The sequence below is a fragment of the Oncorhynchus masou genome, chromosome 12, assembly GCF_036934945.1.
Source record: "Oncorhynchus masou masou isolate Uvic2021 chromosome 12, UVic_Omas_1.1, whole genome shotgun sequence".
NCBI classification, from domain to species: Eukaryota; Metazoa; Chordata; class Actinopteri; order Salmoniformes; family Salmonidae; genus Oncorhynchus; species Oncorhynchus masou.
This window is the reverse complement of record NC_088223.1, coordinates 92405833-92477921: the sequence shown is the minus strand read 5'-3', so window position 1 is coordinate 92477921 and position 72089 is coordinate 92405833. Positions and strand designations below refer to the sequence as shown.

Genomic DNA, 72089 nt, shown 5'->3' with positions numbered 1-72089 from the left:
GAGATGTCATTATGTGGTATTGTGATGTCATTATGTGGTATAGGGATGTCATTATGTGGTATTGGGATGTCATTATGTGGTATTGGGATGTCATTATGTGGTATAGGGATGTCATTATGTGGTATTGGGATGTCATTATGTGGTATAGGGATGTCATTATGTGGTATTGGGATGTCATTATGTGGTATTGGGATGTCATTATGTGGTATTATGATGTCATTATGTGGTATTGGGATGTCATTATGTGGTATTGGGATGTCATTATGTGGTATTATGATGTCATTATGTGGTATTGGGATGTCATTATGTGGTATTGTGATGTCATTATGTGGTATTGTGATGTCATTATGTGGTATTGGGATGTCATTATGTGGTATAGGGATGTCATTATGTGGTATTGGGATGTCATTATGTGGTATTGGGATGTCATTATGTGGTATTGTGATGTCATTATGTGGTATTGGGATGTCATTATGTGGTATTGGGATGTCATTATGTGGTATTGTGATGTCATTATGTGGTATTGGGATGTCATTATGTGGTATTGTGATGTCATTATGTGGTATTGGGATGTCATTATGTGGTATTGTGATGTCATTATGTGGTATTGGGATGTCATTATGTGGTATTGGGATGTCATTATGTGGTATTGTGATGTCATTATGTGGTATTGTGTGTAGATTGATGAGAAAGAAAAAACGATAATAAATAATAAAATAAGAATAGAATAAGGCTATAACGTAAGAAATTGGGGAAAAAGTTGGCCGCCCTTTTGCTCTGATCCAACTTTATGACTACTTTGTCATTTAGTGTTACTCTATTTTCATGCTCTTATTTTCTTACAACCAACAAGAACTTTTGATCAGTAGATCGGTAGTTATTAAACCCGGTAGATCGGTAGTTATTAAAACCGGTCACCTCTTCCCTCCTTTCTACTGGCCAATAATAAGATGGATAACTTCTTATCGGTGATCTGCTACCAACGGGACTCTCAACTGCAATATTCTTTGCTTTTCAGAAACACGGCTCTTGGACAAGATACCCCCACACGACTATCCAACTCGATGGAATCTCCATTCACCGGGCGGACAGGACAGTGGAGTCAGGGAAATTAAAGGGGGGAGGAGTTTGTCTGTTCATCAACTCCAACTGTTGTTCTAACTCCAGCGCGATGGAAGTGTCGACCCGCTGCTGACCCGTCTTGGAATACCTGATGGTCAAATGCCGACCCTTCTACCTCCCGGGGGGGTTTTCAGTTGTTATCATGACTGTTGTACTACCTCCCGGGGGGGTTTTCAGTTGTTATCATGACTGTTGTACTACCTCCCGGGGGGGGTTTTCAGTTGTTATCATGACTGTTGTACTACCTCCCGGGGGGGGTTTTCAGTTGTTATCATGACTGTTGTACTAACTCCCGGGGGAGTTTTCAGTTGTTATCATGACTGTTGTACTACCTCTGGGGGGTTTTCAGTTGTTATCATGACTGTTGTACTACCTCCTAGGGGGGGTTTCAGTTGTTATCATGACTGTTGTACTACCTCCCGGGGGTTTCAGTTGTTATCATGACTGTTGTACTACCTCCCGGGGGGGTTTCAGTTGTTATCATGACTGTTGTACTACCTCCCGGGGGGGTTTTCAGTTGTTATCATGACTGTTGTACTACCTCCCGGGGGAGTTTTCAGTTGTTATCATGACTGTTGTACTACCTCCCGGGGGGGGTTTTCAGTTGTTATCATGACTGTTGTACTACCTCCTAGGGGAGTTTTCAGTTGTTATCATGACTGTTGTACTACCTCCGGGGAGTTTTCAGTTGTTATCATGACTGTTGTACTACCTCCCGGGGGAGTTTTCAGTTGTTATCATGACTGTTGTACTACCTCCGGGGGAGTTTTCAGTTGTTATCATGACTGTTGTACTACCTCCTAGGGGGGGTTCAGTTGTTATTTTGACTGTTGTACTACCTCCCGGGGGGGGGGTTTCAGTTGTTATCATGACTGTTGTTATACATTCCACCTCAGGACAAATGAAATAACAACCTGGTGCTTAACGAACTGGACAAGGCTATTAACAAGCATGAAAACCTATATCCAGAGGCTGCCTTTCTGGTTCCCAGCTATTGGCGTCACTAAGACACATGATGCTCAACTTCCATCAACATGTCTCCAATGCCACTAGGGGCGATAAAGTCCTAGACCACTTCTATTCTGACCACAAGCAAGCATAAATGCCCTCCCTCTTCCCCCATTCAGCAAATCAGATCATGACTCGGTACTCTTGCTTCCTGTTTACAAGCAGAAGCTCCATTTAGAAATGGTCTCTGGAATCAAAGGTTATGCTACAGGACTGCATTGCTAGCGCTGATTGGAATATGTTTCGAGACTCCACCGATAACATCGACGAGCAAACCACCTCCGTTACCGACTGCATTAAAAAATGTATCGGCTACGTTGTCCCAACGGTGAGGGTTCGCTGCTTCCCCAATCAGAAGTCCTGGATTAACACAGAGGTTGGCACTGAACTAAAGAAAAGGACCACCGCACACAGAACTATTGTAAACAACCCTGAGGTTACGACCGAAGACAGGAACAAGTACAAGAAGTCCCGCTATGACTGCTGCAGAGTCAACAAACGAGTAAAAGGACAATATAGTAACAAGGTGGAATCATACAACACAGGCTCCAACGCTCGTCAAATGTGGCAGGGACTACATTCCATTACGGATTACAAAGGAAGACCCAACCGTGATCTGCCTGACAATGCCTCTCCCAGACGAATTCAATGCATTTTTATGCACGCTTTGAAAACAACAACATCGAGCCGGTGTGAGGGTCGTCACCGATCCAGAGGATTGGATGATCTCACTCTCTGAGGCCGACGTGAGAAGGGTCTTTAATAAGGTCAACACTGGCAAGGCCGAGGGCCCTGACGGTATTCCAGGGCACATTCTCAGAGTAGGTGCAGAACAGCTGGCAGGTATATTCACAGTCATTTTCAACCTCTCCCAGTCTATTATCCCCACATGTTTTAAGTTGACTACCATCATTTCTGTTCCCAAAAACTCTTAAGGTTTCATGCCACAATGACTACCACCCTGTAGCACTCACCTCTGTAATCGTGAAGGGCTTTGAGAGGCTGGTTTATGGCATTAACGTTAACTCCACCATCCCAGACGCCAATTTGCATACCGCCCCTCATAATCATAGACAAAGCAATCTCAATTGCTCTCCACACTGCCCTCACCCACCTAGATAAGAGGAATAACTATGTGAGAATGCTGTTCATTGACTACAGCTCAGCCTTCAACAGCATTGTCCCCTCCAAGCTCGTCACTAAGCGTAGGACTGGGTCTGAACACCTCCCTCTGCAACTGGACCCTGGACATCTTGACGGACCGACCCCAGGTAGGGAGGCAACATCACCTCCTCCACGCTTAGCCTTAACACAGGGGTTTCTGCTTACTCCCCTCAAGTACTCCCTGTTCACCCATGACCCATTATTATTATTATTATTATTATTATTACTGCACGACTCCAACACCATTATCCAGTTCGCTGATGACTTGACGGTGGTAGGCCTGATCACTGGCGACGATGAGTCAGCCTACAGGGAGGAGGTCAGAGTGTTGCTGGAGCAACAACCTCTCCCCCAATGTCAGCAAGAAAGGGTTCCTCTGTCTGTGTTATTTTGTCCATCTTAATCTTTTATTTTTATTGGCCAGTCTGAGATATGGCTTTTTCTTTGCAACTCTGCCTGACGTTGAGACTGGTGTTTTGCGGGTACAATTTAATGAAGCTGCCAGTTGAGGACTTGTTAAGTGTCTGTTTCTCAAACTAGACACTCGAATGTACTTGTCCTCTTGCTCGGTTGTGCACCAGGGCCTCCCACTCCACTTTCTATTCTGGTTAGAACCAGTTTGCTCTGTTCGGTGAAGGGAGTAGTACACAGCGTTGTACGAGATCTTCAGATTCTTGGCAATTTCTCTCATGGAATAGCCTTCATTTCTCAGAACAAGAATAGACTGACGAGTTTCAGAAGAAAGTTATTTGTTTCTGGCCATTTTGAGGTTGTAATCGAACCCACAAATGCTGATGCTCCAGATAAATCAAATCAAATCAAATGTTATTTGTCACATACACATGGTTAGCAGATGTTAATGCGAGTGTAGCGAAATGCTTGTGCTTCTAGTTCCGACAATGCAGTAATAACCAACAAGTAATCTAACTAACAATTCCAAAACTACTGTCTTATACACACAAGTGTAAGGGGATAAAGAATATGTACATAAAGATATATGAATGAGTGATGGTACAGAGCAGCATAGGCAAGATACAGTAGATGGTATCGAGTACAGTATGTACATATGAGATGAGTATGTAAACAAAGTGGCATAGTTAAAGTGGCTAGTGATACATGTATTACATAAAGATGCGGTAGATGATATAGAGTACAGTATATACGTATACATATGAGATGAATAATGTAGGGTATGTAAACATTATATTAGGTAGCATTGTTTAAAGTGACTAGTGATATATTTTACATCATTTCCCATCAATTCCTATTATTAAAGTGGCTGGAGTTGAGTCAGTGTGTTGGCAGCAGCCACTCAATGTTAGTGGTGGCTGTTTAACAGTCTGATGGCCTTGAGATAGAAGCTGTTTTTCAGTCTCTCGGTCCCAGCTTTGATGCACCTGTACTGACCTTGCCTTCTGGATGATAACGGGGTGAACAGGCAGTGGCTCGGGTGGTTGTTGTCCTTGATGGTCTTTATGGCCTTCCTGTAACATCGGGTAGTGTAGGTGTCCTAGAGGGCAGGTAGTTTGCCCCCGATGATGCGTTGTGCAGACCTCACTACCCTCTGGAGAGCCTTACGGTTGTGGGCGGAGCAGATGCCGTACCAGGCGGTGATACAGCCCGCCAGAATGCTCTCGATTGTGCATCTGTAGAAGTTTGTGAGTGCTTTTGGTGACAAGCCAAATTTCTTCAGCCTCCTGAGATTGAGAACTCTGTTGAGGTTTCAGGATGGCGCTGCTGGTCTTCACGATGCTGTCTGACTGGGTGGACCAATTCAGTTTGTCTGTGATGTGTATGCCGAGGAACTTAAAACTTTACTACCCTCGCCACTACTGTTCCATCGATGTGGATAGGGGGTGTTCCCTCTGCTGTTTCCTGAAGTCCACAATCATCTCCTTAGTTTTGTTGACGTTGAGTGTGAGGTTATTGCCTGACACCACACTGGCCCTCACCTCCTCCCTGTAGGCCGTCTCGTCGTTGTTGGTAATCAAGCCTACCACTGTTGTGTCGTGCAAACTTGATGATTGAGTTGGATGGCGTGTGTGGACGCAGTCATGGGTGAACAGGGAGTACAGGAGAGGGCTCAGAACGCACCCTTGTGGGGCCCCAGTGTTGAGGATCAGCGGGGTGGAGATGTTGTTGCCTACCCTCACCACCTGGGGGCGGCCCGTCAGGAAGTCCAGTACCCAGTTGCACCCAGTTGCACAGGGCGGGGTCGAGATCCAACTAGTCTAAAGAAGGCCCGTTTTATTGCTTCTTTAATCAGGACAAAAGTTTTCAGCTGTGCTAACATAATTGCAAAAAGGTTTTCTAATGTTGTACGACTATGTAGATATTCCATAAAAAAACTACAGCTACAATAGTCATTTACAACATTACCAATGTCTACACCGTATTTCTGATCAATTTGATGTTATTTTTTTATTTTAATGGACAAAGACTTTGCTTTTCTTTCAAAAACAAGGACATTTCTAAGTGACTTTTGAACGGTAGTGGATATATATATCCATCTCCTTTTTGTTGAAAGATGGTACAAGCCGGCTGTTCCGACCACGATCAAACTCTGTTGAGGTTTCAGGATGGATTCAGGATGGTCTGACTGGTTTCAGGATGGTCTGACTGGTTTCAGGATGGTCTTACTGGATTCAGGATGGTCTGACTGGTTTCAGGATGGTCTGACTGGTTTCAGGATGGCCTGACTGGTTTCAGGATGGTCTGACTGGTTTCAGGATGGATTCAGGATGGTCTGACTGGTTTCAGGATGGATTCAGGATGGTCTGACTGGTTTCAGGATGGTCTGACTGGTTTCAGGATGGTCTGACTGGTTTCAGGATGGTCTGACTGGTTTCAGGATGGTCTGACTGGTTTCAGGATGGTCTGACTGGTTTCAGGATGGATTCAGGATGGTCTGACTGGTTTCAGGATGGTCTGACTGGTTTCAGGATGGTCTGACTGGTTTCAGGATGGTCTGACTGGTTTCAGGATGGTCTGACTGGTTTCAGGATGGATTCAGGATGGTCTGACTGGTTTCAGGATGGATTCAGGATGGTCTGACTGGTTTCAGGATGGTCTGACTGGTTTCAGGATGGTCTGACTGGTTTCAGGATGGTCTTACTGGTTTCAGGATGGTCTGACTGGTTTCAGGATGGTCTGACTGGTTTCAGGATGGTCTGACTGGTTTCAGGATGGATTCAGGATGGTCTGACTGGTTTCATCATGGTCTGACTGGATTCAGGATGGTCTGACTGGTTTCAGGATGGTCTGACTGGATTCAGGATGGTCTGACTGGTTTCAGGATGGTCTGACTGGTTTCAGGATGGTCTGACTGGTTTCAGGATGGTCTGACTGGTTTCAGGATGGTCTGACTGGATTCAGGATGGTCTGACTGGTTTCAGGATGGTCTGACTGGATTCAGGATGGTCTGACTGGATTCAGGATGGTCTGACTGGTTTCAGGATGGTCTTACTGGTTTCAGGATGGTCTGACTGGTTTCAGGATGGTCTGACTGGTTTCAGGATGGTCTGACTGGTTTCAGGATGGTCTGACTGGATTCAGGATGGTCTGACTGGTTTCAGGATGGTCTGACTGGTTTCAGGATGGTCTGACTGGTTTCAGGATGGTCTGACTGGTTTCAGGATGGTCTGACTGGTTTCAGGATGGTCTGACTGGTTTCAGGATGGTCTGACTGGTTTCAGGATGGTCTGACTGGTTTCAGGATGGTCTGACTGGTTTCAGGATGGTCTGACTGGTTTCAGGATGGTCTTACTGGTTTCAGAATGGTCTGACTGGTTTCAGGATGGTCTGACTGGTTTCAGGATGGTCTTACTGGTTTCAGAATGGTCTGACTGGATTCAGGATGGTCTGACTGGTTTCAGGATGGTCTGACTGGATTCAGGATGGTCTGACTGGTTTCAGGATGGTCTTACTGGTTTCAGGATGGATTCAGGATGGTCTGACTGGTTTCAGGATGGTCTGACTGGTTTCAGGATGGATTCAGAATGGTCTGACTGGTTTCAGGATGGATTCAGAATGGTCTGACTGGTTTCAGGATGGTCTGACTGGTTTCAGGATGGTCTTACTGGTTTCAGGATGGATTCAGGATGGTCTGACTGGTTTCAGGATGGTCTGACTGGTTTCAGGATGGTCTGACTGGTTTCAGGATGGTCTGACTGGTTTCAGGATGGTCTGACTGGTTTCAGGATGGTCTGACTGGTTTCATCATGGTCTTACTGGTTTCAGGATGGTCTGACTGGTTTCAGGATGGCCTGACTGGTTTCAGGATGGTCTTACTGGTTTCAGGATGGTCTGACTGGTTTCAGGATGGTCTGACTGGTTTCAGGATGGTCTGACTGGTTTCAGGATGGTCTTACTGGTTTCAGGATGGCCTGACTGGTTTCAGGATGGCCTGACTGGTTTCAGGATGGCCTGACTGGTTTCAGGATGGTCTTACTGGTTTCAGGATGGTCTGACTGGTTTCAGGATGGTTTCAGGATGGTCTGACTGGATTCAGGATGGTCTGACTGGTTTCAGGATGGATTCAGAATGGTCTGACTGGATTCAGGATGGTCTGACTGGTTTCAGGATGGTCTGACTGGTTTCAGGATGGTCTTACTGGTTTCAGGATGGTCTGACTGGTTTCAGGATGGTCTGACTGGATTCAGGATGGTCTGACTGGTTTCAGGATGGTCTGACTGGTTTCAGGATGGTCTTACTGGTTTCAGGATGGTCTGACTGGTTTCAGGATGGTCTGACTGGTTTCAGGATGGTCTGACTGGATTCAGGATGGTCTGACTGGATTCAGGATGGATTCAGGATGGTCTGACTGGATTCAGGATGGTCTTACTGGTTTCAGGATGGTCTTACTGGATTCAGGATGGTCTTACTGGTTTCAGGATGGTCTTACTGGTTTCAGGATGGTTTCAGGATGGTCTTACTGGTTTCAGGATGGTCTGACTGGTTTCAGGATGGTCTGACTGGTTTCAGGATGGTCTTACTGGTTTCAGGATGGTCTGACTGGATTCAGGATGGTCTGACTGGTTTCAGGATGGTCTGACTGGATTCAGGATGGATTCAGGATGGTCTGACTGGTTTCAGGATGGTCTTACTGGTTTCAGGATGGTCTGACTGGTTTCAGGATGGTCTTACTGGTTTCAGGATGGTTTCAGGATGGTCTTACTGGTTTCAGGATGGTCTGACTGGTTTCAGGATGGTCTGACTGGTTTCAGGATGGTCTGACTGGTTTCAGGATGGTCTTACTGGTTTCAGGATGGTTTCAGGATGGTCTTACTGGTTTCAGGATGGTTTCAGGATGGTCTTACTGGTTTCAGGATGGTCTGACTGGATTCAGGATGGTCTGACTGGATTCAGGATGGTCTGACTGGTTTCAGGATGGTCTGACTGGTTTCAGGATGGTCTGACTGGTTTCAGGATGGTCTGACTGGTTTCAGGATGGATTCAGGATGGTCTGACTGGTTTCAGGATGGTCTGACTGGATTCAGGATGGTCTGACTGGTTTCAGGATGGCCTGACTGGTTTCAGGATGGTCTGACTGGTTTCAGGATGGTCTGACTGGTTTCAGGATGGTCTGACTGGTTTCAGGATGGTCTGACTGGTTTCAGGATGGATTCAGGATGGTCTTACTGGTTTCAGGATGGTCTTACTGGTTTCAGGATGGTCTGACTGGTTTCAAGATGGTCTGACTGGTTTCAGGATGGTCTGACTGGTTTCAGGATGGCCTGACTGGTTTCAGGATGGTCTGACTGGTTTCAGGATGGTCTGACTGGTTTCAGGATGGTCTGACTGGTTTCAGGATGGTCTGACTGGTTTCAGGATGGTCTGACTGGTTTCAGGATGGCCTGACTGGTTTCAGGATGGTCTGACTGGTTTCAGGATGGCCTGACTGGATTCAGGATGGCCTGACTGGTTTCAGGATGGTCTGACTGGTTTCAGGATGGATTCAGGATGGTCTGACTGGTTTCAGGATGGTCTGACTGGTTTCAGGATGGTCTGACTGGATTCAGGATGGTCTGACTGGTTTCAGGATGGCCTGACTGGATTCAGGATGGCCTGACTGGTTTCAGGATGGTCTGACTGGTTTCAGGATGGATTCAGGATGGTCTGACTGGTTTCAGGATGGTCTGACTGGATTCAGGATGGTCTGACTGGTTTCAGGATGGTCTGACTGGTTTCAGGATGGTCTGACTGGATTCAGGATGGTCTGACTGGTTTCAGGATGGTCTGACTGGTTTCAGGATGGTCTGACTGGTTTCAGGATGGATTCAGGATGGTCTGACTGGTTTCAGGATGGTCTGACTGGTTTCAGGATGGTCTGACTGGTTTCAGGATGGTCTTACTGGATTCAGGATGGTCTGACTGGTTTCAGGATGGTCTGACTGGTTTCAGGATGGTTTCAGGATGGTCTGACTGGATTCAGGATGGTCTGACTGGTTTCAGGATGGTCTTACTGGTTTCAGGATGGTCTGACTGGTTTCAGGATGGTCTTACTGGTTTCAGGATGGTCTGACTGGTTTCAGGATGGTCTGACTGGTTTCAGGATGGTCTGACTGGTTTCAGGATGGTCTGACTGGTTTCAGGATGGTCTGACTGGTTTCAGGATGGTCTTACTGGTTTCAGGATGGATTCAGGATGGTCTGACTGGATTCAGGATGGTCTGACTGGTTTCAGGATGGTCTTACTGGTTTCAGGATGGTCTGACTGGTTTCAGGATGGTCTGACTGGTTTCAGGATGGTCTGACTGGTTTCAGGATGGTCTGACTGGTTTCAGGATGGTCTTACTGGTTTCAGGATGGTCTTACTGGTTTCAGGATGGTCTGACTGGTTTCAGGATGGTCTGACTGGTTTCAGGATGGTCTGACTGGTTTCAGGATGGTCTGACTGGTTTCAGGATGGTCTGACTGGTTTCAGGATGGTTTCAGGATGGTCTGACTGGTTTCAGGATGGTCTTACTGGTTTCAGGATGGTCTGACTGGTTTCAGGATGGTCTTACTGGTTTCAGGATGGTCTTACTGGTTTCAGGATGGTCTGACTGGTTTCAGAATGGTCTGACTGGATTCAGAGTGCTTCCAGATCTGTCTCTTTCAATCGAATGGCATGAGCACATTGTGCTTGATCTAGTCTGGCTACACATTCTTCTTGATCTTGTTCTAGTCTGGCTACACATTCTTCTTGATCTTGTTCTAGTCTGGCTACACATTCTTCTTGATCTTGATCTAATCTGGCTACACATTCTTCTTGATCTTGTTCTAGTCTGGCTTCACGTTCTTCTTGTTCTAGTCTGGCTGCATGTTCTTCTTGTTCTAGTCTGGCTTCACGTTCTTCTTGTTCTAGTCTGGCTGCATGTTCTTCTTGTTCTAGTCTGGCTGCATGTTCTTCTTGTTCTAGTCTGGCTGCATGTTCTTCTTGTTCTAGTCTGGCTGCATGTTCTTCTTGTTCTAGTCTGGCTTCACGTTCTTCTTGTTCTAGTCTGGCTGCATGTTCTTCTTGTTCTAGTCTGGCTTCACATTCTTCTTGTTCTAGTCTGGCTGCATGTTCTTCTTGTTCTAGTCTGGCTGCATGTTCTTCTTGTTCTACTCTGGCTGCATGTTCTTCTTGTTCTAGTCTGGCTGCACGTTCTTCTTGTTCTAGTCTGGCTTCACGTTCTTCTTGTTCTAGTCTGGCTGCATGTTCTTCTTGTTCTAATCTGGCTGCATGTTCTTCTTGTTCTAGTCTGGCTGCATGTTCTTCTTGTTCTAGTCTGGCTGCATGTTCTTCTTGTTCTAGTCTGGCTGCATGTTCTTCTTGTTCTAGTCTGGCTTCACGTTCTTCTTGTTCTAGTCTGGCTGCATGTTCTTCTTGTTCTAGTCTGGCTGCATGTTCTTCTTGTTCTAGTCTGGCTGCATGTTCTTCTTGTTCTAGTCTGGCTGCATGTTCTTCTTGTTCTAGTCTGGCTGCATGTTCTTCTTGTTCTAGTCTGGCTGCATGTTCTTCTTGTTCTAGTCTGGCTGCATGTTCTTCTTGTTCTAGTCTGGCTGCATGTTCTTCTTGTTCTAGTCTGGCTGCATGTTCTTCTTGTTCTAGTCTGGCTGCATGTTCTTCTTGTTCTAGTCTGGCTGCATGTTCTTCTTGTTCTAGTCTGGCTGCATGTTCTTCTTGTTCTAGTCTGGCTGCATGTTCTTCTTGTTCTAGTCTGGCTGCATGTTCTTCTTGTTCTAGTCTGGCTGCATGTTCTTCTTGTTCTAGTCTGGCTGCATGTTCTTCTTGTTCTAGTCTTGCTGCATGTTCTCTCCACTCATCATCTCCTCCCTGCACGTTTTCGGACAGGAAGATGAGGTCATTCCTGATAGGATGAGATTGGAGCTCCTCCCCCTGTTCCAGGAGCCTCAGGAGCTGACTCATCCTGGTGGCCATTTTGTGCCCGCGGCCTTAGCACACAGACAGACCTACCAGGAGTTTCTCAAGAGGTTTCATTAAGGGAAGGAGATGCATGGAAACTTTCCTAGAGGTTTCAGAGGAGGAAAATGGCTAAAAATGAAGAGCTGAACTTCATGTTGATGGAGCTCAAGTTAAACACACTTATCTTATGTATTCAGAAATGGTTTGCTATTAAGACAAGATTGTAAAGCATCTTAAATTTTCATGCAATGTTGAGAAGCCAAAGAGCTTTTCAGCGTTTGAGTTAGATACTAGGCTACGTTAGGGAAAACATTGAAATATCACTGTCATTCTCAGGGGAGGGGGGGGGGGGGTTGTTAAATAATACATTGAAATGTTGTGTTTGACTCCATGACAAGAATGTTGTGAATTGTTTCCACGTATCCTGCCATCAATCACCAAAAATGTAGATTTGGTGGAAGCATGAAAACTCATTGATGCAGCTCTGTGACCTTCTTGCTTCAGTACCGACAAAACAGAGTATAGTGTCTCGTATCTGGCACCGATATACAACTTTTCTTTCTCTGCGTGTTTGTGTGTTTGTGGGAAGAGGGCAAAGGACTCTGTGTTCTTTCGTAGTGGAAAGCTTCCACGTGTTAGAATGTATTGCTTCCAGATGAGAATCTCAATCCGTCCTCTTTTTCCCTTACCCCTCCTCTCTTTTTTATTCTCTCTCTCTCTCTCTCTCTCTCTCTCTCTCTCTCTCTCTCTCTCTTCCTCTCTTCCTCCCCCATCTGTCTCTCCCCTAACTCTCTCTCTCTCTCTTTCCCTCTCCCTGCTTTCAAATGACAGTGTTCCAGTAGCCTGTATATCCGTTACCCTCTCTCTCTTCCTCTCTTCCTCCCCCATCTCTCTCTCCCCTAACTCTCTCTCTCTTTCTCCCTGCCTCTCTATCTCTCTCTCCTCTTCCTACTCTGACTCTGTCTCTCTCTCTCTCTGACCCTCCTTCCCCATGTCTCTCCCTCCCTCCCCATGTCTCCCCCTCCCTCTCCCTCCTTCCCTCCCTCCCTCTACCTCCCTCCCTCCCTCCCTCCACCTCTCTCCCTCCCTCCCTCCCCATGTCACCCCCTCCCTCCACCTCTCTCCCTCCCTCCCCTCCACTTCTCCCCCTCCCTCCTTCCCTCCCTCTCACCTCCCCCTCCCTCCCTCCCTCCCCCTCCCTCCCTCCCTCCACCCCTCCCTCCCTCCCTCCCCTCCCTCCACCTCTCCCTCCCTCCCTCCCTCCCTCCCTCCCTCCCTCCTCCTCTCCCCTTCCCTCCCTCCCTCCACCTCTCTCCCTCCCTCCCTCCACCTCTCTCCCTCCCTCCCTCCACCCTCTCCCCCTCCCTCCCTCCTCCACCTCCCTCCCTCCACCTCTCCCTCTCCCTCCCCCTCCCTCCCTCCCTCCCTCCCTCCCTCCACCTCTCCCCCTCTCCCCCTCCCTCCCTCCCTCCACCTCTCCCCCTCGCTCCCTCCCTCCCTCCCTCCACCTCTCCCCCTCCCTCCCGCCACCTCCCTCCCTCCTCCCCCCCCCCTCCCTCCCTCCCTCCCTCCCTCCACCTCCCTCCCTCCACCCTCCCCCTCCCCCTCCCTCCCTCCCTCCCTCCACCTCCCTCCCTCCCTCTCTCCCTCCCTCCCATGTCTCCCCCTCCCACCACCTCTCTCCCTCCCTCCACTTCTCCACCCCTCCCTCCCCCCTCCCCATCTCTCCCCCTCCCTCCACCTCTCTCCCTCCCTCCCTCTCCCCCTCCCTCCCTCCCTCCATCCCTCCCCCAACCTCCCTCCCTCCCTTCACCTCTCCCCCTCCCCCCTCCCTCCCTCCACCTCTCCCCCTCCCTCCCTCCCTCCCCCCTCCATCCCTCCCTCCCTCCATCCACCTCTCCCCCTCTCCCCATCTCTCCCTCCCTCCACCTCTCCCCCTCCCTCCCTCCCTCCCTCCCTCCACCACTCTCCCTCCCTCCCTTCACCTCTCCCCCTCCCCCCCCCTCCCTCCCCCCCCTCCCTCCCTCCCTCCCTCCTCCCTCCCTCCCTCCCTCCCCCTCCCTCCCTCTCTCCCTCCCTCCCTCCCATGTCTCCCCCTCCCACCACCTCTCTCCCTCCCTCCCTCCCTCCCTCCACTTCTCCCCCTCCCTCCCTCCCTCCCTCCACCTCCCTCCCTCCCTCCCTTCACCTCTCCCCCTCCCCCCCCACCCCTCCACCTCTCCCCCTCCCCCCCTCCCTCCCACCCTCCCTCCCTCCACCTCTCCCCCTCTCCCCCTCCCTCCCTCCCTCCACCTCCCTCCCTCCCTCCACCTCCCTCCCTCCCTCCCACCTCCCTCCCTCCCTCCACCTCTCCCCCTCCATCCCTCCCTCCCTCTCCCCCTCCCTCCTTTGACCCTGGCCTGTGCGTCATGTCTGCTCCATGTATGATGATGTAATACAGGAATGTAAATGTTTTTGCTTTGGTACTCTGTTTGTTCAGATTCATTGTCTGTGTGTGTGTGTGTGTGTGTGTGTGTGTGTGTGTGTGTGTGTGTGTGTGTGTGTGTGTGTGTGTGTGTGTGTGTGTGTGTGTGTGTGTTGTGTGAAATGGATTTGAGTGTTGACTGTCTGGGTTCTGAGTAGGGCTGGGGGATTGCCAGGGACCTCACAATACAATACAACCTCACAATACAGTACAATATTATCATTAATACTTGGGTGCTGATAGGATATGTATTGTATTGTGATTCTCACCATTCTATATGTTTTGCAGTTCAATGCTGAAAACAAAATGGCCCCTTATTTAACAAAATAAGATGGAAAACGAGCTAAAGTACGAAGGAAAAAAACAGTTTTGGTGCAGGAACAGCCAACTAGCATAATATTGTCAAAACCATACGTCATATCGTTGAAACTGTGTAAATAAAATAAAAAATTAAATCACTAGTTCTGAATCTTTATGGTGTTTGTGTGGTTGTGAATACATCAAATGTTATTGGTCACATACACACCCGTGGGAGTTTACGGATTTTTGTTGTTGTGTGTTTGGCTGTGTTTACAGAGGCATTCCAGAATCAACTGTTCTGATTGATTATTATTTGACCCTGCTGGTCATTTATGAACATTTGAACATCTTGGCCATGTTCTGTTATAATCTCTACCCGGCACAGCCAGAAGAGGACTGGCCACCCCACATAGCCTGGTTCCTCTCTAGGTTTCTTCCTAGGTTTTGGCCTTTATAGGGAGTTTTTCCTAACCACCGTGCTTCTACATCTGCATTGCTTGCTGTTTGGGGTTTTAGGCTGGGTTTCTGTACAGCACTTTGAGATATCAGCTGATGTACGAAGGGCTATATGAATAAATTTGATTTGATTTGATTTGAATCCCAGAAATGTTCCATACGCCCCAAAAAAGCTAATTTCTCTACAAATGTGGTGCCCAAATTTGTTTACATCCCTGTTATTGAACATTTCTCATTTGTCTTGATAATCCATCCACCTGACAGGTGTGGCACATCAAAAAGCTGATGAGACAGCATGATCATTACAGAGGTGCACCTTGTGCTGGGGACATTAAAAGGCCACTCTAAAATGTGCAGTTTTTTGTCACACAAACACAATACTAATACAAGTTTTGAGGGAGTGTGGAATTGTCACGCTGACTGCAGGAATGTCTACCAGAGCTGTTGCCAGAGATTTGAATGTTCATTTCTCTACCATAAGCCGCCTCCAATGTTGTTTTACAGAATTTGGAAGTACGTGCAAACGGCCTCACAACCAAGTGTCGTGTGGGCGAGCGGTTCGCTGATGTCAACGTTGTGAACAGAGTGCCCCATGGTGGTGGTGTGTTTATGGTATGGGCAGGCATAAGCTACGGACAACGAACACAATTGCATTTTATCTATGGCAATTTGAATGCACAGAGATACCGTGACGAGATCCCAGGGGCCCATTCATCCACCGCCATCACTTAATGTTTCAGCATGATATGCTTTATGGCGCAAGGATCTGTACACAATTCGTTGTAAGCTGAAAATGGCCCAGTTCTTCCATGGCCTGCATACTCAGTCACCAGATATGTCACCCATTGAGCATGTTCGGGATGCTCTGGATCGATGTGTATGACAGCGTGTTCCAGTTCCAGCCAAAATCCAGCATCTTCGAATACAGCCGTTGAAGTGGGGGTGGGGACAAAATTCCACAGGTCACAATCAACAGCCGGACCAACTCTATGCGAAGGAGATGTGTCGCGCTGCATGAAGGCAAATGGTTGTCACACCAGATACTGACTGGTTTTCAGATCCACGCCCACTACCTTTTAAAAAAGATATCCGTGATCAACAGATCTGTATTCCCATAGATGATCCTACTGATTGTATTTTAATTTACTAAATTCCTTCTATGAACTGTAACTCAGTCAAATCTGATAAATTGTTGCATGTTGGGTTTATATTTTTGTTCAGATTTACTTTGGTGTTTGTGTTTCTTATCGTTACAGGTCACACATTTTGCTGTGATGATTTCACACTGCGGTTTTTCACCTAACACATACGGAAGCTTCAATATTAGATATCTGTATTTTTTTAATTCTCTCTCTTTATCTTTCTTTCTCTCTCTCTCTCTCTCTCTCTCAATTCAAGGGGCTTTATTGGCATGGGTAACATGTGTTAACATTGCCAAAGCAAGTAAGGTAGATAATATATAAAGTGAAATAAACAATAAAAATTAACAGTAGACATCACACATACAGAAGTTTCAAAACAATAAAGACATTACAAATGTCATATTATATATATATATACAGTGTTTTTACAATGTACAAATGGTTAAGGACACAGGATAAAATAATTATGCATAGATATGGGTTGTATTTACAATGGTGCGTGTTCTTCACTCGTTGCCCTTTTCTCGTGGCAACAGGTCACAAATCTTGCTGCTCTGATGGCACACTGTGGAATTTCACCCAGTAGATATGGGAGTTTTTCAAAATTGGATTTGTTCTCTCTCTCTCTCTCTCTCTCTCTCTTTTTCACTCTCTCTCTCTCTCTCTCTATTTCCTGACCTCTGTCTCTCTCGTCTTCCCTCTCTCTTTCTGTCTTGTCCTTCCTCTCTCTCCACTTCTCATACTCCATTCAGCCATTCAATTCTATTTTCCATGTCTCTTTTTATCCCCACGTTCAACCCTACCAAGCTCTTTTCCTCTCATCCCTCTCTTTTCCTCTCATCCCTCTCTTTTCCTCTCATCCCTCTCATCCCTCTCTCTCATCGTATTCTATCCTCTCATCCCTCTCTTTTCCTCTCATCCCTCTCTTTTCCTCTCATCCCTCTCATCCCTCTCTCTCATCGTATTCTATCCTCTCATCCCTCTCTTTTCCTCTCATCCCTCTCTTGTCCTCTCATTCCTCTCATCCCTCTCTCTCATCGTATTCTATCCTCTCATCCCTCTCATCCCTCTCATCCCTCTCATCCCTCTCATCCCTCTCATCCCTCTCATCCCTCTCTCTCATCGTATTCTATCCTCTCATCCCTCTCATCCCTCTCATCCCTCTCATCCCTCTCATCCCTCTCTCTCATCGTATTCTATCCTCTCATCCCTCTCATCCCTCTCATCCCTCTCATCCCTCTCATCCCTCTCTCTCATCGTATTCTATCCTCTCATCCCTCTCATCCCTCTCATCCCTCTCATCCCTCTCTCTCATCGTATTCTATCCTCTCATCTGCCTGTCTGTCCCTCTCATCCCTCTCATCCCTCTCATCCCTCTCATCCCTCTCATCCCTCTCTCTCATCGTATTCTATCCTCTCATCCCTCTCATCCCTCTCTCTCATCGTATTCTATCCTCTCATCCCTCTCATCCCTCTCATCCCTCTCATCCCTCTCATCCCTCTCATCCCTCTCACTCATCGTATTCTATCCTCTCATCCCTCTCATCCCTCTCATCCCTCTCATCCCTCTCATCCCTCTCTCTCATCGTATTCTATCCTCTCATCCCTCTCATCCCTCTCTCTCATCGTATTCTATCCAATTATCAACTGATAATCACAAGATATCAGCCTTATTCTGGTACACGATCCCTGTCTGTCTGTCTCTATCTGTCTGCCTGTCTCTATCTGTCTGCCTCTGTCGGACCGTCTGTCTGTCTCTATCTGTCTGCCTGTCTGTCTGCCTCTGTCTGTCTGTCTCTATCTGTCTGCCTCTGTCTGTCTGTCTCTATCTGTCTGCCTGTCTGTCTGTCTGTCTGTCTGTCTGCCTCTGTCTGTCTGTCTGTCTGTCTGTCTGCCTCTGTCTGTCTGTCTCTATCTGTCTGCCTGTCTGCCTCTGTCTGACCGTCTGTCTGTCTCTATCTGTCTGCCTGTCTGTCTGCCTCTGTCTGTCTGTCTCTATCTGTCTGCCTGTCTGTCTGTCTGCCTCTGTCTGTCTGTCTCTATCTGTCTGCCTGTCTGTCTGTCTGTCTCTATCTGTCTGCCTGTCTGTCTGTCTGCCTCTGTCTGTCTGTCTGTCTGTCTGTCTGTCCCTGTCTGTCTGTCTCTATCTGTCTGCCTGTCTGTCTGTCTGCCTCTGTCTGTCTGTCTCTATCTGTCTGCCTGTCTGTCTGTCTGCCTCTGTCTGTCTGTCTCTATCTGTCTGCCTGTCTGTCTGTCTGCCTCTGTCTGTCTCTCTATCTGTCTGCCTGTCTGTCTGTCTGCCTCTGTCTGTCTGTCTCTATCTGTCTGCCTGTCTGTCGCTGTCTGCCTCTGTCTGACCAGCTGTCTTTCTGTCTATCTCTTTCTGTCTGCCTGACTAGCGGTCTGTCTGTCTGTCTGTCTCTCTCTCTGTCTGCCCTTATCCGACTAGCTGTCTGTCTGTCTATCTCTTTCTGTCTGCCTGCCTGGCTTTGTCTACCCTCATCTGACTAGCTGTCTGTCTGTCTATCTCTTTCTGTCTGCCTGACTAGCTGTCTGTCTGTCTGTCTGTCTGTCTGTCTGTCTCTCTCTCTGTCTGCCCATACCTGACTAGTTGTCTGTTTGTCTGTAGTTACTGTCTCTATCTTTCCCCTCCTGTCCTCCCCTGTGTCCCTTCGGTCCCTCCTAGACCTTAGCATGTACACACACACACACGCACGCACGCACGCACGCACACACACACACACACACACACACACACACACACACACACACACACACACACACACACACACACACACACACACACATGGTTTTGATAACAAGGAGAGGAATGGAGAGAGAGGGACACAGAAAGAGAAAAAACAGAGAGTCGGTGTTGCCAGTAAGTTTTACAACAGAGCTGTGACTCTCTGCTTTGGAATATGTTCCTCTATTGCACAACAACTGAGAAATAACAGAGGGGGGAGAAGAGGGGGGGGGGTCTCTCTCTCTCTCTCAGGTTCTGAAAGCAGTATGTTTAGTATGTTTGGCAAGGAGGGAGAAGGCAGGAGGTGTGTCAGACCGACATGCTGTATTTTGATTCTGGAAGCCTTGTTGTCACGGGAGACGCTATAGAGGGAGGAGCCACAGAGAGAGAGAGAGTGTGTGTATAAAAAAGGTCCTTCAACTCGAAACTGCATGAAGACGCAGGACACCGGCCAGGTACTACTACTACTACTGCTACTACTACTACTACTACTACAGACTACTACTACTACTACTACTACTGCTACTCCTACAGACTACTACTACAGCTACTACTACAGACTAATGCTACTACTACTGCTACTACTACAGACTACTACTACTACTGCTACTACTACTACTGCTACTACTACAGACTACTACTACTACTACAGACTACTGCTACTAATACAGACTACTGCTACTACTACTGCTACTACTACAGACTACTGCTACTGTCAGAAGGTGAATTCACCAATTTGTAAGTCGCACTGGATAAGAGCGTCTGCTAAATGACTTAAATGTAAATGTTAAATGTACTACTACTGCTACGAATACAGACTTCTACTACTACTGCTACTACTACTACTACTAATACTACTACAGACTGATATTACTACAGACTACTGCTATTACTACAGACTACTGCTATTACTACTGCTACTACTACTGCTACTACTACTACTACTGCTACTACTACAGACTACTGCTATTACTACAGACTACTGCTATTACTACTACTACTACTACAGACTACTAACACTGCTACTACTACAGACTACTGCTATTACTACTGCTACTAATACAGACTACTGCTACTACTACTACTAACCCTACTACAGACTTCTGCTACTACTACTGCTACTACTACAGACTACTGCTACTACTACTGCTACTACTACAGACTACTGCTAAACTACTGCTAGTACTACTGACTACTGCCACTACTACTGCTACTACTACAGACTACTGCTATTACTACTGCTACTAATACAGACTACTGCTACTACTACTGCGACTACAACAGACTACTGCTATTACTACTGCTACTAGAACAGACTACTACTACTGCTACTAATAGAGACTACTGTTACTACTACAGACTACTGCTACTTCTTCTGCTACTACTACAGACTACTACTACTGCTACGAATAGAGACTACTGCTACTACTGCTGCTACTACTACAGACTACTGCTTTTACTACTGCTACTAATACAGACTACTGCTACTACTACTGTTACTACTACATACTACTGCTAGTACTACTGCTACTAATACAGACTACTGCTACTGCTACTAATACAGACTACTGCTATTACTACTACTATTAATACAGACTACTGCTACTAATACAGACTACTGCTACTACTACTGCTACTACTACAGACTACTGCTAGTGCTACTGATACTAATACAGACTACTGCTACTTCTACTGCTACTACTACAGACTACTGCTATTACTACAGCTACTAATACAGACTACTACTGCTACTAATACAGACTACTGCTACTACTACTGCTATTAATACAGACTACTGCTACTAATACAGACTACTGCCACTACTACTGCTACTACTACAGACTACTGCTATTACTACTGCTACTAATACAGACTACTGCTACTACTACTGCTACTACTACAGACTACTGCTACTAATACAGACTACTGCTACTACTACAGCTACTAATACAGACTACTGCTATTAATACTGCTACTAATACAGACTACTGCTACTACTACAGCTACTAATACAGACTACTGCCTGCTACATATACAGACTACTGCTACTACTACTGCTACTACTACAGACTACTGCCATTACAACTGCTGCTAATACAGACTACTGATATTCCTGCTGCTACTAATACAGACTGCTGCTACTAATACTGATTACTGATATTACTACAGCTACCAATACAGACTACTGCTACCAATACAGACTACTGCTACCAATACAGACTACTGCTACCAATACAGACTACTGCTACCAATACATACTACTGCTACCAATTACTCCTGCTACTATTACAGACTACTACTACTGCTACTAATACAGACTACTGCTACTACTACTGCTACTAATACAGACTACTGCTACTACTACTGCTATTAATACAGACTACTGCTACTAATACAGACTACTGCCACTACTACTGCTACTAATACAGACTAGTGCTACTACTACTGATACTAATACAGACTAGTGCTACTACTACTGATACTAATACAGATTACTGCTATTACTACTGCTACGACTAATGCTACTAATACAGACTACTGATATTACTCCTGCTACTATTAGACTAGTGCTATTCCTACTGCTACTATTACAGACTACTGTTACTGCTACTACTACTGACTTCTGCTACTACTACTGCTACTAATACAGACTACTGCTATTACTACTGCTACTAATACAGACTACTGCTACGACTAATGCTACTAATACATACTACTGATATTACTCCTTCTACTAATACAGACTAGTGCTACTAATACAGACTAGTGCTACTACTACTGCTACTATTACAGACTACTGTTACTGCTACTACTACTGACTTCTGCTACTACTACTGCTACTAAAACAGACTGCTGCTACTACTACTGCTACTAATACAGACTACTACTACTGCTACTACTACAGACTACTACTACTGCTACTACTACAGACTACTACTGCTACTACTACTGCTACTAATACAGACTACTACTACTGCTACTACTACAGACTACTACTACTGCTACTACTACTACACCTACTACTACTACTACTGCTACTACTACAGACTATTACTACTGCTACTAATACAGACTACTACTACTACTACTACTGCTACTACTACAGACTATTACTACAGACAACTGCTATTACTACTGCTACTAATACAGACTACTACTACTACTACTACTACAGACTACTACTACAGACTACTGCTACTACTACAGACTATTACTACTGCTACTAATACAGACTACTACTACTGCTACTACTTCAAACTACTGCTACTACTACTGCTACTATTACAGACTACTGCTATTACTACTGCTACTAGAAGAGACTACTACTACTGCTACTAATACAGACTACTGCTACTACTACTGCTACTACTACAGACATCTGCTAGTACTACTGCTACTAATACAGACTACTACTACTGCTACTAATACAGACTACTGCTACTACTACAGACTACTGCTATTACTTCAGCTACTAATACAGACTACTACTACTGCTACTAATACAGACTACTGCGAGTACTACTGCTACTACTACAGACACCTGCTACTATTACTGCTACTACTACAGACTACTGCTATTACTACTGCTACTAATACAGACTACTACTACTGCTACTAATACAGACTACTGCTATTACTACATACTACTGCTAGTACTACTGCTACTAACACAGACTACTACTACTGCTTCTAATACAGACTACTGCTACTACTACAGACTACTGCTAATGCTTCTAATACAGACTACCTCTACTATTACAGACTGCTGCTATTACTACTGCTACTAATACAGACTACACCTACTACTACTGCTACTAATACAGACTACTGCTAGTATTACTACTGCTATTAATACAGACTACTACTACTACTACTGCTATTAATACAGACTACTGCTACTAATACAGACTTCTGCTACTAATACAGACTACTACTACTGTTACTAATACAGACTATTGATACTATTACTACTGCTACTAATACAGACTACTACTACTACTACTACTATTAATACAGACAACTACTACTACTGCTGCTATTAATACAGACTACTGCTACTAATACAGACTACTGCTATTAATACTGCTACTAATACAGACTACTGCTACTACTACAGCTACTAATACAGACTACTGACTGCTACTAATACAGACTACTGATATTCCTACTGCTACTAATACAGACTACTGCTACTAATACAGACTAGTGCTACTACTGCTGCTACTAATACAGACTGCTGCTACTACTACTGCTACTAATACAGACTACTGCCATTACAACTGCTGCTAATACAGACTACTGATATTCCTGCTGCTACTAATACAGACTGCTGCTACTAATACTGATTACTGATATTACTACAGCTACCAATAAAGACTACTGCTACCAATACAGACTACTGCTACCAATACAGACTACTGCTACCAATACATACTACTGCTACCAATACAGACTACTGCTACCAATACAGACTACTACTATGTACTAATACCAGACTGCCTCAGACTCCGTGTGGATTTGATCTCCCGAACTAAAACATATTTCATCATCTTCTCCACAACTCTCTGCTGCCATCATCATCATCTTCACCATCATCATCACCATCACCATTATCATCATCACCACCACCACCATCACCATCATCATCACCACCACCATCATCATCATCACTACCATCACCATCATCATCACCACCACCATCCTCACCATCATCATCATCACCACCACGATCATCATCACCACCATCCTCACCATCATCACCACCACCATCTTCACCATCATCGTCACCACCACCATCATCATCATCACCACCACCATCATCATCACTACCATCATCACCTGCCTGCCCGCCCACCTGCCAGCCTGCCTGCCTGCCCGCCTGCCCGCCTGCCCGCCCGCCCGCCCGCCCGCCCGCCCGCCTGCCAGTGGAGAGAGAGGCGGTGATGAATGGAGAGAGAGGGGTGATGAATGGAGAGAGAGGGGGTGATGAATGGAGAGAGGGGGGGTGATGAATGGAGAGAGAGGGGGTGATGAAGGGAGAGGGGGTGATGAATGGAGAGAGAGGGGGTGATGAAGTAGAGGGGGTGATGAAGGGAGAGAGAGGGGGTGATGAAGGGAGAGGGGGGTGATGAATGGAGAGAGAGAGGGGGTGATGAAGGGAGAGGGGGGTGATGAATTGAGAGAGAGGGGGTGATGAAGGGAGAGGGGGTGATGAATGGAGAGAGAGGGAGTGATGAAGGGAGAGGGGGTGATGAATGGAGAGAGTGGGGGTGATGAATGGAGGGAGAGGGGGGTGATGAATGGAGAGAGTGAGGGGGTGATGAATGGAGGGAGAGGGGGGTGATGAATGGAGAGAGAGAGGGGGGTGATGAATGGAGAGAGAGAGGCGGGGTGATGAATGGAGAGAGAGAGGGGGTGATGAATGGAGAGAGAGAGGGGGGTGATGAATGGAGGGAGAGGGGGTGATGAATGGAGAGAGAGAGGGGGGTGATGAATGGAGAGAGAGAGGGGGTGATGAATGGAGAGAGTGAGGGGGTGATGAATGGAGGGAGAGAGGGGGGTGATGAATGGAGGGAGAGAGGGAGGAAGGGAAATACTTCAGAACATGTATCAGGTCACTGTGCTCATTCGATGCTGAACGTCACCAGCTGTGTGTGATTGAACATTCCTTGCGTGTTGTGTTCCTCTGTGTCCATATTGGTGTGGTTTGTGTTGAACTTTATTCTCTCTCTGTCCCTCTCTCCCTCCACCCTCCATGGTTTTCCTGTTTATGTGGACAGTGTGTACTGTGGTTGAAGCCAAAATCTTCATTACTTCTCCCTGTCATTCTCTTCAAATTCTCTTTATCTCTCCTCCATTCTCTCCCTGACTCTCCCTCCTCTCGCCCTCTTTCCCTCTCCTCTCTCTTCCTTTCTCTCCCTGACTCTCCCTTCTCTCGCCCTCTTTCCCTCTCCTCTCTCTTGCTTTCTCTCCCTGACTCTCCCTCCTCTCGCCCTCTTTCCCTCTCCTCTCTCTTCCTTTCTCTCCCTGACTCTCCCTCCTCTCGCCCTCTTTCCCTATCCTCTCTCTTCCTTTCTCTCCCCTCCTCTCCCTCCTCTCACCTCTTTCCCTCTCCTCGCCTCTCTCTTCCTTTCTCTCCCTGACTCTCCCTCCTCTCGCACTCTTTCCCTCTCCTCTCTCTTCCTTTCTCTCCCTGACTCTCCCTCCTCTCACCCTCTTTCCCTCTCCTCTCTCCTCCTTTCTCTCCCTGACTCTCCCTCCTCTCGCCCTCTTTCCCTCTCCTCTCTCTTCCTTTCTCTCCCTGACTCTCCCCCCTCTCGCCCTCTTTCCCTCTCCTCTCCTCTCCTCTCTCTTCCTTTCTCTCCCTGACTCTCCCTCCTCTTGCCGTCTTTCCCTCTCCTCTCTCTTCCTTTCTCTCCCTGACTCTCCCTCCTCTCGCCCTCTTTCCCTCTCCTCTCTATTCCTTTCTCTCCCCTCCTCTCCCTCCTCTCAACTCTTTCCCTCTCCTCGCCTCTCTCTTCCTTTCTCTCCCTGACTCTCCCCTCCTCTCTCTTCCCTCTCCCTGACTTCCCCTCTCGCCCCCTCTCTCTTCCTTTCTCTCCCTGACTCTCTTTCCCTCTCCTCTCTGTCCATATTGGTGTGGTTTGTGTTGAAGCTTTCTCTCCCTGACTCCCCTCTCTCGCCCTCTCTTTCCTCTCTCTTCCTTTCTCTCCCTGACCTCCCTCCTCTCACCCTCTTTCCCTCTCTCTCTCTTCCTTTCTCTCCCTGACTCTCCCTCCTCTCGCCCTCTTTCCCTCTCTCTCTCTCTTCCTTTCTCTCCCTGACTCTCCCTCCTCTCCTCTTTCTCCTCTCTTCCTTCTCTCCCCTCCTCTCGCTCCTCTCACCCTCTTTCCCTCCCTCTCCTCTCTCTTCCCTTCTCTCCCTGACTCTCCCTCCTCTCACCCTCTTTCCCTCTGCTCTCTCCTCCTTTCTCTCCCTGACTCTCCCTCCTCTCACCCTCTTTCCTCCTCTCATCCTCTTTCCCTCTCCTTCCCTCTCTCTCCCTTTCTCTCCCTGACTCTCCCCCTCTCGCCCCTTTCTCTCTCCTCTCTCTTCCTTTCTCTCCCTGACTCTCCCTCCTCTCGCCCTCTTTCCCTCTCCTCTCTCTTCCTTTCTCTCCCTGACTCTCCCTCCTCTCGCCCTCTTTCCCTCTCCTCTCTCTTCCTTTCTCTCCCTGACTCTCCCTCCTCTCGCCCTCTTTCCCTCTCCCTCTCTCTTCTTCCTTTCTCTCCCTGACTCTCCCTCCTCTCGCCCTCTTTCCCTCTCCTCTCTCTTCCTTTCTCTCCCTGACTCTCCCTCCTCTCGCCCTCTTTCCCTCTCCTCCCTCTTCCTTTCTCTCCCTTCCTCTCCCTCCTCTCTCTCCCCCTCTCTTCCTTTCTCTCCCTGACTCTCCCTCTTTCCCTCTTTCCCTCTCCTCTCTCTTCCTTTCTCTCCCTGACTCTCCCTCCTCTCGCGCTCCTTTCCCTCTCCTCTCTCTTCCTTTCTCTCCCTGACTCTCCCTCCTCTCGCCCTCTTTCCCTCTCCTCTCTCTTCCTTTCTCTCCCTGACTCTCCCTCCTCTCGCCCTCTTTCCCTCTCCTCTCTCTTCCTTTCTCTCCCTGACTCTCCCTCCTCTCGCCCTCTTTCCCTCTCCTCTCTCTTCCTTTCTCTCCCTGACTCTCCCTCCTCTCGCCCTCTTTCCCTCTCCCTCTTCCTTTCCTCTCTGACTTCCTTTCTCTCCCTGACTCTCCCTCCTTTCTCTCCCTGACTCCTCCTCCTCCTCTTTCCCTCTCCTCTCTCTTCCTTTCTCTCCCTGACTCTCCCTCCTCTCGCCCTCTTTCCCTCTCCTCTCCCTCTTCCTTTCTCTCCCCTCCTCTCCCTCCTCTCACTCTCTTCCCCTCTCCCTCCCTCCTCTCTCTCTCTCTTCCTTTCTCTCCCTGACTCTCCCTCCTCTCGCCCTCTTTTCCTCTCCTCTCCTTTCTCTCCCTGACTCTCCCTCCTTCTCCTCCCTGACCTCCCTTCCTTTCTCTCCCTCTCCCTCCCTCTCCTCTCCTCTCCTCTCTCTTCCTTTCTCTCCCTGACTCCCTCCTCCCTCCTCTTCTCCTCCCTCTTTCCCTCTCCTCTCCCTCTTCCTTTCTCTCCCTGACTCTCCCTCCTCTCCTCTCGCCCTCTTTCCCTCTCCTCTCTATTCCTTTCTCTCCTTTCTCCCTCCCTGACTCTCCCTCCTCTCCTCTCCTCTCCTCTCTCTTCCTTTCTCTCCCTGACTCTCCTCTCCTCTCGCCCCTTTCCCTCTCCCTCTCTTCCTTTCTCTCCCTGACTCTCCTCTCACCCTCTTTCCCCCTCTCCTCTCCTCTCTCTTCCCTTCTCTCCCTGACTCTCCCTCCTCTCACCCTCTTTCCCTCTGCTCTCTCCTCCTTTCTCTCCCTGACTCTCCCTCCTCTCACCCTCTTTCCCTCCTCTCATCCTCTTTCCCTCTCCTTCTCTCTTCGTTTCTCTCCCTGACTCTCCCTCCTCTCGCCCTCTTTCCCTCTCCTCTCTCTTCCTTTCTCTCCCTGACTCTCCCTCCTCTCACCCTCTTTCCCTCTCCTCCTCTCTCTTCCTTTCTCTCCCTGATTCTCCCTCCTCTCGCCCTCTTTCCCTCTTCTCTCTCTTCCTTTCTCTCCCTGACTCTCCCTCCTCTCGCCCTCTTTCCCTCTCCTCTCTCTTCCTTTCTCTCCCTGACTCTCCCTCCTCTCACCCTCTTTCCCTCTCCTCTCTCTTCCTTTCTCTCCCTGACTCTCCCTCCTCTCACCCTCTTTCCCTCTCCTCTCTCTTCCTTTCTCTCCCTGTCTCTCCCTCCTCTCTTCCCTCTCCCCTCTTCCCTCTCCTCTCCTCTTCCTTTCTCTCCCTGACTCTCCCTCCTCTCTCCCTCTTTCTTCCCTGACTCTCCCTCCTCTCCTCCCTCCTCTTCCTTTCTCTCCCTGACTCTCCCTCCTCTCACCCTCTTTCCCTCTCCTCTCCTCTTCCTTTCTCTACCTGACTCTCCCTCCTCTCACCCTCTTTCCCTCTCCTCTCCTCTCTCTTCCTTTCTCTCGCTGACTCTCCCTCCTCTTGCCCTCTTTCCCTCTCCTCTCTCTTCCTTTCTCTCCCTGACTCTCCCTCCTCTCACCCTCTTTCTCTCTCCTCCTCCTTCCTCTCCCTGACTCTCCCTCCTCTCATCCTCTTTCCCTCTCCTCTCTCTTCCTTTCTCTCCCTGACTCTCCCTCCTCTCACCCTCTTTCCCTCTCCTCTCTCTTCTTCTTCTCTTCTTCTCGAGGGAGGAAGTGGTATGAAGTGGAGAGCAGGTCACATGACTGCTGTCTGATGTCATCGGCGGGTGTCCATGTTATTGGGCTGAGGGGCCACAGCCGGGGTCCTGGCAGACAGCTCTGTGGCTTGGCCATCCTCACAGGTGCCCGTCTGACTCTGACACATCTGACTGGGGTAAGTATTAGTCACTATCCGGATGGGATGGAGGGACTAGTGGAAGGAAGGATGGGAGAGTGGAAGGAAGTATGGGAGAGTGGAAGGAAGGATGGGAGAGTGGAAGAGATGAATGGGTGAAAGGATGGAAGGAGGGATGGAGGGTTGGAGGGAGGGGTGGAGGTATGGAAAAGAGGGATAGATGGAGGAGTAGGAAAGAGGGATGGATGGAGCAGTAGATGGAGGGATAGATGGAGCAGTAGATGGAGGGGTAGATGGAGGGGTAGATGGTGGGGTAGATGGAGGGGTAGATGGAGCGGTAGATGGAGGGATAGATGGAGGGATAGATGGAGGGATAGATGTAGGGGTAGATGGAGGGTTAGAAGGAGGGGTAGATGGAGGGGTAGATGGAGCGGTAGATGGAGGGATAGATGGAGGGATTGATGTAGGGGTAGATGGAGGGGTAGATGGAGGGGTAGATGGAGGGATAGATGGAGGGGTAGATGGAGGGATAGATGTAGGGGTAGATGGAGGGGTAGATGGAGGAGTAGATGTAGGGGTAGATGGAGGGATAGATGGAGGGGTAGATGGAGGGATAGATGGAGGGATAGATGTAGGGGTAGATGGAGGGATAGATGGAGGGGTAGATGGAGGGGTAGATGTAGGGGTAGATGTAGGGGTAGATGGAGGGGTAGATGTAGGGGTAGATGGAGGGATAGATGTAGGGGTAGATGGAGGGATAGATGGAGGGGTAGATGGAGGGGTAGATGGAGGGGTAGATGTAGGGGTAGATGTAGGGGTAGATGGAGGGGTAGATGAAGGGATAGATGTAGGGGTAGATGGAGGGGTAGATGGAGGGGTAGATGTAGGGGTAGATGGAGGGATAGATGGAGGGGTAGATGGAGGGGTAGATGGAGGGATAGATGGAAGGGTAGATGGAGGGGTGATGGAGGGATAGATGGAGGGATAGATGTAGGGGTAGATGGAGGGGTAGATGGAGGGGTAGATGAAGTGGTAGATGTAGGGGTAGATGGAGGGATAGATGGAGGGATAGATGTAGGGGTAGATGGAGGGGTAGATGGAGGGGTAGATGGAGGGATAGATGGAAGGGTAGATGGAGGGGTGATGGGGGGATAGATGGAGGGATAGATGTAGGGGTAGATGGAGGGGTAGATGGAGGGGTAGATGAAGTGGTAGATGTAGGGGTAGATGGAGGGATAGATGGAGGGATAGATGGAGGGGTAGATGGAGGGGTAGATGGAGGGGTAGATGGAGGGGTAGATGGAGGGATAGATGGAGGGGTAGATGAAGTGGTAGATGGAGGGATAGATGTAGGGGTAGATGGAGGGGTAGATGGAGGGGTAGATGGAGGGGTAGATGTAGGGGTAGATGGAGGGATAGATGGAGGGGTAGATGAAGTGGTAGATGGAGGGGTAGATGGAGGGATAGATGTAGGGATAGATGGAGGGGTAGATGAAGTGGTAGATGGAGGGGGAGATGGAGGGGTAGATGGAGGGATAGATGTAGGGGTAGATGGAGGGGTAGATGGAGGGGTAGATGTAGGGGTAGATGGAGGGATAGATGGAGGGGTAGATGAAGTGGTAGATGTAGGGGTAGATGGAGGGATAGATGGAGGGATTGATGTAGGGGTAGATGGAGGGGTAGATGGAGGGGTAGATGGAGGGATAGATGTAGGGGTAGATGGAGGGATAGATGGAGGGGTAGATGGAGGGGTAGATGGAGGGGTAGATGGAGGGATAGATGGAGGGATAGATGTAGGGGTAGATGGAGGGATAGATGTAGGGGTAGATGGAGGGTAGATGTAGGGGTAGATGGAGGGGTAGATGGAGGGGTAGATGGAGGGATAGATGGAGGGATAGATGGAGGGATAGATGGAGGGGTAGATGGAGGGGTAGATGAAGGGGTAGATGGAGGGGTAGATGAAGGGGTAGATGTAGGGATAGATGTAGGGGTAGATGGAGGGATAGATGGAGGGGTAGATGGAGGGGTAGATGGAGGGGTAGATGAAGTGGTAGATGTAGGGGTAGATGGAGGGATAGATGGAGGGATTGATGTAGGGGTAGATGGAGGGATAGATGTAGGGGTAGATGGAGGGGTAGATGGAGGGGTAGATGAAGTGGTAGATGTAGGGGTAGATGGAGGGATAGATGGAGGGATTGATGTAGGGGTAGATGGAGGGATAGATGGAGGGGTAGATGGAGGGATAGATGTAGGGATAGATGTAGGGGTAGATGGAGGGGTAGATGGAGGGGTAGATGAAGTGGTAGATGTAGGGGTAGATGGAGGGATAGATGGAGGGATAGATGTAGGGGTAGATGGAGCGGTAGATGGAGGGATTGATGGAGGGGTAGATGAAGGGGTAGATGTAGGGATAGATGGAGGGGTAGATGGAGGGATAGATGGAGGGGTAGATGGAGGGGTAGATGGAGGGGTAGGACAGAGGGATGCTGACTACACTGACATGTCACCTAGTTAAAAATGACTGTCTTAATCCAACCACTGTCGATTACAGAAGCATTATCGTGTGTGTATTAGTGTGCAGAACTTCTCCTTCTCTCTCTCTCTCTCCTTTCCTCTCTTCTCCCCTCTTTACTCTCTCAGCCTTAAACAGTAAGAGTTTACGTGCTGTGTTCTCAATCAGCATGTCGGCTCTTACGGTACAAGGATGAAAGAAAACACACATCTCCTCCATCTATCTACTATGTAACTACATGTTAACTCTCTCTATCTAGTATGTAACTACATGTTAACTCTCTATCTAGTATGTAACTACATGTTAACTCTCTATCTAGTATGTAACTACATGTTTACTCTCTCTATCTAGTATGTAACTACATGTTAACTCTCTCTCTAGTATGTAACTAAATGTTAACTCTATGTATATAGTATGTAACTACATGTTAACTCTCTAGTATGTAACTACATGTTAACTCTCTATCTAGTATGTAACTACATGTTAACTCTCTATCTAGTATGTAACTACATGTTTACTCTCTCTATCTAGTATGTAACTACATGTTAACTCTCTCTCTAGTATGTAACTACATGTTAACTCTATCTATCTAGTATGTAACTACATGTTAACTATCTAGTATGTAACTACATGTTAACTCTATGTATCTAGTATGTAACTACATGTTAACTATCTAGTATGTAACTACATGTTAACTCTCTCTAGTATGTAACTAAATGTTAACTCTATGTATCTAGTATGTAACTACATGTTAACTCTATGTATCTAGTATGTAACTACATGTTAACTCTATCTATCTAGTATGTAACTACATGTTAACTATCTAGTATGTAACTACATGTTAACTCTATCTATCTAGTATGTAACTACATGTTAACTATCTAGTGTGTAACTACATGTTAACTCTCTACTATGTTACTACATGTTAACTCTCTATCTAGTATGTAACTACATGTTAACTCTCTCTAGTATGTAACTACATGTTAACTCTCTATCTAGTGTGTAACTACATGTTAACTCTCTAATATGTAACTACATGTTAACTCTATCTAGTATGTAACTGCATGTTAACTCTCTCTAGTATGTAACTACATGTTAACTCTCTATCTAGTATGTAACTACATGTTAACTCTCTATCTAGTATGTAACTTCATGTTAACTCTCTCTAGTATGTAACGACATGTTAACACTCTCTATCAAGTAGGATAAGTAATCCTTCTCACCCCCCCCCCCTTAAATGATTTAGATGCACTATTGTAAAGTGGCTGTTCCACTGGATGTCAGAAGGTGAATTCACCAATATGTAAGTCGCTCTGGATTAAAGCGTCTGCTAAATGACTTAAATGTAAATGTAACTACATGTTAACTCTCTCTAGCTTGTAACTACATGTTAACTCTATGTATCTAGTATGTAACTACATGTTAACTCTCTAGTATGTAACTACATGTTAACTCTCTATCTAGTATGTAACTACATGTTAACTCTCTCTAGTATGTAACTACATGTTAACTCTCTCTAGTATGTAACTACATGTTAACTCTCTCTAGTATGTAACTACATGTTAACTCTCTCTAGTATGTAACTACATGTTAACTCTCTCTAGTATGTAACTACATGTTAACTCTCTCTAGTATGTAACTACATGTTAACTCTATATAGTATATAACTACATGTTAACTCTCTATCTAGTATGTAACTACATGTTAACTCTCTCTAGTATGTAACTACATGTTAACTCTCTCTAGTATGTAACTACATGTTAACTCTCTATCTAGTATGTAACTACATGTTAACTCTCTCTAGTATGTAACTACATGTTAACTCTCTCTAGTATGTAACTACATGTTAACTCTCTATCTAGTGTGTAACTACATGTTAACTCTCTATCTAGTGTGTAACTACATGTTAACTCTCTCTAGTATGTAACTACATGTTAACTCTCTCTCTAGTATGTAACTACATGTTAACTCTCTCTAGTATGTAACTACATGCTAACTATCTATCTAGTATGTAACTACATGTTAACTCTCTCTAGTATGTAACTACATGTTAACTCTATCTATCTAGTATGTGACTACATGTTAACTCTCTCTAGTATGTAACTACATGTTAACTCTCTCTAGTATGTAACTACATGTTAACTCTCTATCTAGTGTGTAACTACATGTTAACTCTCTAGTATGTAACTACATGTTAACTCTCTAGTATGTAACTACATGTTAATTCTCTCTCTAGTATGTAACTACATGTTAACTCTCTATCTAGTATGTAACTACATGTTAACTCTCTCTAGTATGTAACTACATGTTAAGTCTATGTATCTAGTATGTAACTACATGTTAACTCTCTAGTATGTAACTACATGTTAACTCTCTCTCTAGTATTTAACTACATGTTAACTCTCTCTCTAGTATGTAACTACATGTTAACTCTCTATCTAGTATGTAACTACATGTTAACTATCTCAAGTATGTAACTACATGTTAACTCTCTATCTAGTGTGTAACTACATGTTAACTCTCTATCTAGTATGTAACTCCATGTTAACTATCTCAAGTATGTAACTACATGTTAACTCTCTATCTAGTATGTAACTACATGTTAACTCTCTAGTATGTAACTACATGGTAACTCTCTAGTATGTAACTACATGTTAATTCTCTCTCTAGTATGTAACTACATGTTAACTCTCTATCTAGTATGTAACTACATGTTAACTCTCTCTAGTATGTAACTACATGTTAACTCTCTATCTAGTATGTAACTACATGTTAAGTCTATGTATCTAGTATGTAACTACATGTTAACTCTCTAGTATGTAACTACATGTTAACTCTCTCTCTAGTATTTAACTACATGTTAACTCTCTCTCTAGTATGTAACTACATGTTAACTCTCTATCTAGTATGTAACTACATGTTAACTATCTCAAGTATGTAACTACATGTTAACTCTCTATCTAGTGTGTAACTACATGTTAACTCTCTATCTAGTATGTAACTCCATGTTAACTATCTCAAGTATGTAACTACATGTTAACTCTCTATCTAGTATGTAACTACATGTTAACTCTCTAGTATGTAACTACATGGTAACTCTCTAGTATGTAACTACATGTTAATTCTCTCTCTAGTATGTAACTACATGTTAACTCTCTATCTAGTATGTAACTACATGTTAACTCTCTCTAGTATGTAACTACATGTTAACTCTCTATCTAGTATGTAACTACATGTTAAGTCTATGTATCTAGTATGTAACTACATGTTAACTCTCTAGTATGTAACTACATGTTAACTCTCTCTCTAGTATTTAACTACATGTTAACTCTCTATCTAGTATGTAACTACATGTTAACTCTCTATCTAGTATGTAACTACATGTTAACTCTCTCTAGTATGTAACTACATGTTAACTCTCTATCTAGTATGTAACTACATGTTAACTCTCTAGTATGTAACTACATGTTAACTCTCTATCTAGTATGTAACTACATGTTAACTCTCTATCTAGTGTGTAAGTACATGTTAACTCTCTAGTATGTAACTACATGTTAACTCTCTATCTAGTATGTAACTACATGTTAACTCTCTAGTATGTAACTACATGTTAACTCTCTAGTATGTAACTACATGTTAACTCTCTATCTAGTATGTAACTACATGTTAACTCTCTAGTATGTAACTACATGTTAACTCTCTATCTGAAGTATGTAACTACATGTTAACTCTCTAGTATGTAACTACACGTTAACTATCTCTAGTATGTAACTACATGTTAACTCTCTCTATCAAGTATGTAACTACATGTTAACTCTCTCTAGTATGTAACTACATGTTAACTCTATGTATCTAGTATGTAACTACATGTTAACTCTCTATCTAGTGTGTAAGTACATGTTAACTCTCTAGTATGTAACTACATGTTAACTCTCTATCTAGTATGTAACTACATGTTAACTCTCTCTAGTATGTAACTACATGTTAACTCTATGTATCTAGTATGTAACTACATGTTAACTCTCTAGTATGTAACTACATGTTAACTCTCTAGTATGTAACTACATGTTAATTCTCTCTCTAGTATGTAACTACATGTTAACTCTCTATCTAGTGTGTAAGTACATGTTAACTCTCTAGTATGTAACTACATGTTAACTCTCTAGTATGTAACTACATGTTAACTCTCTATCTAGTATGTAACTACATGTTAACTCTCTATCTAGTGTGTAACTACATGTTAACTCTCTAGTATGTAACTACATGTTAACTATCTATCTAGTATGTAACATGTTAACTCTCTCTATCTAGTATGTAACTACATGTTAACTCTCTCTAGTATGTAACTACATGTTAACTCTCTCTAGTATGTAACTACATGTTAACTCTCTCTAGTATGTAACTACATGTTAACTCTCTCTAGTATGTAACTACATGTTAACTCTCTCTAGTATGTAACTACATGTTAACTCTCTCTAGTATGTAACTACATGTTAACTCTATATAGTATATAACTACATGTTAACTCTCTATCTAGTATGTAACTACATGTTAACTCTCTCTAGTATGTAACTACATGTTAACTCTCTCTAGTATGTAACTACATGTTAACTCTCTATCTAGTATGTAACTACATGTTAACTCTCTCTAGTATGTAACTACATGTTAACTCTCTCTAGTATGTAACTACATGTTAACTCTCTATCTAGTGTGTAACTACATGTTAACTCTCTATCTAGTGTGTAACTACATGTTAACTCTCTCTAGTATGTAACTACATGTTAACTCTCTCTCTAGTATGTAACTACATGTTAACTCTCTCTAGTATGTAACTACATGCTAACTATCTATCTAGTATGTAACTACATGTTAACTCTCTCTAGTATGTAACTACATGTTAACTCTATCTATCTAGTATGTGACTACATGTTAACTCTCTCTAGTATGTAACTACATGTTAACTCTCTCTAGTATGTAACTACATGTTAACTCTCTATCTAGTGTGTAACTACATGTTAACTCTCTAGTATGTAACTACATGTTAACTCTCTAGTATGTAACTACATGTTAATTCTCTCTCTAGTATGTAACTACATGTTAACTCTCTATCTAGTATGTAACTACATGTTAACTCTCTCTAGTATGTAACTACATGTTAAGTCTATGTATCTAGTATGTAACTACATGTTAACTCTCTAGTATGTAACTACATGTTAACTCTCTCTCTAGTATTTAACTACATGTTAACTCTCTCTAGTATGTAACTACATGTTAACTCTCTATCTAGTATGTAACTACATGTTAACTATCTCAAGTATGTAACTACATGTTAACTCTCTATCTAGTGTGTAACTACATGTTAACTCTCTATCTAGTATGTAACTCCATGTTAACTATCTCAAGTATGTAACTACATGTTAACTCTCTATCTAGTATGTAACTACATGTTAACTCTCTAGTATGTAACTACATGGTAACTCTCTAGTATGTAACTACATGTTAATTCTCTCTCTAGTATGTAACTACATGTTAACTCTCTATCTAGTATGTAACTACATGTTAACTCTCTCTAGTATGTAACTACATGTTAACTCTCTATCTAGTATGTAACTACATGTTAAGTCTATGTATCTAGTATGTAACTACATGTTAACTCTCTAGTATGTAACTACATGTTAACTCTCTCTCTAGTATTTAACTACATGTTAACTCTCTATCTAGTATGTAACTACATGTTAACTCTCTATCTAGTATGTAACTACATGTTAACTCTCTCTAGTATGTAACTACATGTTAACTCTCTATCTAGTATGTAACTACATGTTAACTCTCTAGTATGTAACTACATGTTAACTCTCTATCTAGTATGTAACTACATGTTAACTCTCTATCTAGTGTGTAAGTACATGTTAACTCTCTAGTATGTAACTACATGTTAACTCTCTATCTAGTATGTAACTACATGTTAACTCTCTAGTATGTAACTACATGTTAACTCTCTAGTATGTAACTACATGTTAACTCTCTATCTAGTATGTAACTACATGTTAACTCTCTAGTATGTAACTACATGTTAACTCTCTATCTCAAGTATGTAACTACATGTTAACTCTCTAGTATGTAACTACACGTTAACTATCTCTAGTATGTAACTACATGTTAACTCTCTCTATCAAGTATGTAACTACATGTTAACTCTCTCTAGTATGTAACTACATGTTAACTCTATGTATCTAGTATGTAACTACATGTTAACTCTCTATCTAGTGTGTAAGTACATGTTAACTCTCTAGTATGTAACTACATGTTAACTCTCTATCTAGTATGTAACTACATGTTAACTCTCTCTAGTATGTAACTACATGTTAACTCTCTCTCTAGTATGTAACTACATGTTAACTCTCTATCTAGTATGTAACTACATGTTAACTATCTCAAGTATGTAACTACATGTTAACTCTCTATCTAGTGTGTAACTACATGTTAACTCTCTATCTAGTATGTAACTCCATGTTAACTATCTCAAGTATGTAACTACATGTTAACTCTCTATCTAGTATGTAACTACATGGTAACTCTCTAGTATGTAACTACATGTTAATTCTCTCTCTAGTATGTAACTACATGTTAACTCTCTATCTAGTATGTAACTACATGTTAACTCTCTCTAGTATGTAACTACATGTTAACTCTCTATCTAGTATGTAACTACATGTTAAGTCTATGTATCTAGTATGTAACTACATGTTAACTCTCTAGTATGTAACTACATGTTAACTCTCTCTCTAGTATTTAACTACATGTTAACTCTCTATCTAGTATGTAACTACATGTTAACTCTCTATCTAGTATGTAACTACATGTTAAACTCTCTAGTATGTAACTACATGTTAACTCTCTATCTAGTATGTAACTACATGTTAACTCTCTAGTATGTAACTACATGTTAACTCTCTATCTAGTATGTAACTACATGTTAACTCTCTATCTAGTGTGTAAGTACATGTTAACTCTCTAGTATGTAACTACATGTTAACTCTCTATCTAGTATGTAACTACATGTTAACTCTCTAGTATGTAACTACATGTTAACTCTCTAGTATGTAACTACATGTTAACTCTCTATCTAGTATGTAACTACATGTTAACTCTCTAGTATGTAACTACATGTTAACTCTCTATCTCAAGTATGTAACTACATGTTAACTCTCTAGTATGTAACTACACGTTAACTATCTCTAGTATGTAACTACATGTTAACTCTCTCTATCAAGTATGTAACTACATGTTAACTCTCTCTAGTATGTAACTACATGTTAACTCTATGTATCTAGTATGTAACTACATGTTAACTCTCTATCTAGTGTGTAAGTACATGTTAACTCTCTAGTATGTAACTACATGTTAACTCTCTATCTAGTATGTAACTACATGTTAACTCTCTCTAGTATGTAACTACATGTTAACTCTATGTATCTAGTATGTAACTACATGTTAACTCTCTAGTATGTAACTACATGTTAACTCTCTAGTATGTAACTACATGTTAATTCTCTCTCTAGTATGTAACTACATGTTAACTCTCTATCTAGTGTGTAAGTACATGTTAACTCTCTAGTATGTAACTACATGTTAACTCTCTAGTATGTAACTACATGTTAACTCTCTATCTAGTATGTAACTACATGTTAACTCTCTATCTAGTGTGTAACTACATGTTAACTCTCTAGTATGTAACTACATGTTAACTATCTATCTAGTATGTAACATGTTAACTCTCTCTATCTAGTTTGTAACTACATGTTAACTCTCTATCTAGTATGTAACTACATGTTAACTCTCTATCTAGTGTGTAACTACATGTTAACTCTCTAGTATGTAACTACATGTTAACTATCTATCTAGTATGTAACATGTTAACTCTCTCTATCTAGTATGTAACTACATGTTAACTCTCTATCTAGTATGTAACATGTTAACTCTCTATCTAGTATGTAACATGTTAACTCTATCTAGTATGTAACTACATGTTAACTCTATGTATCTAGTATGTAACTACATGTTAACTATCTATCTAGTATGTAACTACATGTTAACTCTCTATCTAGTATGTAACTACATGTTAACTATCTATTAGTATGTAACACGTTAACTCTCTCTAGTATGTAACTACATGTTAACGCTGCAGCCTGATGTAAAATGCCACCCAGATATTTGCAACACATGCCACCCCCCCCCGCAAAAAAACAGCAGACAAATGACATTTATCCAAATATCACTTTATAGTTTAAAAAAAAAATCAATCCCCGTTGTAGTACAGTAGTTAAAATGCTTACAGTGTCACATCGTGCTGAAGACTCATTTGAGACTCTGTCTTTCTATCACGTGAAAGCTGTTTGACATCGTCTTTCTAGCTGAGAGACTAGTGTCCCCATTCTCCATACCCCCCCCACTTTCGTCATGGATTCAAAAGCATTGGATCGGCGTTTTGTACTTCACAAGTGTGGAGAATAAGGGCTGAGCTTACAACACACCTCTGCTCGATCCGGATGTGGAGTCAATGACACACGCTGACCTGTAGAGAGCAGCAAACACTAAGACATGTCTTACCCAAATTATTACTTTAAAAAATATATATATATTATTATTTTGACCATTTATTTAACCAGGTAGGCTAGTTGAGAACAAGTTCTCATTTACACCTGCGACCTGGCCAAGATAAAGCAAAGCAATGCTACAGAAACAACAACACAGATTTACACATGGGATAAACAAAACATACAGTCAATAACACAGTAGAAAGTATATATACAGTGGAGTGTAAATGAGGTGAGATTAGGGAGGTAAGGCAATAAATAGGCCATGGTGGCGATGTAATTACAATATAGCAATTAAACACTGGAATGGTAGATGAGCAGAAGATGGATGTGCAAGTAGAGATACTGGGGTGCAAAGGAGAAAGATAAATAAATACAGTATGGGGATGAGGTAGATAGATGGGCTGTATACAGATGGGCTATGTACAGGTGGGCTATGTACAGGTGGGCTATGTACAGGTGGGCTATGTACAGGTGGGCTATGTACAGGTGGGCTATGTACAGGTGGGCTATGTACAGGTGGGCTATGTACAGGTGGGCTATGTACAGGTGGGCTATGTACAGGTGGGCTATGTACAGGTGGGCTGTGTACAGGTGGGCTATGTACAGGTGGGCTATGTACAGGTGGGCTGTGTACAGGTGGGCTATGTACAGGTGGGCTATGTACAGGTGGGCTATGTACAGGTGGGCTATGTACAGGTGGGCTATGTACAGGTGGGCTATGTACAGATGGGCTATGTACAGGTGCAGTGATCTGTGAGCTGCTCTGACAGCTGGTGCTTAAAGCTAGCGAGGGAGATGTGAGTCTCCAATTTCTGGACTGGAATGGTAAATGTGCAGAGGATGAATGTGCAAGTAGAACCTCTACTGGATTGTGTTGCTCACTGACTTGGTTGAAAAAAACAATTTTAGATGATTTTGGCATGGAATTCTAAACATGTTAATGCTAACATTTTTTGTTGTTGTTGCTAATATTAGCTCATAGTGGCTAGTTCGAAACTAAATATGTAAAATCCGCTACATATATATTTAGCAATTCGATAAACTATCGCTTTCTGCAGCAATATAGCCATTGTGTTGCATTTAGAGAGAGAGTTTCCTGGAAATGGATCACCATGTTGTGGTGCTGTGGTGCTGTGGTGTTGTGGTGCTGTGGTGCTGTGGTGCTGTGGTGTTGTGGTGTTGTGGTGTTGTGGTGTTGTGGTACTGTGGTACTGTGGTGTTGTGGTGTTGTGGTGCTGTGGTGCTGTGGTGCTGTGGTGCTGTGGTGTTGTGGTACTGTGGTACTGTGGTGTTGTGGTGTTGTGGTGCTGTGGTGCTGTGGTACTGTGGTGTTGTGGTGCTGTGGGGTTGTGGTGTTGTGGTACTGTGGTGTTGTGGTGTTGTGGTGCTGTGGTGCTGTGGTGCTGTGGTGCTGTGGTGTTGTGGTGCTGTGGTGCTGTGGTGCTGTGGTGCTGTGGTGTTGTGGTGCTGTGGTGTTGTGGTGCTGTGATACTGTGGTGCTGTGATACTGTGGTGTTGTGGTGATGTGGTGTTGTGGTGCTGTGGTGCTGTGGTGTTGTGGTGCTGTGGTGTTGTGGTGCTGTGGTGTTGTGGTGCTGTGATACTGTGGTGTTGTGGTGTTGTGGTACTGTGGTGCTGTGGTACTGTGGTGTTGTGGTACTGTGGTGTTGTGGTACTGTGGTGTTGTGGTACTGTGGTGTTGTGGTACTGTGGTGTTGTGGTACTGTGGTACTGTGGTACTGTGGTACTGTGGTGCTGTGGTACTGTGGTGTTGTGGTGTTGTGGTACTGTGGTGCTGTGGTACTGTGGTGCTGTGGTGCTGTGGTGCTGTGGTGCTGTGGTGCTGTGGTGTTGTGGTGCTGTGGTGTTGTGGTACTGTGGTGTTGTGGTGTTGTGGTACTGTGGTGTTGTGGTGCTGTGGTACTGTGGTACTGTGGTGTTGTGGTACTGTGGTGTTGTGGTACTGTGGTGTTGTGGTGCTGTGGTACTGTGGTGCTGTGGTGTTGTGGTACTGTGGTGTTGTGGTGCTGTGGTGTTGTGGTACTGTGGTGTTGTGGTGCTGTGGTACTGTGGTACTGTGGTGTTGTGGTACTGTGGTGTTGTGGTACTGTGGTGCTGTGGTGTTGTGGTGTTGTGGTGCTGTGGTACTGTGGTGCTGTGGTGTTGTGGTACTGTGGTGCTGTGGTGTTGTGGTACTGTGGTGTTGTGGTACTGTGGTGCTGTGGTACTGTGGTGCTGTGGTGTTGTGGAGCTGTGGTGTTGTGGTACTGTGGTGTTGTGGTACTGTGGTGCTGTGGTGTTGTGGTGCTGTGGTACTGTGGTGCTGTGGTGCTGTGGTACTGTGGTGTTGTGGTACTGTGGTGCTGTGGTGCTGTGGTGCTGTGGTACTGTGGTGCTGTGGTGCTGTGGTACTGTGGTACTGTGGTGCTGTGGTACTGTGGTGCTGTGGTGCTGTGGTGCTGTGGTACTGTGGTGTTGTGGTACTGTGGTGCTGTGGTGCTGTGGTGTTGTGGTACTGTGGTGTTGTGGTACTGTGGTGCTGTGGTGTTGTGGTGCTGTGGTGCTGTGGTACTGTGGTGTTGTGGTGCTGTGGTACTGTGGTGTTGTGGTACTGTGGTGTTGTGGTACTGTGGTGTTGTGGTGTTGTGGTGTTGTGGTACTGTGGTGTTGTGGTACTGTGGTGTTGTGGTGTTGTGGTGTTGTGGTACTGTGGTGCTGTGGTACTGTGGTGTTGTGGTGCTGTGGTGCTGTGGTGTTGTGGTACTGTGGTGTTGTGGTACTGTGGTGTTGTGGTACTGTGGTGTTGTGGTACTGTGGTGTTGTGGTACTGTGGTGTTGTGGTACTGTGGTGTTGTGGTACTGTGGTGTTGTGGTGCTGTGGTACTGTGGTACTGTGGTGTTGTGGTACTGTGGTGCTGTGGTGTTGTGGTGTTGTGGTGCTGTGGTACTGTGGTGCTGTGGTGTTGTGGTACTGTGGTGCTGTGGTGTTGTGGTACTGTGGTGTTGTGGTACTGTGGTGCTGTGGTACTGTGGTGCTGTGGTGTTGTGGAGCTGTGGTGTTGTGGTACTGTGGTGTTGTGGTACTGTGGTGTTGTGGTTGTGTGGTGCTGTGGTGTTGTGGTGCTGTGGTACTGTGGTGCTGTGGTACTGTGGTGCTGTGGTGCTGTGGTGCTGTGGTACTGTGGTGTTGTGGTGCTGTGGTGTTGTGGTGTTGTGGTACTGTGGTGTTGTGGTGCTGTGGTACTGTGGTGTTGTGGTACTGTGGTGTTGTGGTACTGTGGTGTTGTGGTGTTGTGGTACTGTGGTGTTGTGGTACTGTGGTGTTGTGGTGTTGTGGTGTTGTGGTACTGTGGTGCTGTGGTACTGTGGTGTTGTGGTGCTGTGGTGCTGTGGTGTTGTGGTACTGTGGTGTTGTGGTACTGTGGTGTTGTGGTACTGTGGTGTTGTGGTACTGTGGTGTTGTGGTGTTGTGGTGTTGTGGTGCTGTGGTACTGTGGTGTTGTGGTGCTGTGGTGCTGTGGTGTTGTGGTACTGTGGTGTTGTGGTACTGTGGTGTTGTGGTACTGTGGTGGTGTGGTGTTGTGGTGTTGTGGTACTGTGGTGCTGTGGTACTGTGGTGTTGTGGTGCTGTGGTGCTGTGGTGTTGTGGTACTGTGGTGTTGTGGTACTGTGGTGTTGTGGTACTGTGGTGTTGTGGTACTGTGGTGTTGTGGTACTGTGGTACTGTGGTACTGTGGTGCTGTGGTGCTGTGGTGTTGTGGTGCTGTGGTGTTGTGGTGCTGTGGTGTTGTGGTGTTGTGGTGCTGTGGTGCTGTGGTGCTGTGGTACTGTGGTGCTGTAGTGTTGTGGTACTGTGGTGCTGTGGTGTTGTGGTACTGTGGTGTTGTGGTGTTGTGGTACTGTGGTGTTGTGGTGTTGTGGTACTGTGGTGTTGTGGTGCTGTGGTGTTGTGGTGTTGTGGTACTGTGGTGTTGTGGTGTTGTGGTGTTGTGGTGCTGTGGTGTTGTGGTACTGTGGTGCTGTGGTACTGTGGTGTTGTGACTCAAGTCTGACCCAGCTGAATATGTGGTGTTATGGTGCTGGTGCTGTGGTGATCCCCTGTGGAACTCCCCCCAATTCAGCTGAAAAGGTGGCGCAGGGAATTCAAAAATATTCAGCAGCCACTCACAAACACACACACACACACACACACACACACACACACACACACACACACAGAGATGTATGCATGCTCTACACAAGACCATCTAAGTTTACAGACATTTTAATGAAAAGTATGTAGCCATTTTTGTTGGCGGCTACTTTGTTGTCTTTACTGTGGTGTCACAAATCTACTCATTTACTCAATACAACTGAAATTACTGTGGTGAAGTTTGTGTGTTTCTTTACTGTGGTGACTGTCTTTCCCATGTCTAGCTTTACTGTGGTGTCCCCTGACTAGCCTTACTGTGGTGTCCCCTGTCTATCTTTACTGTGGTGTCCCCTGTCTATCTTTACTGTGGTGTCCCCTGACTAGCCTTACTGTGGTGTCCCCTGTCTATCTTTACTGTGGTGTCCCCTGTCTATCTTTACTGTGGTGTCCCCTGTCTATCTTTACTGTGGTGTCCCCTGTCTAGCCTTGCTGTGGTGTCCCCTGTCTTTACTGTGGTGACCCCTGTCTAGCCTTACTGTGGTGTCCCCTGTCTATCTTTACTGTGGTGTCCCCTGTCTAGCCTTACTGTGGTGTCCCCTGTCTATCTTTACTGTAGTGTCCCATGTCTTTACTGTGGTGTCCCCTGTCTTTACTGTGGTGTCCCCTGTCTAGCCTTACTGTGGTGTCCCCTGTCTTTACTGTGGTGTCCCCTGTCTAGCCTTACTGTGGTGTCCCATGTCTTTACTGTGGTGTCCCCTGTCTTTACTGTGGTGTCCCCTGTCTTTACTGTGGTGTCCCCTGTCTAGCCTTACTGTGGTGTCCCCTGTCTTTACTGTGGTGTCCCATGTCTTTACTGTGGTGTCCCCTGTCTTTACTGTGGTGTCCCATGTCTTTACTGTGGTGTCCCCTGTCTTTACTGTGGTGTCCCATGTCTTTACTGTGGTGTCCCCTGTCTTTACTGTAGTGTCCCCTGTCTTTACTGTGGTGTCCCCTGTCTTTACTGTGGTGTCCCATGTCTTTACTGTGGTGTCCCCTGTCTTTACTGTAGTGTCCCCTGTCTTTACTGTGGTGTCCCCTGTCTTTACTGTAGTGTCCCATGTCTTTACTGTAGTGTCCCCTGTCTTTACTGTGGTGTCCCCTGTTTTTACTGTGGTGTCCCATGTCTTTACTGTGGTGTCCCCTGTCTTTACTGTGGTGTCCCATGTCTTTACTGTGGTGTCCTCTGCCTTTACTGTGGTGTCCCCTGAGCGGTGTCTCTGTCTCTTCCACCTACCTAGAGAGACTGCAGCAGGCAACGAGTGTGTGTGTGTGTGTGTGTGTGTGTGTGTGTGTGTGTGTGTGTGTGTGTGTGTGTGTGTGTGTGTGTGTGTGTGTGTGTGTGTGTGTGTGTGTGTGTGTGTGTGTGTGTGTGTGTCAGAGAGCTGGGTTGCCTATCTACTGGGACAACACTGTCGTCACACAAGCAAGACCGCGCGCACACCCACACACACACACACACACCTCTTTATTTGTCTTCTCTTTGATCTTTTTCATCCCTAGCCGTTGCCTTCCGCTGTCGCCGTGACGCATGCCCCCTAACGACCATGGCTGTAGACTGTTACCATGTTTCCGTCTCTACAGTAACAATCTAAAGCCACGGTCGCCATGGAGACAGCAGGGAGAAGGAGGAGTGGGAGTTAGGCATGGTAACTGGAGATGGCGATGTCCGATTGGTTCGTGGGTGGAAACGACGTGCGCACATCAGCATAGAAATCCCCCAATACTGACCCATGCAGGCTGGCTCACACACAGGGGCACGAGACAGAGAGGAGAGGAGAGGAGAACGAGGGAGTTTGGGGGAGAGAGAGAGAGAGGAATACATAGGGGAGAAAGAGAGAGAGGAGAAGAGAGCGTTGTGGAGTTTTTTGTGGGGTCCTCTGGAAAGTTGCTACGAGGACATTCCTAGAGACTAATCAAGACATGGCCGTATCTTCATTTGACCAGGTTTCTCACGGCATGAAAATAATCCTGCAGCAACAGGAAATGTGAATCGTTACGTTTATTATAATTGATGGACATTTTTTTTGTAGTGGTCGAAACATTATTTTTGTTGGACGAATCAAGTCTGACATTTTCAAGCTGTTTAGACCTCAAATACACGTTTACATTTCCTCCTGTGAAGGAAAATTCCTGCAACAACAGGATGATCAAATTAAGACCACATCTGTACTATACCATGCTCAGGGTATTAGTTAACCTAGACTATAGTTTCCATAGCAGCACTTCCAGGGCGATGTCTCCAGGACAGGTAGTGTTGCCACGGCGAGTTGCCAGGCATCAGTAGCCATGACTGTAGACTGTTACTGTAACTGTGAGACTTTTTTTTAAAAGCAGTAAGCAGTCTAAAGCCAAGGTGCTGATGCTCTGGCAGTCAGGGGTCGTAACCACGGTAACCAGGAGAAGGAGGGAGAGAACAGGTTGCATGGCTCACATACCACAGCACCTGCAATGAATAGAAGAGAAGATAAAAAAGAGTTAAAATATTGTACATCCCAAAATGCCACTCTATACCTTAATTTTGACCGGAGCACATTCGCTACTTGGGACACAACCTCCATGGGAGGCTTTCTACCTGTTTCGTTCCTTAATGGCATTATGCTAACGATCAGAAAGAAAAACAAACCAGGACAGAGTCCCAGAACGTATATCTGCCAATGGGAACGGAGTTCCAGAACGTATATCTGCCAATGGGAACGGAGTCCCAGAACGTATATCTGCCAATGGGAACAGTCAGAGTCCCAGAACGTATATCTGCCAATGGGAACGGAATCCCAGAACGTATATCTGCCAATGGGAACGGAGTCCCAGAACGTATATCTGCCAATGGGAACGGAATCCCAGAACGTATATCTGCCAATGGGAACGGAGTCCCAGAACGTATATCTGCCAATGGGAACGGAGTCCCAGAACGTATATCTGCCAATGGGAACGGAGTTCCAGAACGTATATCTGCCAATGGGAACGGAGTCCCAGAACGTATATCTGCCAATGGGAACGGAGTTCCAGAACGTATATCTGCCAATGGGAACGGAGTCCCAGAACGTATATCTGCCAATGGGAACGGTCAGAGTCCCAGAACGTATATCTGCCAATGGGAACAGTCAGAGTCCCAGAACGTATATCTGCCAATGGGCACGGAGTTCCAGAACGTATATCTGCCAATGGGAACAGTCAGAGTCCCAGAACGTATATCTGCCAATGGGAACAGTCAGAGTTCCAGAACGTATATCTGCCAATGGGAACAGTCAGAGTTCCAGAACGTATATCTGCCAATGGGAACAGTCAGAGTCCCAGAACATATATCTGCCAATGGGAACAGTCAGAGTCCCAGAACGTACATCTGCCAATGGGATCAGTCAGAGTACCAGAACGTACATCTGCCAATGGGAACAGTCAGAGTTCCAGAACGTATATCTGCCAATGGGAACGGAGTCCCAGAACATATATCTGCCAATGGGAACAGTCAGAGTCCCAGAACGTACATCTGCCAATGGGAACAGTCAGAGTCCCAGAACATATATCTGCCAATGGGAACAGTCAGAGTCCCAGAACGTACATCTGCCAATGGGAACAGTCAGAGTTCCAGAACGTATATCTGCCAATGGGAACGGAGTCCCAGAACATATATCTGCCAATGGGAACGGAGTTCCAGAACGTATATCTGCCAATGGGAACAGTCAAAGTCCCAGAACAGATTTCTGCGTATATCTGTGGGAACAGTCAGAGTCTCAGCTTGGCACACCTGCATTTAGGGAGTTTCTCCCATTCTTCGGGGAACGGAGTCCCAGAACGTATATCTGCCAATGGGAACAGTCAGAGTCCCAGAACGTATATCTGCCAATGGGAACGGAGTCCCAGAACGTATATCTGCCAATGGGAACGGAGTCCCAGAACGTATATCTGCCAATGGGAACGGTCAGAGTCCCAGAACGTATATCTGCCAATGGGAACAGTCAGAGTCCCAGAACGTATATCTGCCAATGGGCACGGAGTTCCAGAACGTATATCTGCCAATGGGAACAGTCAGAGTCCCAGAACGTATATCTGCCAATGGGAACAGTCAGAGTTCCAGAACGTACATCTGCCAATGGGAACAGTCAGAGTCCCAGAACGTATATCTGCCAATGGGAACAGTCAGAGTCCCAGAACGTACATCTGCCAATGGGAACAGTCAGAGTTCCAGAACGTATATCTGCCAATGGGAACGGAGTCCCAGAACATATATCTGCCAATGGGAACAGTCAGAGTCCCAGAACGTACATCTGCCAATGGGAACAGTCAGAGTCCCAGAACATATATCTGCCAATGGGAACAGTCAGAGTCCCAGAACGTACATCTGCCAATGGGAACAGTCAGAGTTCCAGAACGTATATCTGCCAATGGGAACGGAGTCCCAGAACATATATCTGCCAATGGGAACAGTCAGAGTCCCAGAACATATTTCTGCGTATATCTGTGGGAACAGTCAGAGTCTCAGCTTGGCACACCTGTATTTAGGGAGTTTCTCCCATTCTTCGCTGTAGATCCTCAGTTTGAATGGTGATCGTTGCACAATTTGTAGGATTTCCAGAGACATCGGGTTCAAGTCCGGGCTCTGGCTGGGATAATCGAGGACATTCAGACAAGTCACTCCTGCGTGGTCTTGGCTGTGTGCTTAGTGTAACATTGTCCTGTTGGTGCTGTGGTGCTGTGGTACTGTGGTGCTGAGGTGTTGTGGTGCTGTGGTGTTGTGGTGCTGTGGTGCTGTGGTGTTGTGGTACTGTGGTACTGTGGTGCTGAGGTGTTGTGGTGCTGTGGTGTTGTGGTGCTGTGGTGCTGTGGTGTTGTGGTACTGTGGTGTTGTGGTGCTGTGGTGCTTTGGTGCTGTGGTGTTTTGGTACTGTGGTGTTGTGGTGCTGTGGTGCTGTGGTACTGTGGAGCTGTGGTACTGTGGTGTTTTGGTACTGTGGTGTTGTGGTGCTGTGGTGTTGTGGTACTGTGGAGCTGTGGTACTGTGGTGTTGTGGTGCTGTGGTGTTGTGGTGTTGTGGTACTGTGGAGCTGTGGTACTGTGGAGCTGTGGTACTGTGGTGTTGTGGTACTGTGGGGTTGTGGTGTTGTGGTACTGTGGTGTTGTGGTACTGTGGTGTTGGGAACGGAGTTCCAATGGGAACGGAGTTCCAGAACGTATATCTGCCAATGGGAACAGTCAGAGTCCCAGAACATATTTCTGCGTATATCTGTGGGAACAGTCAGAGTCTCAGCTTGGCACACCTGTATTTAGGGAGTTTCTCCCATTCTTCGCTGTAGATCCTCAGTTTGAATGGTGAGCGTCGTTGCACAGCAATTTGTAGGATTTCCAGAGATGTTCGATCGGGTTCAAGTCCGGGCTCTGGCTGGGATAATCGAGGACATTCAGACAAGTCACTCCTGCGTGGTCTTGGCTGTGTGCTTAGTGTAACATTGTCCTGTTGGAAGGTGAACCTCTGCCCCAGTCTGAGGTCCTGAGCGCTCCGGAGCAGGTTTTCATCAAGGATCTCTGTACTTTGCTCCGTTCATCTTTCCCTCAATCCTGACTAGTCTCCCAGTCCCTGCCGCTGAAAAACATCCCCACAGCATGATGCTGCCACCACCATGCTTCACCATAGGAATGGTACCAGGGTTCAACCAGACGTGAGGCTTGGCGTTCAGGCCAAAGAGTGCAATCTTGGTTTCATCAGACCAGAGAATTTAGTTTCTCATGGTCTGAGAGTCCTTTAGGTGCCTTTTGGCAAACTCCAAGTGGGCTGTCATGTGCCTTTTACTGAGGTCTGCAGAGATGGCCGTCCTTCTGGAAGGTTCTCCCATCTGAACAGAGGAACTCTAGAGCTCTGTCAGAGTGACCATCGGGTTCTTGGTCACATTCCTGACCAAGGCCCTTCTCCCCGATTGCTCAGTTTGTCCAGACGGCCAGCTGTAGGTAGAGTCTTGGTGGTTCCAATCTTCTTCAATTTAAGAAAGATGGAAGCCACTGTGTTCTTGGGGGCCTTCAAAGCTGCAGAAAAATGCTGGTACCCTTCCCCAGATCTGTGCCTCGACACAATCCTGTCTCGGAGCTCTACAGACAATCCTGTCTCGGAGCTCTACGGACAATTCCTTCAACCTCATGCCTTGGTTTTTTGCTGTGACATGCACTGTCAACTGTGGGACCTTATATAGACAGGTGTGTGCCTTTCCAAATCATGTCCAATCAAATTAATTTTCCACAGGTTGACTCCAATCAAGTTGTAGAAACATCTCAAGAATGATCAATGGAAACGGGATGCAACTGAACCCAATTTTGAGTCTCATTGTCACGAACCTCGCCGAGGATGGTGCCTCTTCCCTGTTCGGGTGGGGCTTGGCGGTCGTCGTCTCCGGCCTATTAGCTGCCATCGATTCCCTTTCTGTTTGTTTTTGGTCATTGGATAATTGGGTACACCTGTTTTGTATTAGGGTTTGTTTGTAGGTTATTTAAGGGCACTAGGCCCGCTGGGTATTTGTGCGGGCTTGTTTCTTGTTACTCTGTGTTGGATGGTGTCATTTTGTTCCTATCCTTATTTGCCGGGCTATTTCTGTCCTGTTGTTTGGACTGGCAACTTATATACGCCCTGTGTGTTGGCGTAACTGTTTTTGTTGCGCTGGGGAATAAATTTGACAAAACGACTGAACCCTGCTCTCTGCGCCTGATTCCACCCACCACTCCTAGTTATCGTAACATCAAGGGCTTTATTGGCATGGGAAACATGTGTTAACATTGCCAAAGCAAGTAAGGTAGATAATATATAAAGTGAAATAAACAATAAAAATTTACAGTAGACATCACACATACAGAAGTTTCAAAACAATAAAGACATTACAAATGTCATATTATATATATATATATACAGTGTTTTAACAATGTACAAATGGTAAAGGACACAAGATAAAATAAATAAGCATAGATATGGGTTGTATTTACAATGGTGCGTGTTCTACACTGGTTGCACTTTTCTGGTGGCAACAGATCACAAATCTTGCTGCTCTGATGGCACACTGTGGAGTTTCATAGCAAAGGAAAACTTATGTAAATAAGGTATCTGTTTTTTATTTGTAATAAATGTGCAAATATTTCTAAAAAACTGTTTTGTCGTTGTGTAGTATTGTGGGAAGAAAATCTATTGAATCCATTTTGGAATAAGGCTGTAACAACGTGGAAAAAGGAAAACCTTCCGCACCGTATCGTCTCTGACATTCCTCCTTCCGATTTTGCTCATTCTGATATTTCTTCATTTCTATCTTGTTACTTTTTTAGAGACAGAGAGACAGAGAGAGACAGAGAGAGACAGACAGAGAGAGAGACAGAGAGAGAGAGACAGAGAGACAGAGAGAGACAGACAGAGAGAGAGACAGAGAGAGAGAGATAGAGAGACAGAGAGAGACAGAGAGAGACAGAGAGAGAGAGAGAGAGACAGAGAGAGAGAGACAGACAGAGAGAGACAGACAGAGAGAGAGACAGAGAGTGACAGACAGAGAGAGAGAGATAGAGAGACAGAGAGAGACAGAGAGAGACAGAGAGAGAGACAGAGAGAGACAGAGAGAGACCTCTCTTGCTACCTCACTTGCTTTGGCAATGTTAACAGATGTTTCCCATGCCAATAAAGCCCTTGATTTGAATTGAATTGATTGAGAGACAGAGAGAGAGAGAGAGAGAGAGAGAGACAGAGAGAGAGAGAGAGACAGAGAGAGAGAGAGACAGAGAGAGAGATCGGACACTCTGTGGAACAAAAAGCATTCACTATATCATCCTGGAATATCCAAGGCCTGAGGTCATCTGCCTTTGGCCTGAAGAGCAGGAACCCGGACTTCACCAAAGAAATCGGTAATACAGACATTGTCATCCTGCAAGAAACCTGGTATAGAGGAGACAGACCCACTGGATGCCCTCTAGGTTACAGAGAGCTGGTAGTCCCATCCACCAAACTACCAGGTGTGAAACAGGGAAGGGACTCGGGGGGTATGCTAATTTGGTATAGAGCAGACCTAACTCACTCCATTAAATTAATCAAAACAGGAACATTCTACATTTGGCTAGAAATTCAAAAGGAAATTATCCTAACAGAGAAAAATGTCCTCCTGTGTGCTACCTATATCCCCCCACTAGAATCCCCATATTTTAATGAAGACAGCTTCTCCATCCTGGAGGGGGAAATCAATCATTTCCAGGCCCAGGGACATGTACTAGTCTGTGGCGACCTAAATGCCAGAACCGGACAAGAACCTGACACCCTCAGCACACAGGGGGACAAACACCTGCCTGGAGGTGGCAGCATTCCCTCCCAAATATGCCCCCCTAGGCACAACTATGACAACATAACCAACAAAAACGGGTCACAACTCCTGCAGCTTTGTCGCAAGCTGGATATGTACATAGTCAATAGTAGGCTTCGAGGGGACTCCTATGGTAGGTACACCTATAGCTCACCTCTTGGCAGTGGTACTGTAGACTACTTTATCACTGACCTCAACCCAGAGTCTCTCAGAGCGTTCACAGTCAGCCCACTGACACCCCTATCAGACCACAGCAAAATCACAGTATACCTAAACAGAGCAATACTCAATCATGAGGCATCAAAGCCAAAGGAACTGAGTAACATTAAGAAATGCTATAGATGGAAGGAATGCAGCTTGGAAACCTACCAAAAAACAGTTAGGCAACAACAAATTCAATCCCTTTTAGACAATTTCCTGGGTAAAATGTTCCACTGTAATAGTGAAGGTGTAAACTTGGCAGTAGAAAATCTTAACAGTATATTTGACCTCTCAGCTTCCCTATCAAATCTAAAAATCTCAAATAGAAAACCGAAGAAAATTAACAACAATGACAAATGGTTTGATGAAGAATGCAAAAATCTAAGAAAGAAATTGAGAAACCTGTCCAACCAAAAACATAGAGACCCGGAAAACCTGAGTCTATGCCTTCACTATGGTGAATCACTAAAACAATACAGAAATACACTACGGAAAAAGAAGGAACAGCATGACAGAAATCAGCTCAATGTAATTGAAGAATCCATAGACTCTAACCACTTCTGGGAAAATTGGAAAACACTAAACAAACAACAACACGAAGAATTATCTATCCAAAATGGAGATGTATGGGTAAACCACTTCTCCAATCATTTTGGTCTATAACAAATAATAAAGAGCAAAAACATATACATGATCAAATACAGATCTTAGAATCAACTATTAAAGACTACCAGAACCCACAGGATTCTCCAATTACATTGAATGAGTTACAGGACAAAATAAAAACCCTCCAACCCAAAAAGGCCTGTGGTGTTGATGGTATCCTCAATGAAATGATCAAATATACAGACAACAACTTCCAATTGGCTATACTAAAACTCTTTAACATCCTTAGTCATTGAAAATAAGAATGTGTTCTTAACTGACTTGCCTGGTAAAATAAAGGTAAAATAAAAATAAATAAAAATAATAATAAAAAAAACAGGGTCGTGGGGTTAGACAGGGATGCAGCTTAAGCCCCACCCTCTTCAACATATATATCAACGAACTGGCGCGGCCACTAGAAAAGTCTGCAGCACCCGGCCTCACCCTACTAGAATCCGAAGTCAAATGCCTGCTGTTTGCTGATGATCTGGTACTTCATCACCAACCAAGGAGGGCCTACAGCAGCACCTAGATCTTATGCACAGATTCTGTCAGACCTGGGCCCTGACAGTAAATCTCAGTAAGACCAAAATAATGGTGTTCCAAAAAAGTTCCAGTCACCAGGACCACAAATACAAATTCCATCTCGACACTGTTGCCCTAGAGCACACAAAAAACTATACATACCTTGGCCTAAACATCAGCACCACAGGTAACTTCCACAAAGCTGTGAACGATCTGAGAGAACTAGCAAGAAGGGCATTCTATGCCATCAAAAGTAATTAACAAAAAAACAGAGCAAACTAGAATGCTATTTGGCCCTAAACAGAGTACACAGCGGCAGAATACCTAACCACTGTGACTGACCCAAAATTAAGGAAAGCTTTGACTATGTACATACTCAGTGAGCATAGCCTTGCTATTGAGAAAGGCCGCCGTAGGCAGACATGGCTCTCAAGAGAAGACAGGCTATGTGCTCACTGCCCACAAAATGAGGTGGAAACTGAGCTGCACTTCCTAACCTCCTGCCCAATGTATGACCATATTAGAGAGACATATTTCCCTCAGATTACACAGATCCACAAAGAATTCGAAAACAAATCCAATTTTGAAAAACTCCCATATCTACTGGGTGTAATTCCACAGTGTGCCATCAGAGCAGCAATATTTGTGACCTGTTGCCACGAGAAAAGGGCAACCAGTGAAGAACACGCACCATTGTAAATACAACCCATATCTATGCTTATTTATTTTATCTTGTGTCCTTTACCATTTGTACATTGTAAAAACACTATATATATAATATGACATTTGTAATGTCTTTATTGTTTTGAATCTTCTGTATGTGTGATGTCTACTGTTAATTTCACTCTATATATTATCTACCTTACTTGCTTTGGCAACGTTAACACATGTTTCCCATGCCAATAAAGCCATTGAATTTAATTGAATTGAATTGAATTGAGAGAGAGAGAGAGAGAGATCCCCCAGGGTATATCTAGCTGGTCTTGGGGTGGAGTTCACAAACTTGTTGTACTAACACTCTGAAGCCTCAGAGTGTCCAACCAATCAGAATAAACCAAAGTACAACACAGTCGAAACAAAACAACATGACCTATTGGGAAACACAAGCCCAAAGCAGTGCTATCTGGCCCTTAATCAGCAGTACACCATGGCCAACTATTGGACCATGGTTACTGATTAAAACCTTAGAAAAACCTTGACAAAGTACAGGTTCAGTGAGCACATCCTTGCCATTGAGATGGGTAGACACAGGAAAACCTGTCTTCCTGTAGAGGACCAGGAGAACCTGAGACAGAGCTGCATTTCCTGACAAAAGGGGCTGAGTGTCTAGAGGGGCTGAGTGTCTAGAGGGGCTGAGTGTCTTGGGGGGCTGAGTGTCTAGAGGGGCTGAGTGTCTCGAGGGGCTGAGTGTCTAGAGGGGCTGAGTGTCTCGGGGGGCTAGAGGGGCTGAGTGTCTCGGGGCTAGAGGGGCTGAGTGTCTAGAGGGGCTGAGTGTCTCGGGGGCTGAGTGTCTCGGGACTGGGGGCTAGAGGGGCTGAGTGTCTAGAGGGGCTGAGTGTCTAGAGGGGCTGAGTGTCTAGAGGGACTGAGTGTCTCGAGGGGCTGAGTGTCTCGAGGGGCTAGAGGGGCTGAGTGTCTCGAGGGGCTAGAGGGGGGTGTCTGAGGGGTGTGTCTAGAGGGACTGAGTGTCTAGAGGGACTGAGGTCTCGAGGGGCTCTAGCCCCGAGACACTCAGCCCCTCTAGACACTCAGCCCCTCTAGCCCCTCGAGACACTCAGCCCTCGAGACACTCAGTCCCTCTAGCCACTCAGTCCCTCTAGACACTCAGCCCCTCTAGACACTCAGCCCTCTAGCCCCTCGAGACACTCAGCCCCTCTAGCCCCTCTAGACACTCAACCCCTCTAGCCCCCGAGACACTCAGCCCCTCTAGACACTCAGCCCCTCTAGCCCCCGAGACACTCAGCCCCTCGAGACACTCAGCCCCTCTAGACACTCAGCCCCTCTAGACACTCAGCCCCTTTAGACACTCAGCCCCTCTAGCCCCTCCAGCCCCTCGAGACACTCAGCCCCTCTAGACACTCAGTCCCTCTAGACACTCAGCCCCTCTAGACACTCAGCCCCTCCAGCCCCTCGAGACACTCAGCCCCTCTAGCCACTCAGTCCCTCTAGACACTCAGCCCCTCTAGACACTCAGCCCCTCTAGACACTCAGCCCCTCTAGCCCCCGAGACACTCAGCCCCTCTAGCCCCCGAGACACTCAGCCCCTCTAGACACTCAGCCCCTCTAGACACTCAGCCCCTCTAGCCCCTCTAGACTCTCAGCCCCCAAGACACTCAGCCCCCGAGACACTCAGCCCCTCTAGCCCCCGAGACACTCAGCCCCTCTAGACACTCAGCCCCTCTAGCCCCTCTAGACTCTCAGCCCCCGAGACACTCAGCCCCTCTAGCCCCCGAGACACTCAGCCCCTCTAGACTCTCAGCCCCCGAGACACTCAGCCCCTCTAGCCCCCGAGACACTCAGCCCCTCTAGCCCCTCGAGACACTCAGCCCCTCTAGACACTCAGCCCCTCTAGCCCCTCTAGACACTCAACCCCACTAGCCCTCGAGACACTCAGCCCCTCGAGACACTCAGCCCCTCTAGCCCCCGAGACACTCAGCCCCTCTAGACACTCAGCCCCCCGAGACACTCAGCCCCTCTAGCCCCCGAGACACTCAGCCCCTCTAGACACTCAGCCCCTCTAGCCCCTCGAGACACTCAACCCCTCTAGACACTCAGCCCCTCTAGCCCCCGAGACACTCAGCCCCTCTAGACACTCAGCCCCTCTAGCCCCTCCAGCCCCTCTAGACTCTCAGCCCCCGAGACACTCAGCCCCTCTAGCCCCCGAGACACTCAGCCCCTCTAGCCCCTCGAGACACTCAGCCCCTCTAGACACTCAGCCCCTCTAGCCCCTCTAGACACTCAACCCCACTAGCCCCTCGAGACACTCAGCCCCTCGAGACACTCAGCCCCTCTAGCCCCCGAGACACTCAGCCCCTCTAGACACTCAGCCCCCGAGACACTCAGCCCCTCTAGCCCCCGAGACACTCAGCCCCTCTAGACACTCAGCCCCTCTAGCCCCTCTAGACACTCAACCCCACTAGCCCCTCGAGACACTCAGCCCCTCTAGACTCTCAGCCCCCGAGACACTCAGCCCCTCTAGCCCCCGAGACACTCAGCCCCTCTAGCCCCTCGAGACACTCAGCCCCTCTAGACACTCAGCCCCTCTAGCCCCTCTAGACACTCAACCCCACTAGCCCCTCGAGACACTCAGCCCCTCGAGACACTCAGCCCTCTAGCCCCTCCAGCCCCTCGAGACACTCAGCCCCTCTAGCCCCTCCAGCCCTCGAGACACTCAGCCCCTCTAGCCCCTCCAGCCCCTCGAGACACTCAGCCCCTCTAGCCCCTCGAGACACTCAGTCCCTCGAGACACTCAGCCCCTCTAGACACTCAGCCCATCTAGACACTCAGCCCCTCTAGCCCCTCAAGACACTCAGCCCCTCTAGCCCTGGTGAAATGTATTGGATTAACCTTTCGCTGAGCTTTGAGGCCATTTTTTTAAAGCTACAAACATTGCATGCAGTCTGACATCACTGCCACCTGTCATTGTCTCTCATTGAGAGTATTTGTGTTTTAACTACCTACCTACCTCCCTACCTACCTACCTACTTACCTACCTACCTACCTAGCTACCTACCTACCGAACCACCGACCTACCTATCTACCTACCTACCTACCTACCTACCTAACCACCTACCTACCTAGCAAGCTACCTACCTACCTACCTAGCTACCTACCTACCTACCTAACCACCTACCTAACCACATACCTACCTAGCTAGCTAGCTACCTACCAACCTAGCAAGCTACCTACCTACCTACCTAGCTACCTACCTACTGAACCACCTACCTACCTAATCACCTACCAACCTACCTACCTACCTACCTACCTCACCACCTACCTAACCACCTACCTAACCACCTACCTACCTATCTACCTACCTACCTACTGTTAAACAGTGTTTGTGTTTTAACTACCTACCTAGCCAGTTGTTGCTAAGCAGTGTGTTTTGGCGAGAGAGAATCATACAGATACCACAGTGACTCTGCTTTCAGCCTCATAGACGTCAGCTTGAAGGTCCTACTCTACCAGGACAGAGTGACGTAGGAGCTCTGAGCAGACTGTTGTACACACACACACACACACACACACACACACGGGGAGGTGGTGGTGATGAGGAAGGAAGAGATTTCGGCCCATGGGCTTTCTACGTCACGCAGTTTAATTTTTATTTATTTTCTATCCAATCACAGTTCGGCGTTCGCCCAGCGATTGCCTCGGCTCATAGCAGCATGCGGGGAGTGCCCTCCGCATGGCTTGGTTTCCATAGCTACTGCTGCACTCGGCTCTAGTCTGTTCACACGACGGCGTGCGAGTGAGTGAGTGCTGTGTGTACAGCGATTCGGCCACGATATGACTGGTAAAAATGTACACTATACAAAATAAGAATCTCAGCGATACAATATACGCCACAGGGGCTGGTGGCACCTTAATTGGGGAGGACGGGCTCGTGGTAATGGCTGGAGCGGTATCAAATACATTAAACACAGGGGTTTCCATGGTTTCCATGGATGCCATGGTTTCCATGTGTTTGATGCCATCGCTCTGTGCCGGCCTTTATTATTTATATTATTTTATCTTTATGTAACAGTCAGTACAGAATACAATACAGTATATTTATTTATATATTTATCTTTATTTTACTAGGCAAGTCAGTTAAGAACAAATTCTTATTTTCAATGACGGCCTAGGAACAGTGGGTCAACTGCCTGTTCAGGGGCAGAACGACAGATTTTTACCTTGTCAGCTCTGAGATTCGATCAATCAACCTTTATGGATACTAGTCGTACACTCTAACCACTAGACTACCTGCCGCCCCTACACACTAACCACTAGGCTACCTGCCGCCCTACACTCTAACCACTAGGCTACCTGCCCCCCTACACTCTAACCACTAGGCTACCTGCCCCCTCTACACTCTAACCACTAGGCTACCTGCCGCCCCTACACTCTAACCACTAGACTACCTGCCGCCACTACACTCTAACCACTAGGCTACCTGCCTCCCCTACACTCTAACCACTAGGCTACCTGCCCCCCTACACTCTAACCACTAGGCTACCTGCCCCCCTACACTCTAACCACTAGGCTACCTGCCCCCCTACACTCTAACCACTAGGCTACCTGCCCCCCTACACTCAAACCACTAGTCTACCTGCCCCCCCTACACTCTAACCACTAGACTACCTAACCCCCCTACACTCTAACCACTAGGCTACCTGCCCCCTCTATACTCTAACCACTAGGCTACCTGCCCCCTCTATACTCTAACCACTAGTCTACCTGCCCCCCTACACTCTAACCACTAGGCTACCTGCCCCCTCTATACTCTAACCACTAGGCTACCTGCCCCCTCTACACTCTAACCACTAGGCTACCTGCCCCCCTACACTCTAACCACTAGACTACCTAACCCCCCTACACTCTAACCACTAGTCTACCTGCCGCCTCTACACTCTAACCACTTGGCTACCTAACCCGCCTACACTCTAACCACTAGACTACCTACCGCCCCTACACTCTAACCACTAGGCTACCTGCCCCCTACACTCTAACCACTAGGCTACCTCCCCCTCTACACTCTAACCACTAGACTACCTACCCCCCTACACTCTAACCACTAGGCTACCTGCCCCCCTACACTCTAACCACTAGACTACCTAACCCCCCTACACTCTAACCACTAGACTACCTAACCCCCTACACTCGAACCACTAGGCTACCTAACCCCCTACACTCTATCCACTAGACTACCTAACCCTTCTACACACTAACCACTAGACTACCTAACCCCCCTACACTCTAACCACTAGGCTACCTGCCCCCCTACACTCGAACCACTAGGCTACCTCCCCCCTACACACTATCCACTAGACTACCTAACCCTTCTACACACTAACCACTAGACTACCTGCCCCCTCTACACTCTAACCACTAGGCTACCTGCCCCCCTACACTCTAACCACTAGACTACCTAACCCCCCTACACTCTATCCACTAGGCTACCTAACCCCTCTACACTCTAACCACTAGACTACCTAACCCCTCTACACTCTAACCACTAGACTACCTAACCCCCCTACACTCTATCCACTAGGCTACCTAACCCCCCTACACTCTAACCACTAGACTACCTAACCCCTACACTCGAACCACTAGGCTACCTAACCCCCCTACACTCTATCCACTAGACTACCTAACCCCTCTACACTCTAACCACTAGACTACCTAACCCCCCTACACTCTAACCACTAGACTACCTAACCCCCCTACACTCTAACCACTAGGCTACCTAACCCCCCTACACTCTATCCACTAGACTACCTAACCCCTCTACACACTAACCACTAGACTACCTAACCCCCCTACACTCTAACCACTAGGCTACCTAACACCCCTACACTCTAACCACTAGACTACCTAACCCCTCTACCCTCTAACCACTAGACTACCTAACCCCTCTACACTCTAACCACTAGACTACCTAACCCCCTACACTCTAACCACTAGGCTACCTAACCCCCTACACTCTAACCACTAGACTACCTGCCCCCCTACACTCTAACCACTAGGCTACCTAACCCCACAAACCCTCTAACCACTAGACTACCTAACCCCTCTACACTCTAACCACTAGACTACCTAACCCCTCTACACTCTAACCACTAGACTACCTAACCCCTCTACACTCTAACCACTAGACTACCTAACCCCTCTACACTCTAACCACTAGACTACCTGCCTCCCCTACACTCTAACCACTAGGCTACCTACACTCTAACCACTAGACTACCTGCCCCCCCTACACTCTAACCACTAGGCTACCTAACCCCCCTACACTCTAACCACTAGACTACCTAACCCCCCTACACTCTAACCACTAGACTACCTAACCCCCCTACACTCTAACCACTAGACTACCTAACCCGCCTACACTCTAACCACTAGACTACCTGCCCCCCCTACACTCTAACCACTAGGCTACCTGCCGTCCCTACACTCTAACCACTAGACTACCTGCCCCCCTCTACACTCTAACCACTAGACTACCTAACCCCTCTACACTCTAACCACTAGACTACCTAACCCCTCTACACTCTATTTGACCACTAGGCTACCTAACCCCCCTACACTCTAACCACTAGACTACCTAACCCCCCTACACTCTAACCACTAGACTACCTAACCCCCCTACACTCTAACCACTAGGCTACCTGCCGTCCCTACACTCTAACCACTAGACTACCTGCCCCCTCTACACTCTAACCACTAGACTACCTAACCCCTCTACACTTTAACCACTAGTCTACCTAACCCCTCTACACTCTAACCACTAGACTACCTAACCCCTCTACACTCTAACCACTAGGTTACCTAACCCCCCTACACTCTAACCACTAGACTACCTAACCCCCTACACTCTAACCACTAGACTACATAACCCCCCCCTACACTCTAACCACTAGACTACATAACCCCCCTACACTCTAACCACTAGACTACCTGCCCCCTACACTCTAACCACTAGACTACCTGCCCCCCTACACTCTAACCACTAGACTACCTGCCTCCCCTACACTCTAACCACTAGACTACCTGCCCCCCCTACACTCTAACCACTAGGCTACCTGCCCCCCCCTACACTCTAACCACTAGGCTACCTGCCCCCCTACACTCTAACCACTAGACTACCTGCCCCCCTACACTCTAACCACTAGACTACCTGCCCCCCTACACCCCATCATCCCCTCAGCAGCCTGTGATACACGTCTACATCTGTCCAATGATTTGACCTCTATGAAATATTTAAAAGTCATAGAATATATGGTGCAATGATCTCTCTCCCCCCCCAGGGATTATGATACAAATCAACCAAAATGAACACAATGCTGAACAGAGAATTATTAATGAACAAAGCCTTTCATTGACGCTCACACGCCCCCTATATCCTACCCCCGCCTCCCCCACGAGCCACTTCTCCTCTCCCCCACACGTTACCACCCAGCACACGGATCACTGCAGTCATCGAGTGTGTGTGTGTCGGATCTGTGTGACGCAGAGCTGAAAACGCGTCACTGAACTGAGAATGAAAAAACAATGAGGGAATAAACTGTAGGCAGAGGGAATGGAGAGAACGGAGAGAACGGAGAGTAGAGAGATGAGAGAGTAGAGTAGAGAGATGAGAGTAGAGTAGAGAGATGAGAGTAGAGTAGAGAGATGAGAGTAGAGTAGAGAGATGAGAGTAGAGTAGAGAGATGAGAGTAGAGTAGAGTAGAGTAGAGTAGAGAGATGAGAGTAGAGAGATGAGAGTAGAGTAGAGTAGAGTAGAGTAGAGTAGAGTAGAGTAGAGTAGAGTAGAGTAGAGTAGAGTAGAGTAGAGTAGAGAGATGAGAGTAGAGTAGAGAGATGAGAGTAGAGTAGAGAGATGAGAGTAGAGAGATGAGAGTAGAGTAGAGAGATGAGAGTAGAGTAGAGGAGAGTAGAGAGATGAGAGTAGAGTAGAGTAGAGTAGAGAGATGAGGGTAGAGTAGAGAGATGAGAGTAGAGTAGAGAGATGATAGTAGAGTAGAGTAGAGTAGAGAGATGAGAGTAGAGATATGAGAGCAGAGTAGAGTAGAGAGATGAGAGTAGAGAGATGAGAGATAGAGTAGAGAGATGAGAGTAGAGAGATGAGAGTAGAGTAGAGAGATGAGAGCAGAGAGAGATGAGAGTAGAGTAGAGTAGAGAGATGAGAGTAGAGTAGAGAGATGAGAGTAGAGTAGAGAGATGAGAGTAGAGTAGAGTAGAGAGAGAGTAGAGAGAGTAGAGTAGAGTAGAGTAGAGTAGAGTAGAGTAGAGTAGAGTAGAGTAGAGAGATGAGAGTAAGAGTAGAGTAGAGAGATAGAGATGAGAGTAGTAGAGATGAGAGTAGAGAGATGAGAGTAGAGTAGAGAGATGAGATAGATGAGAGTAGAGTAGAGTAGAGTAGAGTAGAGTAGAGTAGAGTAGAGAGTAGAGTAGAGATGAGAGTAGAGTAGAGAGATGAGAGTAGAGTAGAGAGATGAGAGTAGAGTAGTAGATGAGAGTAGAGTGAGAGTAGAGTAGAGTAGATGAGATGTAGAGAGTAGAGAGAGTGAGAGATAGAGTAGAGTAGAGAGGAGAGAGTGGAGATGAGAGTGAGAGTGAGAGCAGAGAGATGAGAGTAGAGAGTAGAGAGAGAGAGAGAGAGAGATGAGAGAGTAGAGTGAGAGAGATGAGAGTAGAGTAGAGAGATGAGAGTAGAGTAGAGAGATGAGAGTAGAGAGATGAGAGAAGAGAGATGAGAGTAGAGTAGAGAGAAGAGAGTAGAGTAGAGAGATGAGAGTAGAGTAGAGATGAGAGTAGAGAGATGAGAGTAGAGTAGAGAGATGAGAGTAGAGTAGAGATAGAGTAGAGTAGAGTAGAGTAGAGAGATGAGAGTAGAGTAGAGAGATGAGAGTAGAGTGAGAGCAGATGAGAGTAGAGTAGAGAGATGAGAGTGCAGAGTAGAGTAGAGAGTAGAGTAGAGAGATGAGAGCAGAGTAGAGTGGAGATAGAGAGATGAGAGCAAAGCAGAGTAGAGAGTGAGAGAGATGAGAGTGAGATGAGAGCAGAGTAGAGGGTAGAGTAGAGATAGAGATATGAGAGCAGAGTAGAGTAGAGTAGAGTAGAGAGATGAGTAGAGTAGAGAGATGAGAGTAGAGTAGAGCAGAGAGATGAGAGTAGAGATGAGAGCAGAGTAGAGATGAGGAGAGATGAGAGATTAGAGTAGAGAGATGAGAGTAGAGTAGAGTAGAGAGATGAGAGCAGAGAGAGAGAGAAGAGAGATGAGAGTAGAGTAGAGACGAGATCGAGTAGAGTAGAGTAGAGTAGATGAGAGCAGAGAGTAGAGATGAGAGTAGAGATATAGAGTAGAGAGAGAGTAGAGAGTAGAGTAGAGAGATGAGAGTAGAGTAGAGTAGAGAGATGAGAGTAGAGTAGAGAGATGAGAGTAGAGTAGAGTAGAGTAGAGTAGAGTAGAGTAGAGTAGAGTAGAGTAGAGAGTAGAGTAGAGTAGAGAGACATGAGAGTAGAGATAGTAGAGTACAGTAGAGATGAGAGTAGAGAGAGCAGAGTAGAGAGATGAGAGCAGAGAAGAGTAGAGTAGAGTAGAGTAGAGTAGAGTAGAGTAGAGTAGAGTAGAGTAGAGAGATGAGAGCAGAGTAGAGAGATGAGAGCAGAGTAGAGAGATGAGAGCAGAGTAGAGTAGAGAGATGAGAGCAGAGTAGAGTAGAGAGATGAGAGCAGAGTAGAGAGATGAGAGCAGAGTAGAGAGATGAAAGAGTAGAGTAGAGAGAGAGAGTGAGAGCAGAGTAGAGAGATGAGAGCAGAGTAGAGAGATGAGAGCAGAGTAGAGAGATGAGAGTAGAGTAGAGAGATGAGAGTAGAGTAGAGAGATGAGAGCAGAGAGATAGAGAGAGAGAGCAGAGTAGAGAGATGAGAGCAGAGTAGAGTAGAGAGATGAGAGTAGAGATGAGAGTAGAGTAGAGAGATTAGAGCAGAGTAGAGTAGAGATGAGAGTAGAGTAGAGAGATAGAGCAGAGTAGAGAGATGAGAGTAGAGAGAGCAGAGTAGAGATATGAGAGTAGAGTAGAGAGATGAGAGCAGAGTAGAGATATGAGAGTAGAGTAAAGAGATGAGAGCAGAGCAGAGTAGAGATATGAGAGCAGAGTAGAGATATGAGAGCAGAGAGAGACATTGTTTTCCTCAGTGAAAACAATGTACTGAGCAAATGTCAAATTGGCTTTTTACCAAATTACCGTACGACAGACCATGTATTCACACCATGACAATCAAACCAAAACAAAGGCAAAGTCTTCCCATGCCTTGTTGATTTCAAAAAATCTTTTGAATACAAATTTTTGGAAAATTGTGTTGGGGGGAAAACGTATGACATTATGAAATCCATGTAGACAAACAAGTGTGAGGTTAAAATTGGGAAATAAACACATTTCATTCCTCGGGGCCGGGGGGTGAGACAGGGATGCAGCTTAAGCCCCACCCTCTTCAACATATATATAAATGAACTGGCGCGGGCACTAGAAAAGTCTGCAGCACCCGGCCTCACCCTACTAGAATCTGAAGTCAAATGTCTGCTGTTTGCTAATGATCTGGTGCTTCTGTCACCAACCAAGGAGGGCCTACAGCAGCACCTAGATCTTCTGCACAGATTCTGCCAGACCTGGGCCCTGACAGTAAATCTCAGTCAGACAAAAATTATGGTGTTCCAAAAAAGGACCAGTCGCCACGACAACAAATACAAATTCCATCTAGACACCGTTGCCCTAGAGCACACAAAAAAACTATACAAACCTCGGCCTAAACATCAGCACCACAAGTGCCACAGGTAACTTCCACAAAGCTGTGAACGATCTGAGAGACAAGGCAAGAAGGGCATTCTATGCCATCAAAAGGAACATAAAATTTGACATCCCAATTAGGATTTGGCTAAAAATACTTGAATCAGTCATAGAGCCCATTGCCCTTTATGGTTGTGAGGTCTGGGGTCCGCTCACCAACCAAGAATTCACAATTATGCAAAAATATCCTTAATGTAATGTACAACGTAGAACACCAAATAATGCATGCAGAGCAGAATTAGGCCGATATCCACTAATGATCAAAATCCAGAAAAGAGACGTTAAATTCTATAACCACCTCAAAGGAAGCGATTCCCAAACGTTCCATAATAAAGCCATCACCTACAGAGAGATGAACCTGGAGAAGAGTCCCCGAAGCAAGCTGGTCCTGGGGCTCTGTTCACAAACACACCCTACAGAGCCCTAGGACAGCAGCACAATTAGACCCAACCATTTCAATCATATTTATGCTTATTTATTTTCCCTTGTGTACCCTTATCCATTTGTACAGTGTTACAACACTTCACATGTCTTTATTCTTTGGGAATTTCTGTGAGTGTAATATTTACTGTTCATTTGTATTGTTCATCATCTACCTCACTTGCTTTGGCGATGTTAACATGTGTTTCACAATAAAGCCCCTTGAATTGAACACGGAGTGAGAGAGAAGTGGGAAGCAGCTGGGAGGTTGAAAGAAAGAGTGGGGATGCAGTCATCATCATCATCATCATCATCACAACGGAAGGAAGAGAGAGGAGAGGGGCTGGTGGGGTGTTAAGTTTCAAGTTTTATTAGTATTGGGTTGTTTTATATATCCCCTGGAGCCCTCACATGCACACCCCAGGTGTGTGTGTGTATAATATGACATTTGTAATGTGTGTTGTTGTTTTGAAACTTGTGTATGTGTGATGTGTACTGTTGTTTTTATGTGTTTATGTGTGTGTGTATGTGTGCGTGTGTGCTTGCTGTGTGCGTGTGTGTGTTGTGTGAATATGTGAATTGAATTGAATTGAATTGTGAAGTGGGTGTGTGGGTGTTGTGTGTGTGTGTGTGTGGATGTGTCATCATGTCATCATCATCATGTCATGTGTGTGTGTGTGTGTGTGTGTGTGTGTGCGTGTGTGTGTGGTGTTGTGTGAATATGTTTTATTAGTATTGTGGTTGTTTTGTGTGTGTGTGTGTCACATGTGTGTGTGTGTGTGTGTGTGTGTGCGTGTGTGTGTGCGTGTGTGTGTGAATATGTGTGTGTGTGTGTGTGTGTGTGTGTGTGTGTGTGTGTGTGTGTGTGTGTGTGTGTGTGTGTGTGTGTGTGTGTGTGTGTGTGTGTGTGTGTGTGTGTGTGTTTTAACACCCCAATAAACACCTTGCATTGAGAGAGGTGGTTTGAAGCAGGGGCAGAGCGGTAGCCAGTTCAGCACCATGGATAGCGACGAGTGTTGATAACAAAACGCTGGTTTGACCATATCCCGAGTAAACACACTGCTTTCCCTAATAGATACAGAGATTACGTCACGTTACGTTGCCTATTTGACACTACAAGGAGGTAAAAACCGTCAAAAAAACATGTTCCATCCCTACCAGGTGTTGCGCATTGGATTTGAGAGTCAAAAACGACTCGTGAAGATATGTAACCAAATATACCAATACAGTTAATACAAGTATGTTGGGAGAATGTCTCGAATGACTTGGCTATTATAATAAATGAAATAAAACGGGGGTGAATCTGGCCGCATGTTCGTTTGTACCCGGGGCTCGGTCACCGATCCTAAATCGCGTCTACAGGCTGCATGCTGCCCATGTGCGGGAGAAAGTGAGTCACGCTGCGGTAACTTTCAACCATCGAGGAGCTGAGGCTCGCGCGGTGTCACGGAGAGCCTACGGGTTAACAGCATGCAGGCAAATGAGCTTAGAGCTTCGTGATAAAAATGTTCCCGAATATAAAGCCTATAACTGCACCCCAAATAAGCCTATCAATAAACCAGGTAGAAATCAAGCCACAAGAAACGGTTTTGAATTGACCTCAGTCACTCAACCTCCCGCCATAACGCGTCCCAGTCACCACTGCAGCTTGTCTGTCTCTCCAAGCAGGGAGATTAGTTACAGGACAGAAGCTGTCGTCTTCTCATCCACTTACCTTCTTCTTCTTCTGCTGCTGCTGCTGCTGTCGCAGACAGGACAGGGTTGTCACACTGTCTCTTCTCGAGGACATGTCTTCTGCTCTTCTCCTGTCCCCACTTTTCTCCTTCCGTAATGTCGTTAGTCTGAGCTGGTTCTTTGGTTGTGGTTTTTATAGAGAAGCCGTAGTATTTGTACGGGGATCCGGGGCACAGAGGGGAGGGGACAACTCATTCACTAAAAAGCATCACCTCCACATCTACGTGTTTGGCCTACGTCATAGACGGAATATTGTCTACGGAGGAGGTATTTATATAGACAAGACAGAGGAACGCGAGGGAGAGCCTACAAATTCAATTCAAGGGGCTTAATTGGCATGGGAAACACATGTTAACATCGCCAAAGCAAGTGAAATAGATAATAAACAAAAGTGGATTATTATTTTTTTACAGTAAATATTACACTCACAAAAGTTCCAAAAGAATAAAGACATGTGAAATGTCATATTATATATATATATATACACAGTGTTGTAACAATGTACAAATGGTTAAAGGACACGAGATAAAATAAATAAGCATAAATATGGGTTGTATTTACAATGGTGTTTGTTCTTCACTGGTTGCCCTTTTCTTGTGGCCACAGGTCACAAATCTTGCTGCTGTGATGTCACACTGTGGTATTTCACCCAGTAGATTTGGGAGTTTATCAAAATTGGGTTTGTTTTCTAATTGTTTGTCGGCCTGTGTAATCTGAGGGAAATATGTGTCTCTAATATGGTCAAACACTTGGCAGGAGGTTAGGAAGTGCAGCTCAAATAGCATTCTAGTTTGCTCAGTTTTTTTGTAAATTCTTTCCAATGTGTCAAGTAGTTATCTTTTTGTTTTCTCATGATTTGGTTGGGTCTAATTGTGCTGCTGTCATGGGGCTCTGTAGGGTGTGTTTGTGAACAGAGCCCCAGGACCAGCTTGCTTAGGGAACTCTTCTCCAGGTTCATCTCTCTGTAGGTGATGGCTTTGTTATGGAAGGTTTTGGATTCGCTTCCTTTTAGGTGGTTGTAGAATTTAAAGGCTCTTTTCTGGATTTTGATAATTAGTGGGTATCGGCCTAATTCTGTAATCCTGGGGAAATATGCGTCTCTAATATGGTCATATATATATAAATATAATATGGTTATACATTTGGCAGGAGGTTATGAAGTGCAGCTCAGTTTACACCTAATGTTGTGGCCAGTGTGCCATCTGAACACTGCCCAAGAAGAAAACCATACTGTTTATACTTTTATTAAAATCTTTACTAATATCTAAAACAAGTTCTAAAATATCTAATTTGATAATATTGGCTCGGAGAAATAGCTTCAGAAATAGTAGCATATCCGGATTGGTTGAGTGAGAGGAGGCGGGCTGTAACGGGCAGTTTATTCGTTCTATTGGTCGGTCAGTGGTTCTTTAGAACAACGACTGAAACTGGAGTGGAAGCCTGTGGTGTTTCAGACGAGACACAGTATTACGTGGGATTGTAGACTGTAGCCAACCAATAAAAAAACGTTCTCAAATATCATGCATCACATTATTCCAGGTCATTCTGGTAGAATGTCGATGCTAATAATAGGCTATATTTACGTCCCATCGGCATACTACGAAGGACGTGATTCGCGTGATAGCGTGGGTAACTTCAATGACCCGAGTGAATGCTTAATCTAGCATTCACTCGGGACATCACTTGTGACATTTTACAATGTTAAACTACATCTTCTGCAACTGGTTAGACTACTTGATAGAAATCACTCTATTTTATCTCACTACTAGGCTACAAGTTTTATCCATATCAGCAACACTGCAGAATGGACAATGCCAGTGACCAAGGGTTTGAACCGGTTGAGGGAACGGAACAGAAAAAATAACAATATTTGTCAAAGAACAGAATCAGAACCAGAAACGAAAGTAATCTGTCCTGTTCTAGAACAGAACCGTTATTTAAAAAGCATGGGAACCGGTGAATGTTATTTTATGTTCCAGTCACACAAAAACCGCAACAATGTAAAGCCCTCACGCTGTGTCTCAGAAATGTATTTCAGTGTCTGCCTGCCTACAAAGCATAGTCTACTAGACTACTACTAACTTTACAAGCATGATTCAGAAATTATGGAAATATATTTTTAATTAGAGAAGAATGGATTAACTTTTTCAACACTCTTTCAGGATACTACTATAGTTATCATGTTTCACGTTGAATTTACTAACTCCAAAAAAAGTTAAGATTCGTTGTTTATTTTAATTATGGTGCTCCTCTGCACACACACAAGCTTGTTAGTTAGCCAACTCTCTGAAGTTCACATACATTCTAATCTGTGGGTTCATTTCCACGCAAAGTGTGAGATTCAGCAATATGAACGTTTGCTTGAGAGTAAATTTTACGCACAGCCATTCCCATGCGTATGCACATTGCCAAGTGGTGGAATAAGGCTACTTGCTTGTCAAGTGTAGTTTGGGGATAACATAAGTTGAAAATATGTGTGAAATTCTTAGAGTAATAATTCAATAATTTCTTAGATTTAATTGTATTTCCATTGTGAATTCATGCAACATATCTTGACAGACTATCATATCATTTTAGTGCGTTTGGTCAAAATCATAATCCATATAAAATCCAGTCATTTTTTTAAAGAGTATATATGAATGTATATGTTGTAATGTATATATATGAAAGAGAGATGATCTTACTCTGCATTTTGCAGAGAAGAAGAACACATTTGTATATATATATATATATATATATATATAAAAAAAAAATTTAAGTGGGACTTTTTCGTTGTTGTTGTTTCAGAAACTAAAGATTGGCTCATCAGATAACGTTTCCCAAAAAACAATATTCTAGAATTTTAGATAGGATTTGAGACCTGCTTTTAAAAAAAGGCAAATACAAATAAATACATTTTAATCATATAAAATAACTACATTTGGGTGCTTCTGAATGGGACGGCACGCAGAAAGGAGCTGTTGAGGATGGATGGCTCATTGGTGAGTGTTGTCTACTCGTTTGAAGAATATTTGCTAAAGCAACTTGAATTGTCTCTTTTTTTAGCTAGGTTTTCATTTTTTTTACTGATCAAGCCACAACTAAGCGAGCAAAATAAAAACGTTTTGTTTTGGTTGTACTCAATCTTTGACACTACCACCTGTCAGTCTCAGAAAAAGAGATTAAAGGCAGGGGGGGGGCTGCGCCCTTGTGTTTCATAGTATGCTGTTGTATAAACCCCATCGGCTTTAAATGTATGATTTTAACATGGGTAATTAGGGTAGTTTTGTAATGCAAATAGCCAAGGTCATGCACGAGCACTGAGAACAATCCGTATTTATCAATGGTCATAGGTATCTCCTACAATCGTGGGATTGTTTGATAAATATTTTTCCTATGTGTACAAACATTCTAAATACCGTTCATATTTTAGAATAGCTTCTATGAAAATATTGGTAATTGAGGCCCCAGATGCCCAAGCCTCAAATCCAGAAAAACAAAACCACATTTTAAATAAATATGCAAATTTTGATTGGTCCCCCCCCCCCCGTGTATGAGTCCTTAAAACACAGTCCATTGCCCACTTCTAGGTTAGACTACTGCAATGCTCTACTTTCCGGCTTCCCGGATAAAGCAGTAAATATGGCATAAATATGGCAGCTAGAATCCTGACTAGAACCCAAAAATTTGATCATATTACTCCAGTGCTAGCCTCTCTACACTGGCTTCCTGTTAAGGCTAGGGCTGATTTCAAGGTTTTACTGCTAACCTACAAAGCATTACATGGGCTTGATCCTACCTATCTCTCTGATTTGGTTCTGCCGTACATACCTACACGTACGCTACGGTCACAAGAAGCAGGCCTCCTAATTGTCCCTAGAATTTCTAAGCAAACAGCTGGAGGTAGGGCTTTCTCCTATAGAGCTCCATTTTTATGGAACAGTCTGCCTACCCATGTCAGAGACGCAAACTCGGTCTCAACCTTTAAGTCTTTACTGAAGACTCATCTCTTCAATGGTTCATATGATTGAGTGTAGTCTGGCCCGGGAGTGTGAAGGTGAACGGAAAGGCTCTGGAGCAACGAACCACGCTTGCTGTCTCTGCCTGGCCGGTTTCCCTTCTTTCCACTAGGATTCTCTGCCTCTAACCCTATTACGGGGGCTGAGTCACTGGCTTACTGGGGCTCTTTCATGCCGTCCCTAGGAGGGGTGCGTCACTTGAGTGGGTTGAGTCACTGATGTGATCTTCCTGTCTAGGTTGGCGCCCCCCTTGGGTTGTGCCGTGGTGGAGATCTTTGTGGTCTATACTCGGCCTTGTCTAAGGATGGTAAGTTGGTGGTTGAAGATATCCCTCTAGTGGTGTGGGGGCTGTGCTTTGGCAAAGTGGGTGGGGTTACACCCTTCCTGTTTGACCCTGTCTGGTGGTATAATCGGATGGAGCCACAGTGTCTCCTAACCCCTCCTGTCTCAGCCTCCAGTATTTATGCTGCAGTAGTTTATGTGTCAGGGAGCTAGGGGGTCAGTTTGTTATATCTGGAGTACTTCTCCTGTCCTATTCGGTGTCCTGTGTGAATTTAAGTGTGCTCTCTCTAATTCTCTATTTCTTTCTCTCTCTCGGAGGACCTGAGACCCAGGACCATGCCTCAGGACTACCTGACATGATGACTCCTTGCTGTCCCCAGTCCACCTGGCCGTGCTGCTGCTCCAGTTTCAACTGTTCTGCCTTATTATTATTGGACCATGCTGGTCATTTATGAACATTTTAACATCTTGGTCATGTTCTGTTATAATCTCCACCCGGCACAGCCAGAAGAGGACTGGCCACCCCACATAGCCTGGTTCCTCTCTAGGTTTCTTCCTAGGTTTTGGCCTTTCTAGGGAGTTTTTCCTAGCACCGTGCTTCTACACCTGCATTGCTTGATGTTTGGGGTTTTAGGCTGGGTTTCTGTACAGCACTTTGAGATATCAGCTGATGTATGAAGGGCTATATAAATAAATTTGATTTGATTTGATTTGTCCTTCTCTCAGGACATATCAAAGCTGCAGGCTAAAGTTAAATCTAGACTTGGTTTCCTCTATCGTAATCACTCCTCTTTCACCCCAGCTGCCAAACTAACCCTGATTCAGATGACCATCCTACTCATGCTAGATTACAGAGACTTAATTTATAGATCGGCAGGTAAGGGTGCTCTCGAGTGGCTTGATGTTCTTT

General features: G+C 45.6%; 1 long non-coding RNA gene across 1 annotated transcript; it reads left to right on the top strand.

Moving 5' to 3' along the window:
- The first annotated feature begins 27772 nt into the window (after positions 1 to 27772).
- Positions 27773 to 50633, top strand: LOC135551073 (uncharacterized). The gene is made up of 2 exons (XR_010457180.1): positions 27773 to 28272; positions 49743 to 50633. It is a non-coding gene; the product is annotated as an uncharacterized LOC135551073 (long non-coding RNA).
- The last annotated feature ends 21456 nt before the right edge of the window (positions 50634 to 72089 follow it).